General features: G+C 44.9%; 2 protein-coding genes across 2 annotated transcripts; one reads left to right on the top strand and one right to left on the bottom strand.

The window, feature by feature from the left end:
- Positions 1 to 1,967: 1,967 nt before the first annotated feature.
- Positions 1,968 to 28,818, top strand: TIGAR (TP53 induced glycolysis regulatory phosphatase). Its single transcript, XM_082849411.1, has 6 exons — positions 1,968 to 2,059; positions 10,316 to 10,353; positions 13,854 to 13,975; positions 23,131 to 23,208; positions 26,520 to 26,630; positions 27,529 to 28,818. Exons 1-6 carry the CDS (start codon positions 2,028 to 2,030, stop codon positions 27,955 to 27,957), a joined length of 810 nt encoding a protein of 269 aa, XP_082705537.1. The 5' UTR covers positions 1,968 to 2,027; the 3' UTR covers positions 27,958 to 28,818.
- Positions 28,819 to 38,744: 9,926 nt separating this feature from the next.
- FGF23 (fibroblast growth factor 23) lies at positions 38,745 to 46,508 on the bottom strand (the record flags this gene model as incomplete). Its single annotated transcript, XM_082850321.1, has 3 exons — positions 38,745 to 39,179; positions 40,552 to 40,655; positions 46,313 to 46,508. 3 exons carry the CDS (start codon positions 46,506 to 46,508, stop codon positions 38,745 to 38,747), a joined length of 735 nt encoding a protein of 244 aa, XP_082706447.1.
- Between the last annotated feature and the right edge of the window lie 21,890 nt (positions 46,509 to 68,398).

The raw sequence follows: 68,398 nt of genomic DNA on the forward strand, positions 1-68,398 counted from the left end.
AGAATCTACAAGGTACCTGGTGCTCGGGCAGCTGGAGAGAGGAAGTAGGGACCAGGTGGTCTCTGCATTGCTCACTGTGTCTTCTTTCTGTCTGTCTACTCAGTTCCCCCACTATCTTTGCTTGCTCTTACCTTCTACTCTGTAATTTTGCTTTCAAGCTTGTATTGCTGGTGGTTTCCGTTTCGTCATAGCTTCAGTCTACACACTGCCTTGAGCTCTATCTCCATGCTTTCTTTCTTCTTTCGCCCTCACAGATAACTACCTTTAATTTTTCAGTTCAAATTTCCAGAAGAATCTGTTTGATTGATTTGTTCATTCAGGCATTCAGAACACATACATGGAGTATCTACTAAGGACAGGCAGTGGACGCCCATGGTAATCCCCACCCCCTGTTAGGAACCTCTGAATGATCCCTCCAACCTCATCCTGAAGATGGACTCTTTCCCTGGGACCTTGTTAGAGGTGCTGAATTTGTCCCCCAGTCCAGATCTACTGAATCAGAATCTACATTTTAACAAAATCCCTAGGTGATTTGTATGCACAGTTCAAGTCTCAGAAGCACTGCTTTAAACTTCTAGCTCAAAACTGGCTGCACACTGGAAACAGCTGGAGATTTAAAAAATTACTGATGCCTGGGTCCCTCGCAAAGAGATTCCTTTTTAATTTTTCTGGGGTGCAGCCTGGCATTCAGAAAATCCTAGATGATTCCAAGGTGCAGGTAGGTTTGAGAATCTCTGAACTAGTCCTGAGTCACCACAATCAGCTGTGAACCTGGACAAACTGCTTAGTTTCCCTCTAGGCTAGAGTTCTCATCTCTTAAGTGAAGATAACCTGTGGACCTCAGAGTTGTTCTGAGGGTCCCATCTTCTCTTATACAATTGGGGATTTAAGGAAACAAATGCATTATTAAATATGAGAATATAAGTAAAAATGCATGGAAGATCATTGTAAAGCTTACATGATTACACTCCACCTGTGTCATGGCTGAGTACCGTTATCCCATCTTACCTATCACGTAATGGAGGGTTAGAGAGGTTAAGTAACTGTCTGAAGGCCCTGAAGGCTGTTAAAGAGAAATTATTCACCAGATTCTCTTTAAAAACCGGCGGGAAGACTTTACTACAGACTACTGCGATGGGGGAAACAGACTGAATGCAGCTCTGAACACAACTGGGACCAACGGAGATTTACAGCCAGGGGGCAGGGTGAAGGAGAGAACGGAAAAAAATGACCAAGACGAACTTGGTGAGATATTGGGGGGTAGGGTGGCGGGTGGGATGAGGAACGTGATTAGAAATCGAGAGTGGAGGAAGAGGAGCTTGATTAGGTACCAAGGGTGGGGGGGATTCTCGATCGAGTGGCTTCGCAGGATTCTTTGGTAAAATCAGGCTCAGCAGGCCAGGCACGAGGCCTAGTCTACACGAGGGCTCCAAAGGACCAGACCAGAGTTTGCTCCCGGAGCGGGTCTAGGCGGAGTTGGGGGCTCAAGCCAGGCGAGTCTAAGCGCGCATACACCGCTGACCCTACACGCCCCCAGCGCCGGGGTTAATGCAAACCTCACAGGACCGAACGTGTCTGGCGCTGTACACCCACGAAGCAGGACTGCTCGCTGCACTCCAGCTTCCAATCAGACCAACCCCAATCGGAGCGGCGGCCCCTTAGCCGCTCGTAGCCTACAGGACCGGGTTTCCTTCCCCGGGCACGCCCCGCCTCCCGGTCCGGGGCGGGGCCGCCGCACCTGCCGCGCACCAATCACGGGCCGGCGCGTAGGGGCGCACGCGCCACGGCCCTGGGCGGGGCCTCGCCGCACATCAGTCTCCGCGACCTGCCGGCCCCCGGCCTCCCTGATTGGCCGTCCTGGAGTGACGTGACGGCCGCCTCGGCCTATGGCAGCGGAGCCGGCCGGTGGCGGGGTGCGGAAGCTGCGGGGTGCGGCGGGCGCAGTGCCGGTTGGCTTGTGCGGAGTGTGGGAGACGGTTCGGGCGGCGTGCGCGGCCTTTGCCTTGCTCTGTCCCGGCGCCGGCGGGATGACGCGCTTCGCTCTGACAGTGGTCCGGCAGTGAGTATGGCCTGCGCGGGCTGCCCTTTCCCCTCCGTGGAGTGTTGCGGGCTGGGCTGGGGGACCGAAGATCTGCACCCGCCCCGCCCTGCCCGTCCCATTTGCTCCTCCGAGGCTCGGCCTGGCGATTTCTAGGTGTTTCCTGTGAGTTACCCCCTACCGGCCCTCCTGCCCCAGCGAAGCTGAGCGGGAAGCCAGGTGTCAGATGGCAGCGGTCCCGCGTTCGATGGGGACAGGGAGGTCGGGAGGAGTGAGTGTCAAGGGCCCCCGTCTCCGGGTGGCAGCTGAAGCTGAAGAGACAGCCCTGTCGCCGCACCTCCCGGGCCCCGCGTTTGCCCCCGGCCGGTCCCCCAGGGTCTGCAGAGTGACTGGTCCGGGGCCGACGTTTCCGCTCCAGGCTCTGCGACGGCTCCGTCCCTGTCCCCTCGGTCGCCTCGGCCCCCCAGGCTTGTGTCTGAGATTCGCTTCTTCTCCGCAGATCTTCTGTCGCTGGGGGAGGAGAGGGGGCCTCGCCCTGCTCTCAGCCGCCTGCATCGCCCCGAATAAATATGTTTATCATATAACGTTACAGGGAGCTAAATGCTGACAAGTCGTTACGTCTCTTCCTTTTTCCTTCTCGACTCTTCTTGGCCCGGTGTTAATGGGAGGTGGAATTCAGGGAGGTCAGGAGCACAGATTTTTCGAGAAAGATCGACGTAGGTTAGAATCTGGGCTCCAGCTAGGAGCCTTGTAACCTGGGCTTCCTTTCACCGACTTAATCTCTACGACCTCAGTTTCCTGATTTATAAAATGGCGTTAGTGATAGGACCCACTTCACTGGGTTAGTGTGATAATGAAATGTCAGAAAGGTGAAGCGTATAGCACAGTGGAGGGGGAGAAATATATCTGAGAATTAACTAACTTTTGTTTCTGTAAGGACAGCTCTGATACAGATGCAGGGAGTCCTCCAATTTGTGTGTTAATGGGACCAGCATTCTGAGCGGGTGCTGTGTGTCAGCCCGTAACTAAGGGTTACAGGGAACTAAGATGCCGTTTTTGACATCGTGGAGCTTGTGGAGAACAGCGATATGGTCTAACCTTGCCAAGCTGACTTTAGCTGCTATCGTCTTTGGTCCTGTTTTTACTTTATAGGAAGATTATCTTGGCAACCATCTGAAGTTGTTCCGTTAGGATTCACAGGATTTTAATGACTGAGCTAGAAATCGAGCTCCTCTCTTTCCGCCCCACCCCTCTCCATTTTTAGAAGGCTTTATGACTGTCGTGTGACCTTCTTAAGGTCATCCAGCTAGTCAGTAGCAGAACGGGAATTAGTGTCTTGATTGCCCTCATTTTCCTCTGAAGTTTCTGGATGCCTTGACACAGTGCCTGGCGTATAATTGCCACTCAGAAGTCGTAGAAAATCTGGGCAAAACCACCCCTTGAAAAACAAGATGATCCCTATTTAGTTTCTTAATAAACAATAGTTACATGAGTGCGGATTTTATCCCCTCCCTGCTTCTTAAAAAGGGCTTGATTTTTAAAATGCATTCATCATAGAATTCCTATGAGGGATTAATTTAAAAATAAGTCTTAATAAATTAGTATGTGCCAGGCACTGTCGTAATTAAATTCTGACAACAGTCTGGTGAGGTAAAGACTGGCTTCTCAATTTGCCGGTGAGGAAACAGACACGGAGGGCATGTGACTTGCTTATAGTCACATGACAAGTTGGGGTGGTGGCCTTTAAACCAAGGCAGCAGATCTGCGGCCCATCCTCTTAACTATATACTATGCCCTTCTGCCTCCAATTTTACAGAGTTGAAACCTAGTGTTTGTAGGTTGCTTAAATATCATCAGCCATTTCAGAGGCTACTTTTTATTTCCTGTGATATAACCATGAAGAGTGATAAGAATAGTTTACTTTGCTCTGTTTTATTCATGGGAAAGTGCAAAGGAAGTGTTGAAATAATTGATAGGGTTAGTTTTCTCCTTCAGAGTTCTCAAAGCTAAAAATTGATGATTCTTTCAGGAAAAGAAACAGTTTCAAACTTGATTGATCACCAGAGTTCAATGTAATGACTCTTACTGGAATCAGCAAGATTGAATCATTGAGCATAATAGTGGGAATTTAACTTGAGTTATCTCTTACCTGACTCTGTCAAACGCTTTGAAACTCAGTGTGTTTAAGAGTTGGATAATTTTTGGATAATGCAAGAAAACTTTTTAAATGCAGTTTCTTTAAGTTCAGGCAAATCCTTTATGAATCTGTGCTGTTACCATCTGTGTGTTGGTCTTCATCATCATACTTGAAAGGGAGAGTTACCAGTTGTATCATTTTTGGAACAGAATACCCCACCTTTCAAACTTCAAGTCTACTAGTCTGATTGAGCTGTAGCGTCTGGTGGCGTTAGAGCAGCATGGTTGAAAACCCCAGTATATGCAGGTCGGCACTGCCATCACCCACATGGCACATCGAAGGCCCTAGTTCCCTTGAAAGGTTCTTTGTAGGAGTTTGCAGTTGGTTGCCTACAAAACCATCCCATTTCACTTCCGTTTTTAGCTAGCTCTTTAAACATTTTTACAAAGTAAATTTCCTTTACTTTTAACTACTTAAAGATGATGAATCATGGGGCTTCCCTGGTGGCGCAGTGGTTGGGGGTCCGCCTGCCGATGCAGGGGACACGGGTTCGTGCCCCGGTCCGGGAGGATCCTACATGCCGCGGAGCGGCTGGGCCCGTGAGCCATGGCCGCTGAGCCTGCGCGTCCGGAGCCTGTGCTTCGAAAAAAGATGATGAATCAGTGTAGGTATTGACAGCAAAACTGATTGGTGTTTCTTACTCTGCCTCTGTCGGCACTTAGTCTTCATGAATGCTAGTCATTGTTCTGTTTGTTAATAAAGCAGAGGCCAGATGAATATTGGATCATCTGTCAACTTTTATCAAGATGCATGTAATTGTTATGTTACTGTGATATTTGTTTTCTGGGAGTAGGGTTGATTAACTGGGAGAACCTACGCAACTAGGCCTAATCTACATATAGACAAAAATATATCATGAATTAAGTATTTTACATTTTTGCCCCCAGACCATCTGGTGAAACTCTCCATGTTACTAGTGCTTGAAATCTTCTATGTTTTCAAATTATTAATCCATTTTCAAATGAATTAACTGGTGTGGAGGAATTAGGATATAGCTGTATATGCATGATTAAATATCAGGTGAGTACACTCCATTCCTGTGTACACCAAAGCATATCTATTTTGAAAACTTGCCCCAAGTATATACTGACTTCCCATGATTTGTCTCTGCTGCAGCAAACCGAGTCCTGGTCCGTGGAATTTGAATTATTAAAAAGGATGTGATTGGGAAATTAAGCTTTCTATATGATTTCTAGAGAAACGCTATAGAATACAAACCAGAACTAACAAAATAACATGTCTTTTTAAGGGGAGAAGAGCACGATTATCCACAAAATAAATGGTGCATATCTGTGGGCCTTTAAACGGCCGGTCACAGACTTGACTTCCCGGCCGAAGTGCTTGCGTTCTCGCGGAGTCGGGCGTCTGTCCTGGAAGTGAGTCACACTGCAGGTTTTGAGAATCAGTGCTGTTATTCCTGACTCCTTTAAAATACACTCCTCTGACCTTTCCACTCCCCCTGCCTTCCCCGCCACTGCCACAAGCCGAGCTTCGGTTAGGGAAGTAGCTTCATAGTAAACCTATTTTAGCCACCCACTTTCCTCTCCCACTCCCCAAACAAACTAAACAGTGGCTTCAAGCATTTGTACAGACCTCTCGAAAAAGCTGATAAAAGCTGTAAAACTAAATATTTGTGCACATTTTTGGAAAAAAAATTCTCTTTCTAGATTCTTACACTATAATGTTTATAAAGTGATTTGAAAGCAAAAAATGCCCAGTAGAACACCAGTGATTATTAATAATGCACTAATGTCTGCAGCAGTCTCTACTGACTTATAGCTAAAGGAAATCTTTTATTATATTACAGCTATTTTTTCTCCTTTTGCTGGAATTGGTGAGATGCTGGGGCAGTACTGTTACAAATTATCAAAGTACTGGGATTCTGTTTTTTAATAGGATGACATTTTGATGATATAATGTGTTCTTCTGAATCCGTGATCAAATCAGCTATTGGGATTAAGTTAAAATCTTGAGCTACCTTTTCAGTAAGCATACAAAAAGTTATCGTCTTGGCAAATCATTTGTGTGATTTGTAAAGACCTGGTCCAGCGTAATTATTAAATTTCTTCTCACCCTTCATTTTAAATTTGTGCAATGAGCAAGAGAGCTTGTGATCCACAGTAAGTGGGCAAAACCTTCTGAGTTTCCCATATAAAAGTAAATATGGGATTGGGGGCCAGGGAGGCGTTATTTGAATTTTGCTGGTAATTGAATTGGTTACAAAGCCATTGTCTAAAGAGGACGTCACTCGTACAGAAGTGAAGTACAGCCCTTTTATTCTTGGTCTCAGCAAGACTGTGAGGCTGAGACAGATAGGAAGTGGCTCCTGTGTTTGGGAACTGTTTTCTGTATGAGAAGCAGTGCCTTCCCCATCACTTCCCTGGATGCTTTGTTCATCTGAACCGCAGAGCTTAGTCTCTTTCCTATCCATTTCATACGATTCTGAATGGGTTTTGGAATGCTGCAAGACATCTTTTATTAATACTCACCTCAAGAATGATAATACTGGCAAGTGAGTGGCTAGTAGTGCTGTGTAATTTCACTCACTTGTCGTATATTTTTTAAGCCACTACATCCACACGTTTAGAAATCAGAACAGTTCTCCTGAGTTTTCTGTCCTCTCCCCCTGCAGGTGACCACAGCCTCTGCGTCCTCCCGGCATCTCTCGTGCAGATGCAAACGTTTACTCTTGTGTCCTGCCTTTCTTGTTCTTTCCTTCTTTCTTTCTTTTTCTAAAAATTATTTTTGGCTCTGTTGGGTCTTCGTCGCAGTGCTCAGGCTTCTCCTTGCGGTGGCTTCTTTTGTTGCAGAGCACGGGCTCTAGGCACGCAGGCTTCAGTAGTTGTGGCACAAGGGCTCAGTAGTTGTGGCTCGCGGGCCCTAGAGCACAGGCTCAGTAGTTGTGGCACACGGGCTTAGTTGCTCCGTGGCATGTGGGATCTTCCCGGACCAGGGCTCGAAACCATGTCCCCTGCATTGACAGGTGGATTCTTAACCACTGCGCCACCAGGGAAGTCCCTGTCCTGCCTTTCTGAAAAGGTAGCAATCTTTGTATATTATTCTGTACCTTGCTTTTTCTGCTGAATATGTCTTGGTGATTTTTTCCATCTCTTTACGTAAATCACTCTCCCGCAGACACAGCCGCATCGAATTCCATCAGGTAGATATCCCACTGTTTATTTGTTAAAGTAACGGGTTCCCTGCTAAAGGGAATTTAGGTTATTTACCATCTTTCGCTGTTAGAAATATACTGTAGCAAATATTCTTTTAAATCTAGATGAATGCAAGCATTTCCAGTAACAGGGCTGCTGAATCAAAGGGTAAACAGACTTGTCATTTTGGTGGATATTTCCAGATGACCCTCCATCCAGAGAGCATGTACACTGAGGTTCTGTTATTTCCCAGGATTTTCTCCAGGGATCAGGCATGTTAGGGTGATGCAGCCTCTGGCCGTGCCTTTTAAGGAACTGGGGCCAGGATAGATGCACGACTACAAAAGTTAACTAGCGTAGTACAGAAGGTAACTAACTACAGTAGTGCCGGGAAAAATGCGAGTGCAGAGTTGGGGTAGTTAAAGGGGATGGGGCGGTAGGGAACGGTGCTGGAGAGGGAAAGCTACTTCAAGGAGTCATCTGGCTGTGTTGGGTCTTGAAGAATGAGAACACTTTGGCCAGGTCCAGCGGTCTCTGTTTTAATAAGACCCCTAGGGGATTCTGAGACACACTCAAGTTTGAGAACCTGTGCTGTAGGTGAGGTTGAAAAACCCCTGTTTTTATAAGAGGGGCAAGGTATAAACAAGGGGCAGAGACGCGAGTTTGTGATCACGACCAAGGTCTGGTGGCATTCCTTTCTGGATCTGCGTGAATCAGTCCCACGCGAGATGTTTTTCTTTTTAAACTACTGCTTCACGTAAAAAACAAAGCAGGAGTGATGAGCCTTCATGGTAATCAGGCAAACACCAATTAAAGTCAAGGTGAGGTAAACTGTTCAGGTTCCGTCTTGGCACAAATTGAAAGCTGTCACATTATAGTGAGGATGTGGAACGCTGCAGAGGGGTCGCGACTGGTATAACTACTTGGCCTTATCGAATAAGCTGGATGCGCCGTGGCCCCGCAGTTCTAGTGCTAGGCACGGGTCCCTAGGCAGGGGTCAACAGACCCCTGAGAGTGAATAGGTTAGGCTTTGCAGGCCGCATGGTCTGTCTGAACTGATCATTTCCACCATTAGAGTGTGAAAACAGTCATAAACAATAAATAAACGTATGAGTATGACTGTATTCCAACAAAACTTGGTTCACGGAAAGACTTGCTTACCAGTCCTTGAGTGGGTCTCAGACATGAGCACGCATCAGCATCACTTGGCGGGTTTATTAAAACAGACTCTGCTGGCCGCCACCTCAGAGCTCCTGAGTCAGTGTGTCTGGGGGCAGGTGGGGCCTGAGACACTGCATTTCCAGTGAGTTTCCAGGCAATGCCAGTGATGCAAGTCCAGGGACCATGCTTTTGAGAACCACTGCCCTAGAGAGTCTGCTGCGCTCTGAACAAGCATGTTCATGGCAGTGTAGCCCGGAACTGGAAACAGTCTAAGTGTCTGTCACAGTGGACCATGTACTACATCGTAGTAAATCCTTACAGTGAAGTTTACACAGTAAAAACGAGAATCGAGTGCGGCCACACTCAGCGACGCTGGTGTATCTCCCAAAACGTTGGACAAAAGAAGCAACACAGAAAACCACGTAGAGTAAGAAGCAAGTCACTGTAAAGTCCAACAACAGGCAAACTAATCTATGCTGCACGTGGGCAGGAAAGCGAAGAGGAAAGGTGAGCACCTGAGCGGGCAGAAGTCCCGGCGGGGGTCCACTGGGGAGGGAGGACATCGTGGTGGACAGGGACGGGGTCCTGGAGGCCGGCAGTGATCTGTTAACTTGGGTGGTCTTATGTGCCTGCTGGCTTTATCATTATGTTATTTACTATTTATTTCATAATTTTTAAAAGATTAAAAATGCATTAAGTCTTGGATATCTATATAGTCTGTCCAAAAATGGCTTATAAATACAGCTACTGAGTGCTTCCTACAGCCAGGCAGTGTTCTGGGTGCTTTACCTGTGTTCATCCAATCATCCCGAGAATCTTGTGAGGTTGGGATCGTCTATTATCCCCATTTTACAGATGAGGAAGCTGAGGCATTGAGCTTAACCCAGCAGGTGAGTGTAGCGCCAAGCAGTCTTGCTCCTGGGCCCAAAAGATGGCAGCGAGGTTTCCCCTCACGGATTTTCACCTCTCACCGACATGAAAGGGTGTGGACGTGGGCTGTGGGGACAGTTGATTCCAGATGAGGCGATAACTCGATCTGAAGAGGCCTGTGGGGTGTTTCCCCCCACCGTTTCCAGTTTTCTGTCCAGTGTGCGCACAGCACACGCCAGCTCCCACCTGCACTCTGTTGTCTGGTCTGGTCCAGGTGCCCTCACCCTCACCTTCCCCCTCCAGCCTCAATCCAGTTGCTTTGGGACACCACTTCCCCCCGTCGCTCTCTGGGTTGCTTCAGAGTGGGTTGGGTTTGCTTTTGTAATTCCTTGGTGTTGCAAAGTGGAGCAGCTTTGAGCAGCTCCAGGACCGAGGAGGCAGGGCCAGGGTCTGCGGGTCTGCGCTCCGCTCTCCGTCCCTCGCACCTGTCCGCTCAGCGCAGCGGACGGACGGATGGACCAGCTGTTGTGTTTTGGTCCCGATGCCTGTGGGAGTAGTTTTGATCCACATGTTTAAGAAGATTATTTAACAAAAAATTTTTATACATACATATACTACTTTTGAAATAGCATTTTCTACCTTTAGTTCACTTAAGATTGTTGATCTATACATTTGAATTTGGGGCAATTTGAAATTTTTAGCTTATCGATTAGGCACATAGAACAGATGATTGCAGACAGTAGTTTAGAATAAATTTTATCTTTACAGGTTAGATTCTGACGTATGTACAATATGCTGTCTTTACAAGTATCATTACCTTTTGTTGCTGATTTTTTTTTCCTCATTTCAAAAATAACCTAATTTGGTAATAAAGGCTTTTTTCCCTCCCTGTTTTAGTGGAGAAACAAGACTTAACAAGGAGAAAATCCTTCAAGGTTGGTATGCTCTGACTCTTATTTTAGCTCTCTCTGTTAGTATTAATGTGAAATATGGGTTAATCAGATCCGGTGGGGTAGGGTGGACCGGGGGCCGCTCTGGACTGTGAACTGGGATTACGGAATTAAATCATCATGGTCACAGAAATACGATCAGAGCAGATGGTAACCAAGAGTCTCTTGAGTGAATTAGATGTAAAGAACAGTGCTCCAAGTTGTTCGTGGGCAGCTTCAAAGCTGATTAAGGAGTTATATTGAGTCTAGTTGTCTTAAAATGTATCTGCCAGGATTTTAAATGATTTCATATTTGGAAACAAAAAATTTACTGGCTGGTGTTAATGGTATTTTTCTGCTAAGATACTTATATTATTTTTAGTAGTAACAAAGAAATGGTTTAAAAAGAGAATTCCTGTTCTCACATGGGGTTGTTACTTTATTCTGAATAGACTCTCCTCTGCGCCCTGCCTTGCTCTGTTAATTTGGGTTCAGATCTTTTAATCTCCCTGTGATCCAGCTGGCCTGGCTTTAAAGAATATCTTTCAGCTAGACGTGCTGTTTCTCTGCTTGGATTATACAAGCACTTAGTTTTGTATTTTTGGGTTAGGGACATCTGGGGTTTGCAGAAGCTGATTTTCATACCCTGTGTGCTTGCCTCCCTCTTCTGGAAGTCAGTCTGATAATTAGACGCACCTCTATTTCCCATTGACCTGGGCCCCACCCAGAGCATCCTCTGGGCTCACGTACAGTACCGCCTTGTCCGTGGGCCCTGCTCCTTGGTCTCATTTCATTCGAAGCTGACGGTAAAACATGAATAAAATTTTCATGTTCACACCTGTTTTTTAGGTCTGTTTTGTGTTTTCCTAACTTTGGAAGTTAGATGCTTAGTTCTTTAAGTTATAGCCTCCTTTTTATTTTTTTTAAAACCCTCAAGCCTTATATGTTTCTAAGTACCATTTTTTTGTCACATACCTGCAGTTTTGATTGTAGTAATCTGGTAAGTATTCAGCACCAAGTATCTTAAATTTCCGTTATGATTTCTTCATTGACCCATGAGTTATGTAGAACTGTTTTTTAAATTTCCAAATGAATGGGCTTTTTGGTTTTGTTCTTCATCTTTTGTGATTGGCTTCCACTGTAATTGCTTTGTGTTCTGACAATATGGTTTATTTGATAATACATCTTTGAAATTGGTTAGCATGGTCAGTTTTTATAAACCTACTACTGTGTGTTTGAGAAAAAATCTGTTTTCTAATTGTTGGGTGTGGAGTTCTATATCAAATACTTGACCTTGATTTTGTTGTTCAAATCTTCCATACTTTACTAATTTTGTAAATTTACTCATTTGCCTGTATGAGCTAAGCTCAGTTTATGAGTGAGATATGTTGCATTTCCCGCTGTGATGGCCAGCTCATCCTTTAATGCCTGAAGTTCTGTCAACTTGTGCTTTATGTGTTTTGCTTTTATGCAGCTAGAGGCTAATTTATTAGGCACATACAAGTTTTAAAATTGCTCTGTCTTCGTGGTGAATGGGAACGCTGATTGTTTATAGTGATCTTCACAGTCCTTACTAAGACTTTTGTCATAAAGTCTGCATTTCTGAGAGTGACATGGCAACTCCAGCTGTTGGGGGTTGGGATTTGCCCAGTATATGTCTTCCTATCCCTTTCCGTTCAGCCTTGCTGTGCACTGATGTCCTAAGTGTTACCTTGTAAAGGGTAGGCAGCTGATTCTGATTCTTTAAAAAAAAAAAACAAAAAAGAAAAGAAATACGATCTTTCTGTTAACTGGTGAGAGTGGTCTGTCCACATTGACTCTGGTTTCTGGTGTGTTTGGACTTTTCCATTGTGGTTCTTTTCTCCCTTCTTTATCTAGTCCTTTCCTTCTCACTCACCCTTACTTCTTAGGTGCCTGCTTTTCTTTTTCTTCTCTTTATCCAGCCCACTCTTACTTTCCCTACTGGCCTCAAACTAAGCCATCTCTATCCTTTTGATGGTTGCCTTTATACCTTTACCATTTGTGCCTAACAAAGTGCAAGAGAAATATCATCTCTCCTGAAAAAATACAAAGTGTGTGCTGCTGTTCAGTATCTCAGTCCTGTCCTTTTTTAACCATGCAGTGTAGGCATTATGATTTAATCTGTTACCTGGTGTTTGTTTAGATTGACATCTGTAGTTGCCAGTTTCTCTCCTCACCATTTCTTTTGCGTCTCAGACCTTCATTCCTGAAACATCTTTTTTGAAAAGTCCTCTTGTGTAAATCAATTTGTGGTAAAGATAGTTTCAACTGATTCTATTCCAGACGATTCCGTTTTTATTCTCCTCGATCTTTTTTAGTCCAGACAGTTCTAGATTCACAGTTCTCTTAGCTCCTGGGAGCTATTCATCTGCTTTTTGGCTTCAGAAGTCTTCTCTCATCCAAATGGTGTCCCACCGTGGGTATCTGTCTTTCTCTGTAACTGCTTTTAAAGTCTTTGTGTTTTATTTTGGTATTCTACAGTTTCTCTTACTAAATCTAGGAAGGTACTTTTTTTTTTTAGTGATTTATCCTTCTTGGTGTACACTGTGTTTCCTTCATCTGTAGTTTTATGTGTTCCCTCACTTCTGTTCTCCATTTTCTCTCTTGTCTTTCTGGAGTTCCCACTGGCTGTGCTCAGGAATCCTCGTCCTTGCTCCATGTCTCTGACACATCTGCGCTTCTCCGTCTCCTCGTGTCTGTGCCAGGGGCCAGCTTCAGCCCTGCCTTTGGGCTCGTGAAGCTTCTCAGCTTAACGAATCTCCTTTTATCCACTGAGGGATGTTTTTCTTCCCCTCCTCAGCAATTCCATTTTTCACTGTTAAAAGACCTGTCTGGTTTTTTGGAAAGCTGTCTGGTTTTTGATCGCTTGTTGTCGCTTATTTTTGTGACTCTGTTTATAGTCTCTGCTGATTTACACGTCTGACGTATTAGTGGTTCCAAATCTGTTACTTGTTGTTTCTGCCAACTCTCATTCATGACAGATTATTTTCCTGTGTGTTGAGTCATTGGCTGACCTGTTACTTGCTCTAAATTAGTAGAAGACTTGTCAGCGTTTATTGAGAATGACTTGCAATACTGAACGTTACTGAATTCAGACAGTGGAGATAAAGAAGGAAAACTTTTCTAGGTGATGATCCGACTACCCAAATGCAGCAGCTGAGCTGAAAACGTGAGGTTGGGGGCAGCATTAATAAAACACATGGTGAAGTGATGGGCGATGTGGGGGGAGAGCTCGGGGCAGCCTCCTCATTACCCGGTTCTTGCCAGACACACATTCTTCTGGGAGATACAGAAGAGCTTTTCCAGGATCCTAGCTGAATTTTGCTTGCTTTCAGTTCTCTGAAAAGTTATGTGGAAAAGTACCCAAGGAAATCTTTTAATAAAGTATAGATAAATGCTCCGTATATTCTCTTAGGTGTGATTTTTATTGCATCCCATATATATGTATATATATTTGAATGTGACTCTTTCTCTTAATACCACAGGACAAGGAATAGATGAGCCTCTTTCAGAAACTGGATTTAAACAAGCAGCTGCTGCTGGTATATTTCTTAATAACGTGAAGTTTACTCACATTTTCTCCAGCGACCTCATGAGGACAAAGCAGGTGAGCTTAGAGTCAAGGTTGAGGCTGACGAGTCAAAAGTCTCAGCAGTCGTAACCTTGAAACATTTGCTGCCAGAGTCCGCAGGGAATTAGCTCACACGAGACGTCAGCCCCAGCCCTCCTCTCCCTGACAGAACTTACTTCTTTTCCCTTCATTTTACTTTTGTGCTTTGTTTTATTGTGGTAATTTTTAAGTTAGAGTAGCTTCGGGAAAATGTCTAGCAAAAGGCCTATAAAAAGGCAAAGAAGGTGTCGTGAGAGAGCGCCAGTGGAAACACCACAGAGACGTCAGATTTTAGAATCCAGATACAGTTTGAAAAACAACTGTGTTACTCTAAAGAAATAAAAGACGTGTGAAATATCTTTAAGGAACAGATTACTATAAAAATGATCCCAGAGATTTAAGAAAGAACCAAATCAACTTCTAAAAGGTCGGTGGAAGGAGACTTTGGTGGCAACCATGGGGGAATAACAGGGTTGGAATGTAGCCTCCCCCCATAAACAACTAGAAAACAGGACAAAATCTGTGAAGCAACTGTTTTCAGACATTGGACTCCAGGCAGCGTGGGCTACGATCCCCGAATGAAGTGAAACAAAACAGGTGAGCCCTTGATCGTCCTGGTTTTCCAGCTGAAGCAATTCCCAGACTCTGGCAGAAGAAGCCAAATAGAGAACAGTGGTCTCAGTGATTGAGGGGACAGAGCTTGGAATTTGGGGAGTTTAAGTAAGTAAAATTTGTGGGGAAGAGTGCTGGAGAGAGAGCTGCACAGAGAAAACTCTATAGACATGTGTAGGGATCCCCGTGATTCTTTGTTGGACGGTTGGTTAATCTGCACACGTGTGGCTGAAACTGCACGAGGGCAGAAAACACGGCTTCGGGCGGGAGGGAAAAGGTCCCTGGCGGGTGGCGGTCATCCACTCATTTCCTGGGGCTCACACAGGGTGCGGAGTCAGAATTCCCACCAGCGCAAGGGGAGGCTTTGCTGGATACAGAGAGCATATTACACCTTAATAGTGAGGCTAAACTGTCCTCAGAGGAGCATGAGGTGAGAAGTAGGAGACAGCAGAACCAAATTTCATCTTCTACAGGTGAAAAATGCAGTATTCTGAAATGAAAATTTCATAGGGTGGGATTAACTGTAGGTTACACTGTAGAAGAAGACGTCAGTGAACATGAAGACGTGGAAACTGAACATTCCAAAATTAACTGTGGAAAGAAAAAAGACTAAGAAGGGAAAGTGAAGAGTCTCAGTGACGTGGAGGACAGTATCAAGCAGTGCAATATACATGCAGTTGAAGTCTCAGAAGGGAAGTGGGGAGAAGGATGAGGGTGAGTATGAAAGTAAAAAGACAGATTTTGAAGAAATAATGACTCAAAAATCTCCAAATACATACCCAGTGAAAATACTTTCAAAAATTAAGGCAAAATAAAGACTTTTTCTTTCAAGCACAAGTTGAGGGACCCACACTTATATGGTCAGTTGCTTTCGTTTAGTCTTTTTGGTCAGTTGGCTTTTGACACAGGTGCCAAGGTAATTCCGTGGTTGAAACGATGGTCTTTTCAATAAAGGGTGTTGAAACGATGGACCATCCAAGCAGGAAAGCATGACATGTGACTGTTACCTCACACAGTCCACAAAAACTAACTTGCAGGTGTTTGTAGAACAAATCTAAAAGCTAAATCTATGAAATTTCTATAAGGAAACAGGGAAGATCTTTATAAAGGCATCTTGGGACAAAGTATAAACAAGACACAGATTGGGAGAAAATTGTAAACGTGTGTTACCTGTATGTAATATATGTGTATATATCTGACACATATGTATGTATTATCAATATATATCTCTTAGCTGTATAAATATGTAAGATTCTTCCAACTCAGTAATTAGACAAATAGGCAAAAGGTTTGAATTTGACCGGGCGCTTTACAAAGTGAGATACGGGGAAAGCCAGTAAACAGGTAAGAAGGTGCTCAGCATAACTGATCGCGACAGAAACGCACATTAAAACCACAGCAAGATACCGTTACACAACGTGTGCATGGCTAAAATTAGCAAGATAAAGGATGTGGAACACCTGGAACTCAAGACATTGCTGGTGAGAATGTAAAACGGAACGCCTACTTTGGAAAACGGTTTGAAAGTTGAACATACACTAACTGTATGATCCAGCAGTTTCAATCCCAGAAATTTATCCAAGAGAAGTAAGAATATATGTCCACACAAAGACTTGTACACAACTGTTTAATGGCAACTTTATTTGTAATGGGCAGAGAGTGGAAACGACCCATGTGTTGATCAGTAGGTGAATGGATAAATGAACATGGTATATTCATACAGTGGAATACACCTCATCAGCAGCACAGAGGAGTCCCCAGAACAGTATCTGAGCAAAAGAAGGCAGATGTGGAAGAGTGCAGACTGTGTGATTCCATTTACATGAGACTCTAGAACACATAAAGCAGGTAGTGTGGGCCGGGGGCCAGGAGTGGGAGGCATTGGCTGGCAAGGGCACGAAGGAATCATTTCGGCTGATAGACTTCTTCTCTGTCTTGATTTTGGCGGTACTTAGCTCTGTCACAGCTCAGTGACCTGTACACTTGAAATATACTCTAATAAAATTTACTTAAAATATGGAAAAAGTTTATCCAAAAATGAAAACCTCAGTGGCTGTACTAAATTATAGACTAGATATAGCTGAAATGGTCATTTGCTTATAGATAAATGTAAGATAGCAACTGAAGTGTAGCGCAGTGTGATAAAATAGATTAAAAATAAGACTAAGACAGAAGGATGTGATGAGAAGGTCTGTCGTCTTTCGAGAGGAAGTATCAGAGAGAATGGGAAAGAGGCAATATTCAAAGAGGTCACAGTTAATAAACTACAGAATTATTGAAAGATAGCAAAATATCCGATCCAGAAAGTATAAACAAATCCCGGTCAGAATTAAAGAAAGAAACCCACACATCTACACTTACAGCAATATTGCAAAACTCCAAAGACTATGAAGGAAAAAACATTATCCATTAAAGACCAGTATTAGACTATCAACACATGTGTCAATATCAACAATAATTTGATGTGCTGAGAGGTAATAAAGATTAATCTAGAGTTTTATACCAGCAAAACATTTTCTAGAGAATAGGTGAAGACGTTTCAGACAAGCAAGCTAGAAAGAAACTTTCAAAGGATAACTGAAGAAGGAAAGAAATTCCAGAAGAGATGTCTGAGATTCAGAAAAGAATAGTGAGCAAAAGAAATTGTTACAGGTATAGGTAAATATAAACAAATATTGACGATGTAAAACAGTGTCTGATTTTTGGAAGGGAGTTAAAAAACAAGGCAGACTATGGACTTTAATGATTTCTACCATTTTGCAAATACAGTGTCTCTTGTCAGAGTAACCAGGTACACAATGAGAGAAGGAAACATGAACAAAAATGAGCAAAAGCAAAAGGCAGCAGAAAGAGCCACAGGAGTTATCTGGTATCTGGAGTTATCAGATGTAGCCTTTAAAATAATCATTGAATGCACAGATAAAAATGACATGGAGAATTTCAGCAGAGAACTGGAAATTATAAAACAAGAACCAAATGCAAATTCTAGAACTGAAAAGATAACTGAAATTAATATTCAGTGGATGGGTTTAAAACCAATTTAGACACACCTGAATGGAGAACTAATGAACTAGAACCTTTTTCTGTAAAGGGCTAGTTAGTGAAATTTTTAAGTTTTGTGGGCTGTATGGTCTGTGTCACAATTGTGAACTCTGCCGTTGTACTGTGAAAGCAGCCATAAATGATACATAAATGGCTGAGTTCTAATAAAACGTTATTTACGAACAAGCCATTTATTTATTTATTTATTGGCTGCGTTGGGTCTTTGTTGCTGCACCCTGGTTTTCTTTAGTTGTGGTGAGCAGGGGCTACTCTTGTTGCAGTCCACGGGCTCTAGGCACACAGGCTTCCGTAGTTGTGCCACACGGCCTCAATAGTTGTGGCTCGCGGGCTCTAGAGCTCAGGCTCAGTAGTTGCGGCACATGGGCTTAGTTGGTCCGCGGCATGTGGGATCTTCCTGGACCAGGAATTGAGCCTGTGTCCCCTGCATCGGCAGGAGAATTCTTAACCACTGTGCCACCGGGGAAGTCCTACCACATCTTCTTTATCCATTCATTTATCAGTGGACACTTCGGTTGTTTCCATATCTTGGCTATTGCAAATAATGCTGCAATGAACATAAGGGTATATATAGCTTTTCAAATTAGTGTTTTTGTGTTCTTTGGATAAATACTCAGAAGTGGGGGAGTTCCTTGGTGGCCTAGTGGTTAGGATTCCAGGCTTTCACTGCCATGGCCCAGGTTCAGTCCCTGGTCAGGGAACTGAGAATCCTGCAAACCACATGTCACGACCAAAAAAAAAAAACCAAAAACAAAAACTCAAAAGAGGAATAGCTGGGTGATATGGTAGTTTTATTCTTAATTTTTTGAGGACTCTCCATACTGTTTTCCGTAGTGGCTACACCAATTTACAGTCCAACAGTGCACAAGTGTTCCTTTTTCTCTCCAGGGTTTCTTATCTCTTGTCTTTGTGATGATAGCCATTCCAGCAGGTGTGAGGTGATAGCTCATGTAGTTTTAATTTGCATTTTCACAATAGTGATGTTGAACATCTTTTCATGTACTTATTGGCCATCTGTGTGTCTTTGGAAAATGTCTAATCAGATGCCCTCCCATTTTTTAACAGGCTTGTTTGGGTTTCTGTTGTAGTTGACTGATGTGCATTCTTTATACAGTTGACCCTTGAACAATGTGTGGCTTAGGGGCCCCCACCCTCCTTGCAGTCAAAAATCTGCATATAACTTTGCAGTTAGCCCTTTGTATCCACAGTTCCACATCTGAGGATCGTGTAGTACTGTAGTATGTATTTTTAAAAATCCATGGATACATGGACCTGTGCAGTTCAAACCCATAGTCAAGGATCAACTGTATATTTGGGATATTAATCCCTTGGATATATGATTTGCAGTTATCTTCTGTCATTCAATAGGTTGCTTTCTCATTTTGATGATGGTTTCCTCTGCTATGCAGAAGCTTTTTAGCTTAATGTAGTCCCACTTGTTTATTTTTGCTCCCTTGTCTTTAGAGTCAGATCTACAAAAACATTGGAAATACTAATGCCAGTGAAGTTACTACTACCTGTGTTTTCTTCTAGGACCTTTATGGTTTCAGACCTTACATTCAAGTCTTTAATCCATTTGGGGTTAACTTTTGTGTAGGGTGTAAGATAGTAGTGTAGTCTCTTCTTTTGCATGTAGCCGCTTGGTTTTCCCAACACCATTTGCTGAAGAGACTGTCCTTCCTCCATTGTATGTTCTTTGCTCCTTTGTTGTAAATTAATTGTCCATATATACGTGGGTTTATTTTGGGGCTGTCTATTCTATTCCATTTATCTATGTGTCTGTTTTTATGACAGTACCATACTGTTTTGATTACTGTAGCTTTATTGTATAGTTTGAAATCAGGGCGCATGATTCCTCTAGCTTTGTTCTTTCTTAAGATTGCTCTGGCTATTTGGGATCTTATGAGATTCTGTACAAATTTTAGAATCATTTGTTCTAGTTCTGTGAAATATTGCCACTGGAATTTTGATAGGGATTGCATCAAATCTAGATTGCTTTGGGTAGTATGGACATTTTAACAATATTAGTTCTTCCAGTCCATGAACACAGAATATCTTTCCATTTATTTGTATCTTCAGTTTTTTTCATCAGTGTCATAGTGTTCAGTGTACAGGTTTCACCTCCATGGTTAAATTTATTCCTGGGTATTTTATTCTTGTTGATGCAGCTGTAAATGGGACTGTTTTCTTAATTTCTCTTTCTTTCCTAATTGCTGTGACTAGGACTTCCAAAACTATATTGAATAAAAGTGTGATGGTGGGCATCCTTGTCTTGTTCCTGATCTTAGAGGAAAAGCTTTCAGCTTTTCACCATTGAGTATGATGCTAGCTGTGGCCTTGTCATATATAGCCTTTATTATGTTGAGGTATGTTCCCTCTATACCCACTTGGTTGAGAGGTTTTTTTTTTTAATCATAAATGGGTGTTGAATTTTGTCAAATCCTTTTTCTGCATCTATTGAAATGATCGTGTGATTTTTATCCTTCAGTTAATGTGGTGTACCATGTTAGTTGATTGCATATGTTGAACCATCCTTGCATCCCTGGAATAAATCCCACTTGATCATGGTTTATGGTCCTTTTAAAGTATTGTTGGATTCGGTTTGCTGATATCTTGTTGAGGATTTTTGCATCTTATGTTCATCGGGGATACTGGCCATAGTTCTTTCTGTGATGTCCTTGTCTGGTTTTGGTGTCAGGGGTAATTCTGGGTTTATAAAATGTGTTTGGAAGATCTCCCTCCTCTTCAGTTTTGGGGAAGATTTCAAGAAGGTTAGGTATTAAATCTTTGAATGTTTTGTAGCATTCCAGGTGGTTAGTGAAGCCATCTGGTCCTGGGCTTTTTTTTGTTGGAAGATTTTAGATTACTGATTCAGTCTCCTTACTAGTAATCAGTCTATTCATATATTTTATTTCTTCATGATTTAGTCTTAAAATCATTGAAATTTCCAGGAATTTATCCATTTCTTCTAGGTTGTTCGATCTGTTGGCATATAATTGTTTGTAGTAGTCTCTTACAGTCCTTCGTATTTCTGTGTTATCAGTTGGAACCTCTCCTCTTTCATCTCTGATTTTATTTATTTGGGTCCTCTCTTTTTTCTTGGTTAGTCTAGCTATAGGTTTGTCGATTTTGTTTATCTTCTCAAAGAACCAGCCCTTATTTTCCTTGATATTTTTCCTATTATTTTTGTTCTCTATTTTATTTATTTCCACTCTGATCTCTGTTATTTCCTTTTGTCTATTAATTTTGGGCTTTGTTCTTTTTTTTTCCTAGTTCCTTTAGGTGTAAAGTTAGATCATTTGGGGTTTTTCTTATTTCATAAGGTAGACCTGTATTGCTGTGAACTTCTGTCAGAACTGTTTTTTGCCGCATCCCATAGATTTTGGTATGTCGTATTTCTGTTTTCATTTGTCTCTAGGTATTTTTTGATTTCTCCTTTGATTTCTTCGATGATCCATTGGTTGTTCAGTAGCATGTTGTTTCACCTCCACATTTTTGTGGTTTTTCCTGGTTTTTTTTCCCTTGTGCTTGATTTCTAGTTTCATACAGTTGTGGTCAGAGAAGGTGCTTGTTATGATTTCAGTATTCCTGAATGTATTGAGACTTGTTTTGTGACCTAATGTGTGATCTGTCCTGGAGAATGTTCCATGTGCATTTAAGAATATTTTGCTGCTTTTGGATGGAGTGTTCTGTTTTTATCTATTAAATCCATTATTTAAGACTGATGTTACTTACTGATTTTCTGTCTGGATGACCTACCTATTTGTGTAAGTGGGGTGCTGAAGTCCCCTACTATTATTGTATTGCTCTCAGTTTCTCTCTTTAAGTCCATTAATATTTGCTTTAATCTTGGTGCTCCTCTGTTGGGTGCATATGCATTTATAAAATTATATCTTCTTGCTAGATTGACCCCTTTATCATGTAATGCTCTCTTTGTCTTTTATTACAATCTTTGTTTTAAAGTCTACTTTGTCTGATATGAGTGTGGCCACTCCAGCTTTCTTTTCATTCCTGTTTGCATGGAATATCTTTTCCCATCTTTTTACAGTCTGTGTGTGTCCTTTGTTCTGAAGTGAGTCACTTGTAGGCAGCCCATAAATGGCTCTTTTTTTAATCTGTTCAGCCACTCTGTATCTTTGATTGGCATATTTAGTTGAGTGACCTTTCAAGTAATTATTGAGAGGTATGTACTTATTGCCATTTTGTTCATTGTTTTCTGGCTATTTCTGTAGTTTCTCTCTGCTCCTTTCTTCTCTTTCTCTCTTCCTTTGTGGTTTGGTGGTTTTCTTTAACGTTATGTTTAGATTCCTTTTTCATTTTCTTTTGTGTGTTAGTGTAAATTTTTCTTTGTGGTTACTGTGAGGTTCACATATGACATCCTATATAAGTAGTAGCCTGTTTTAAGTTGGTAGCAACTTAAATTTGAACACATTCCAAAACTAGCTTTTTACTCCTCCCTGCCATGTTTTGTACCTTTTGTGACACATTTTACATCTTCTTACTTTATGCGTCCCTTAGCTAATTATTGTAACTTTACTGCTTTTGTCTTTCATCTTCATCAACTGATTGATCTACTACCTTTATTATATGTTTACCTTTTCCAGTGAGATTTTTGCTTTCATATGTTTTCTTATTATTAATTAGTGCCATTTCTTTTCAGCTTAAAGAAGTCCCCTTAGTATTTCTTTTTTAAAAAAAAAATTAATTTAATTATTTATTTATTTTTGGCTGCGTTGGGTCTTTGCTGCTGTGGGCGGGCTTTCTCTAGTTGAGGCGAGCGGGGGCTACTCTTCGTTGTGGTGCACGGGCTTCTCATTGCGGTGGCTTCTCTTGTTGCAGAGCAGGGGCTCTAGGCGTGGGCTCAGTAGTCATGGCTCGCAGGCTCTAGAATGTAGGCTCAGTAGTTGTGGCGCACGGGCTCAGCTGCTCCGGGGCATGTGGGATCTTCCTGGACCAGGGCTCAAACCCATGTCCCCTGCATTGGCAGGTGGATTCTTAACCACTGAACCACCAGGGCATTCCCCCGTTAATATTTCTTTCTTTCTAGGGTTGGTTTAGTGGTGATGAACTCCTTTAGCTTTTGTTTCTGGGAAACTCTTGATCTCTTCTTAAATTCTGAATAACCTTGCTGGGTAGAGAAAAGCTTCTTAGTTGGAATTCTCAGCACTTTGAATATGTTACGCCACTCCCTTCTGGCCTGTAAGGTTTCTACTGGAAAATCTGCTGTTAGCCTTATGGGGTTTTCCTTGTCCTTGGGAGGAGGTGAGTTCAGTGACCTCCTATGCTACCATCCTGAACACTCCCAGAATGATATTTTTTTTGGCTGCGTGTGCAGCTTGTGGGATCTCAGTTCCCCGACCAGGGATCGAACCCAGGCCCCCTGCAGTGGAAGTGCAGAGTCCTAACCACTGGACCACCAGGGAATTCCCCAAGAATGATTATTTTTATGAGAAAAGAGATAGTTGTCTTTTGATTTGCAGACCGTGCATGGAATTTTGGAGAAGAGCAAATTTTGCAAAGATATGACAGTAAAGTATGATTCAAGACTTCGAGAAAGGGTAAGTAACTTACATATTGTTCTTTTACCATAAATTATCAATAAACCAACTCAGTTTATCCCATGGCTAGAAATTAAATGCCTACCTGCTAGGGATGTGATATCAGCTATTACGTGAAGAATTACTGTGTGGCAGTACTGTTACTGACTCTCATAAATAGTGTCTTTTTTGATCATTAAAATCATAGGAAAGAGGCATCTTAAATTATGAAAGCAAGGCATACTTGTGAGAACTTAGTACAGAAGAGTTTAAAGTTAAAGGTGAAAAGTTCTCTTCCCAGTCTCCTAATCCTACCCCATAATTATAAGCATGAATAGACTTCTTTATGCCAACTTTATATACTTTACCAGAAATGAATCTTCCTGAAACGGTGATTTAGCTAAAAGACGACAATTTCAGATCTGAGATTTGGCCCCAAGTCTCCTCCTCGAGCAGTGTTTTTAGTGCACTCTATAATACTAACGTGTAAGCTGGTTGCTGTCCTGCCAGCCCTGTGATTTCCTCTACCCCTGGAGGGAAATGTAACAGAATGGCCAGCGCATCTTCAAAGAACTGCTTTTCATAACTTGCGTGTGTTCACTGTTATAGTTCAGCGTATAGGCTAGAGCTCCAGCATAAACTGTCCCTGGAAAGGCTCACTGTGTGCCCAGGAGCCAGTGCTCGAACGTTGTTAAAGAAAAATGTCTTGGGAGCTCCCTGGCGGTCAAGTGGTTAGGACTCCACACTTTCACCACTGAGGGCGCGGGTGCAATCCCTGGTCAGGGAGCTAAGATCCCGCAAGCCGCGCTTTGTGGCCAAAAAAATAAAATAAAGCGCGACCAAAACAAAACGAAAAATACACCTATCCCCAAAACTAAATCTGAATAGATTAAAAGAAGAAAATGTCCCGAGTTCAGTGGAACGCTGCCCAGGGCCCGCCATCACGTGAAGGAGAAAGCGCTGTCATCGGCTGGGCCGTCCCTTCTCCATCTGTGCTCTCTCCTGAGTAACTTCATCCTCTGCAGTGATTTCAGTCCATGGCTCTTCCCTGAGCTGCACACACACACCGAGCCGCCTGTGGCTCAGCTGCCCCGCGGCCGCATCCGGCCAGTGGAATGCGCCCCCCTCTCCACGTGGCACTGCTTCACGCAGTGGCTGAAACCCTCCTGCCGGCTCTTCACCGTCTCTCGCACTGCGCATCCTGTCCTCGTCTCGTCCGCTCAGCCTCTGAGAAGTTCCTGAATGCTTCATGTCTCTGCGAGCCCCCCGCTGCCCTCCTGCTCGGCATCCTGTCGCCTGGGTCACTGCGAGCCCCCCGCCGCCCTCCTGCTGCCGCTCAGCATCCTGTCGCCTGGGGCACCGGGACAGCGAGTCTCCTGCTTTCCCAGTCTGATCTGCACGCTGCAGCCAGGGTAATCTTGGCAGAATTTGGTTGCCACACCCCTGTATAAACGGGTTCACTGCTTCTCTTCTACCCTCAGGAGTTGTCATAACTCTGACCCGGCTCTTGGGAGCTGCGGGGTCTGATCTGTTGCCTCCTGCCCCTTGCCAGGTGCTCGGTGCCTGGGTTTAGCGGTCACATGAGTGGGCATTGGCGCTGCGCTCACCGCATCCCACCACTGTTCCAAGAGCCGCGGGTTGGTTCATCTTCACAAGAACCCCGGTGCCGGGAAGATGTAGAAACCTCATTTCTTAACCCCCGTTTTACAGAAGCAGAAACCGAGGCACATGGAGGTCAAGTCCAGGCCCAGGGTCCCAGAGCTCATTCGTGGCAGAGTTCAGATTCACACTGAGGCCTCTGGGCCTGGAGTCCCTGCTCTGGACCGCTGGTCACTCGCTTCTCAGCCTCTTCCTGGAATCTCCCGAACACCCTGTGCTCACTGAACCTCCGCATCTGTCCTCCATTCTCCCTGGAATGCTTGCTCCCAGGCCTGGCCAGCTTCCACTCGCCAGAGACTATGGCCCTTGGTGGTTTCCCGAGTCCAGATTAGACATCCCTGCCGTATCTGTCAGTCTCTCTCCATCTCGGCACTTTTCCACTTGCAGTTGCTTGGTATCCCCACCACCCCGCGGTCTCAGCAAGGGTGGGAGCTGTGCAGCCGCCTGTCCTCTCCTCCTAACTGCCCCAGCAAAGCGTTTGGAGTATTCAAGAAAGGATGCTTCCATTCCTGTGAAAACAAAACAACTGATGGCTTTTAATGGCCCTCTTTGTAATAGGTTGCTCCAGATATAATTAAGAGTGTAAGAAATTGGGCTTGAAGATTGGAAGAGCAGCTGGTAAAGTGTGCATGTATTCTTATAAAAAAGTAATATCTCACTATTGGATTTCTTATCTGATGGTGGTGTTAGAATCTTTTGGCATCATCAGTGCAAACCCTAAGTGACGATTTGTCTCTTTCAATATTTTCTTATGCAAGTAATCCATTGTCATTGTAGGGAATTAAAACTAAGAACACTTTGGAAAAAAATACAATTAAAATTTCTACCACACACAAACACTGAATATTTTGGTATGTGTGCTCCTGACTTTTTCCTTCTTGTCTGTTTTTATCTGTCTGTTTGTGTATATGTTTTTCGAAATGAAATCCTACTCTGTGCATTGCTTTTTAACTGGCTTGTCTCACGTACTGTGTTTTTCAGTGCCCATAAATGCACATCAGTATGATCACATAATTAATGACTCTGTATTCTGAAGATATTGCTATTGCGTCATGTGTGTGACCAAGCTACTACTGACCTAGTTTAGGACATCTAGGCTGTGACTAGATTTTCCACTGATGTAAATAATGTTAAAATATAAACATCTTTGTAGTTGATCCTTCACACACATATCTCATACATTTCCTAGAAACGGAATTGCTGAGTGTGTACTTTTTAAAAAGACTTTTGTATGTATTGCTACATTTCCTTCCAGAAAATCTGTGCCAATTCATACTCGCATGAATGATCTAGGAGAGAGTTTTTCCCACATCAACACTGGCTGTTAGTGACCTCTGTGGTCTTCTGATTTAATAACTTACGAAAGGTGTCATTTTCGTTTTCACTCTCTGGATTCCTAGTGAGGTAGATTTCCCATGTTTATTGGCCATTTGCATTTCCTTTGTGACTTGCGTGTCCTTTGCTGAGACTCAATTTTTATGACTCTATAAAGCGAATGAGCTTTGAAGTCACATGGATCTGGGTTTGCATTTTCTCCGAGGAGACAGGCTAAAGTAAGCCAAAGAAATCTAAGCTCATCCCCAGAATGATTGTTCTGAATTTGCCATAAACATGTACTTAGTTGTTGTATTGCAAATTCCTTTGAGGCCTTTTTGTCTGTTGGATCATTGCAGAAATATGGGGTTGCAGAAGGCTCGCCGCTGAGTGAGCTAAGGGCCATGGCCAAAGCAGCTGGGCAGGAGTGCCCTGTGTTCACACCGCCCGGAGGAGAGACCTTGGACCAGGTACGTAGCCCTGGGGAAAGTCGCCGCGTCCATGAGCGTGCCAGCGTCAAAGTAGCTGCAATCTTGACTCGTCGCGTAAGCAAGATGTTTCTGAATTGTAGCTAAGCAGTTTGGAAGTTGTTTGGTTCACGAAACAACTCTGCATCGTACCATTTTTTCCCCTTCTAAGCTGTCCTGTCTTTCTCGTTTATTAAGTCATTACCGATAATGGATTTGAGGAAATGGGTTATTAGAGGGGTCTGTTAAGAAAACTCCTTGAAAAGGGAGCAGAGTAGCCTTCGCAGTGGCAGTGGAGTCGGTGAAGCAGGCATGGTGCTGGTCAGCGGGATGGTGGGCAAAACCCAGCAACTTGGGTGGCAGACCAGCAGGCCTCTCCTGCGCCTGCAGCTCTAAGTGACATTGTAGCCCTGCTTGCGTTGCTCTGGAGTGTTCTGCTTTCGAGTTGTGTTATTGGTGATTTCCCCCCCACCACCATTTTTAATTTTCATAAATTTCTTGTAAAGACTTTGTATTAGTTTAGTGAGGGGAGGCTTCTTATCCTCGTTGTTCTAATTGAACGGAAGTACCTGATGCAGCTTCCTAGGTATTCCTAGTTTCCCGCTATTTTATGGGCTTCTGTTTGCGTGTAGATTTCCCCAGCTAGACTCCGAGTGCTTTGAAGTCAGGAATTAGTCATTGTATCTTACCTTTGTCCCCACAATGCTTTCATGGGTCCAGAAATAAGGTGGGCGCTTACTTACCAGTGTCTGTGGAAGTACTGGTTGAATGAATAGAAACACAGCGTTTCATCTGCTTCTGTAGTCACGGACGCTGACGTTTAGAAAAACTCAGTTCCGTTTACATCTTAAAACAGTCATTAATGTCACTTTATTTCACCTTTTTTTTTCTTTCCTTGTAGGTGAAGATGCGTGGAAAAGACTTCTTTGAATTTCTTTGTCAGCTGATCCTGAAAGAAGCAGGTCAGAATGAACAGTTTTCCCAAGAAGCCCCGAGCGACTGTCTGGAAAGTTCTTTGGCAGAGATATTTCCTTTAGGGAAAAACTGTACCTCCACGTTTAATTCGGACAGCGGTGCTCCAGGGTTAGTGGCCAGTGTCTTAGTTGTGAGTCACGGCGCCTACATGAGAAGCCTGTTGGATTATTTCCTGACCGACCTTAAGTGTTCCTTCCCGGTGACCCTGAGCAGGTCCGAACTCACATCAGTCAGCCCCAATACAGGGATGAGTGTCTTTATCATAAACTGTGAGAAAGGAGACGCGAAACCAACCACCCAGTGTGTGTGTGTGAACCTACAGGGCCACCTGACCGGGGTGACCAAAGTTCACTAACTTTAAATCTGCATCGAAAGCTAACAAATGTGAGCCTCTGAGGGGGGCCTTTGACTTTATTTCCACTCTCTGCTAATGCAGGCTTGGGAACAGTTAAAAAGCTGTCCGTTAGAGCAGGTTATAAAGCTCGGGTGGAATCAGAGCCACATGAAACACTAATGGAAAACCACTGAGAATTGACTTCTTCTCTGTGAGTACGGTTGGAATTTTCCAGGGTAATTTTACCGCCCTGCAGTGACATCTCTGGATTGTAAATGGATGAAGGAACTCAGTATTGCAAACTGGGGGAGTAATAATCCTGTTACTGTGGTTTTTTTGCTTTTTTAATGTCCTGGTTTTTTTGGTATTTTTCTGTAATGTCTGAAAAATCTGGCCTATTTTATTGGCTCTTGGTAAGATACTGTATGTTTTCTTTTTTACTGTCTCATCCAGTCCTTGGAAGAGGGAACTATTTGTAATTTCCACTCCATATTTATGTGAAAATATGTTATATTCAAACAGTCCTTTAAAGGAGAAATGCTTGCCGTCATGGTTCATGTAAATGCAAACGACACTAAATGATTAATACAGAAATCAACTGTTGGAATTGTTTACTCTGGAGGGTTTGAGATGCAGATGAATGTGGATTGTGGTTGCAGAATAGTCTCGTGAGGAAGAAGCATCATCTGATTACAAAATTTTTAAAGAAGGAATCTGAGCGGAGGAAGAGGAAAGAGCAGATCTTTCTTATCTAAGCTGTAGGCTGAAGAATTTAGTTTGAAGGTGGCGCTAAAGAAAGTAAACGGTTGCTTCACAGTAGCCCCAGAATAAAAGAGGGGCTTCACTGAAAAGAACCGTGGTTTTTTTTGTGGAAGGTACAGATGAGGTTTCCTCTCTTTTCCACCAGATGGCACTGGAGCAAAGGGAGTTTGGTTACCTTAATTCTGTACAAAAGATGGGTCGCTCTGAGGCCCTCATGTAAATGGAGAACGAGTTTTCCATGCAGTTTGCTTTTAAATTATCATGTTGATGAATGCTGTGAGTCTCAGCTCACAGAGGGTAGGACTGAGGCTGTCAGTTAAGGCTAAAATCACGTGTAGTCATATTTCAAGTTCAGGATCATGCTGTCCTTAGTGTGTCCAGCGCTGCCAGTGCTCGTGCCAGTGCTGGAGCAGAGCATGTGGCTGAGTGCAGAGGAAGTTCACCGCAGACGAAAAGTTGGAAAGTAACCAAAAAGGACAGATAATAAACGTCCACATCCCTGCCACCCAGAAGTAATATTCTCCCCCGCTTTTTTTAAAAAAAGAAATAACACATTGCGATGTAAGCCAAGTTCCTTTAAGCAGCTGTTGCTGTCCTGTTCCCTCCTGTTCTCTGCAGAGACAGCCAGCACCGCGAGTCCATATACCCATCCAGCCTTCACGTGGCCACCTAGTGTCATAAGGGAACAATGGTATTGTTCTGGTGTTTCTGGTCTTGATTCAAAATATCAAGCTGTCTGTATTCTGTATTCTCACTTATTACATATATCTTGGGGCTCTATATTGGTATGTATAGATAGATCTGGTTACTTGTAACCACTGTATCGTACAAAATAAATGTAGTACCTTTTATTTCTTTATTCTCATATCAGTGGGTGTTTCAGTATATTCACTCTTTTCTTATAGAAACAATGCTTACATGGAATAGCCTTGTGCCGTGTCATAAAAAATGTGCAGCTCCAGTTTGACAAGAGCCAGTGGTTCTCTAAAGCGGGCTGTACTATTTTTCAATCTCGGTAGAAGTATTTGAAAGTTCCTGGTTTCCACATCTTTGGAAATCTTGTCTGATGAACTTTTGTTGATCTGATGAGTGAACAGTATGTCACTGTTATAACGAGCTTTTCTGTGACTGCTGGAGTCTGGGCAGTTATTTCATGCGCATGTTGACAATGAGGCTTCCCTCCCTGGCGAGTCACCACCGTACATTCTTGGTCTGGTTTTCTGTTGGGCTGTGGGGCGTTTTCTTAGTGAGTTACAGGAGACCTTGCAAATATCCTGCAGTTCACTGATCTCTTGCATGTGTTACCATCCATTTTTTTCACGTGTTTTTTATTTTGAAGTCAAACTGCCGATATACCTTGTTCTTTATGGTTTGGGGGGAGTTGTGGGTGTCTTTAAGAAGCCTTCTTTACCATGAGGTCATATCCTAATCTCCTTTCCCTTACAGTGTTACAGGATTTTTTTAAATGTTAACTCTTTAAATTATCTGGAATTTATTCTTGTATGGTATAAGGTCAGAATTCAATTTTTTATTTTTCCGTATGGGGAAACAGTTACCCCAGCATCATTATTAGGAGTCTTTCTTTTCCCAGGTGTCTGGTGATTCTCGGTCAGACCCCCACTTACCCACATTTGCCGGAGTGTGTGGACTCTGTTCTGTTTTAGTGCAAGCTCTGGGTTCCCGTCACACTGGCATCCTCAGTTCCTGTCGCTTTGCGGCTGAGTACCTTGTAGGGTGAGCACCTCTATTCTATACACATGTTAGAACCAACTGGTCAATTTCCAGAAAAATTCTGTTGCACATTTAATTGGAATCACATGCCTCTATTCATTTGTTTAGTCATTTGGTAAATACATTTCGAGCATGGCACACACATGCCAGGCTATTATAAGAACTATTAGACTATTACACGAACTGCGAATATATGGCAATGAACAAAAAATAGACCAAGTCCCCATCCTTGTGGAGCCTATACCCCGTCAGGGAGGATAAATACGTGACCTGTCATTGTGGTCAATGCAGTGGAAGGGAGTGAATCGGGCGCGGAGGGAGGCGTGCTGCTTTCTTTGGGGGACGTGCAGAAGGGCTTCCCTGGGTGGGCTTGGAGGACCCAAGGCGACTCTGCTCATCTGTGGGAGGAAAGCAACCCAGATGGAATGGGGGGCGCAGGGGCCCGAGGAGGGGCCGAGCTCTGCGTGTGGGACCCGAGCTTGGGGGGCGCTGGGCAGGCAACAGGAGACGGGGGGCAGAGAGCAGAGGGGATGGGGGAGGGAGGCATGGCTCTGTGGCCTGTGCCAAGGGGTTGTCTGTTGATGGATTCATGTCTGGTGGGACCGGGCAGTGACACAGGGAAGGTTTGTGGTCAGAAAACCTGCATCCAAGTTCTTCTAGTATTGTGGCCAAGCAAGTCTCTTAATATCCCCGAGCTGCTGTCTCCTCATGTTAAATGGAGAATAATTAGAATTCTGTATGTGTGTTCTGGTAACATTTTGGTTTTGATATGTCAAGACCTACAGAAAAATGGCGAGAGTGATCCAAGAAACTCCTTGGGTTAATCTCTTTACCCGGATTCACCACTTGCTTACATTTTGCCCCATTTGCTTTGTCGTTCACGCTCGTGTGTGTCTTTTCCCCCAGAAACATTTGAGAGTAAGTTGGAGACATCATGCCCTTTTTCCCCTGCAAAATTTCAACGTGTGTTAATCTTAAGATCAAAGGTGTCCTTATATACAGCCACAGAATAAACATCAAAATCAGGAAGGTTGATACTGATAGAATTTATTATCTGGGCCACAGACCATATTTAAATTTTGTCGGTTATTCCATCGGTGTGCCTTCTGTCTACTGTTTCCTCACCCCCCAACCCAGCATCCAGTCCGGGACCACGTGCTGCATTTCATTCTCGTGCCTCTTCATTCTTCTCTGATCTGGAACTGTTCCTTAGCCTTTCTTTGTCTTTCTTGACCCAGTTGTTAAAAGAAAAATGAGAGGCTCCAGGCTAGTTACTAGGTTTATCTGGTGCTTCTCATTCTTAGATTCAGGTCATGCTTCTTTGTCAGAAGCACCCGAGGAAGGATGTGTCCTTGGTGAGTCTTGTCAGGAGGTGCGTGAGTGGTATCACCACGTCCATCTGCCATGAAATGACTGTTTATCTGGTTCCTCATTAAACTGTCACCCACACTTTTAGCCTCCATTGATTATTTTCTCCCTCTGTTTTTGTTTCTGTATGTATTAGTTGGTATTACACAGTAAGGAAGAACTTTCCCTTCTCCCCTACTTATTTATTTCTATCACTATGAACTCAGGGATTCTTATTCAATGACTTAAATCCCAGTACTGTCATCATTTGATGCTCAGATTGTCCCAAATTTGTCCTGTGGGGACACTTCGCAGCTGCTTCTCGTGTTCTGTTGGGATATTCCCATCATTCTTTAAGCGCGTCTTTCTTTTCTGACGAACAAGATGCTCCAGAATCATCTTATTCTTTCCCAGCCTCAGTCCTGGGAATCAGCTTTTTCTCCAAAGAGCCCTGGAGCCATTTGCTTTCAGCAGAAATGGTATTTAGAAACCAAGGTCTGGATGTCAGATGTGCTCACTGCTAACCTAGGTCTTCCTTGTTACTATTGCATTGAATTCCATTGTGTGAATGAATATACCACAGTTTATCTGTTCTGTTGGTGACATGTGGACCATTTCCAGTTTGGGAGTATTTTGAAAAAGCTGCTACAAATTCTTCTTTTTTACAAGTCTTTTTCTGGATATGTGTTTTCATTTCTCTTGGGCTGGTTGTAGCGTAGGTGTGGGTGTATGCTTAATATACAAGAAAGTTGTCAGACCTTTACTCCAGGTCTGTGTGTATGTATACACACATAGGCTTTTATATATTTATAATATGCCAGCCTATATGTTTGTTACAAAATATAACTTTATTTTCTTAACAGTGTTTTTTATGAGAAGTTGTTCATTTTCATGAGCTGATTTACCACTGTGTTTGTTTTGTGGTTATTGCTTTCTGTGTTCTCAGAAATCTTTGCCCACCCTCTAACTATAGAGATACTCTGTTTTCTTCTAGAAGTTTTGTAATTTTACCTTTTTTGTTTAGGTCTTAATCTATCTGGAATTAGTTTTGTTTTGTTTTTGTTTTTACTGTCAACTTTATTTTTTTCATGATACAAATTATTTTTATTTTTAAAAAATTTTATTGGAGTCTAGTTGATTTACAATGTTGTGTTAGTTTCAGGTGTACAGCAAAGTGAATCAGTTATACATATACATAGATCCACTCTTTTCTTAGGTTCTTTCCGCATATAGGCCATTACAGAGTATTGAGTAGAGCTCCCTGTGCTATACAGTAGGTCCTTATTAGTTACCTATTTTATATATAGTGGTGTGTATATGTCAATCCCAATCTCCCAGTTTATCCCTCTGGAATTAATTTTTGTGTATGGTGCGAGATGAGGGGTTGAGGTGCATGGTTCTTCACGTGGATGTCCGGTTGTTCCAACAGCATTTGTTGAAGAGACTCCTCTTCCCTTGACTTGCTTTGTTCCTTTGTCAAAAATCAGTTGATCACATAAGTGGGGTCTATTTCTGAATTCCTTATCTTGATTTTCTTTTGCTGTTACAGGACCTTTTTATCTCCATGTACATTTGAAAATAGACTTTATTTTTTAGAATAGTTTTAGGTTTACAGAAACGTTGAGAATATGGTACCAGGAGTTCCATATACCCTGTGCTCAGTTCCTCTGTTATTGATATCTTAACCTTAGTATGGTACCCTTGTTAACCAATGGATCGGTATTATTAACTAAGGCCCACAGTTCATTCAAATTTCCTTGGTTTTTACCTCCTTCTGTCCTCCTTCTGTTCCAGGATTCCCAGCCCCATCCCACATGGTGTTACATAGGGTTCCGTCTCCTTAGGCTCCTCTTGGCTGCGACAGGTTCTCAGACTTTGCTTGTGTTTTGGTGACCTTGGCAGTTTTGAGGAGGATTAGTATCATGTTTTATAGGATGTGTATCTGTTGGAATTTGGTGTTCTTCTCATGATTAGAGTGGGGTTATGGTTTTCTGGGAGAAGACCACAGAAGCAAAGTACCATTTTCTATCACATCATCTCAGGAGTACACACTGTCAACGTGACTTATTTCGTTTGATTGTTGGTGTTGACTTTGATATTGACCTGATGACCTGCCTGCGGCAGTGTCCGTGAGGTTTCTCCACTGCAAAGAGGCTCTTCTTTCCCCCTTTTCTGACTATACCTTTCGGAAGGAAGTCTGTGCACAGTGGGGTTTGTGCTCCCTTCTTAAGGACACAGTATCCACATCCACCACTCGGAACTCTGCCTGAGAGACTGTACTCTTCTCCCTATTTATTTATTTATCCAGTCATTTACTTTGCTCTGTAAGATTTTGAACTTTTGAGTTAATTGAGCTTGTTTGTTGGCCTGTATGTGGTCTATGTTGATGGACATTCCATCTGTGCAGAAAGACTATCTTCTGTAGTTGTCGGGTTTGATGCGCTATAAATGTAAGTTATATGAAGTTCATTAATAGTGTCGCTTAGATGCCAGTAATCCTTTCTGATTTTTTGCCTGTTTGCTTACTCAGTTACTGAGAGAGGAATGTTCACATTGCCAACTCAGATTAGTACTTGTCTATTCCTCCCTTCAGTTTTGTCAGTTTTGCTTCATGTGTTTTGTTACTCTGTTTTTAGAGACATAAACATTTGTGATTTTTATGCTTCCTTATGAATTGGCCCTTTTGTCATTAAGAAACGTTCCTCTTTACCAATGGCAGTATTCCTTATCTTGAAGGCTATTTTGTTTGCTATTTATATAGTAAGCCATACTTCTTATGCTTTTTTCACTGTATATATTTGTTATGGACTGGATTATGTCCTCCCAAATTCATGTGTTGAAGTCCTAGCCCCAAATAACTCAGAATGTGAAAGTGTTTGGGGAGAGGGCCTTTAAAAAGGCAATTAAGTTAAAATGGGGCCAGTAAGGAAAGTACTAATCCAGTCTGGCTTGGGTTCTAAAAAGAAGAGTAAATTTGTTCACACTGAGAGACACCAGGGATGCCTGAGTACGGAGGAAAGACCAGGTGAGGACACAGCAAGAAGGTGGTGCCTCTCTCTAAGCCAAGGTGAGAGGCCTCGGAAGGAGTGAAACCTGCTGGCACCTTGACCTTGGACTTCTGGCCTCCAGAGCTCTGTGAAGATAAATTTCTGTTGTTTAAGCCACCCAGTCTGTGGCATTTTGTTACGGCAGCGAACTAATATAATATCCTTCCCTTCTTTTCTTTCAAGTCCATCTTTTATAGACAACATGTAAATGGGTGTTTTTATTTCATGTAGTCTGACCATTGGTGCCTTTAGTCGTGGTGTTTTATTTATATATGATCTAATTATTGATATGGTTGGATTTAGTCTTGTCATTTTTCTATTGGTCCCCTCTGATTTTTCTTCTACTGTTCTTCCTTTTCTGCCTCCTTTTGGGATAATTGAGTATTTTTTTAGTATTCTCTTTTAATACTTTTAATGGCTTTTGTCAACACCCCTTTGATTGTTTTTATTATTGGAGGTACTTTAGGAATTATGCATATATTCTTACCACAGTGTACTTAGAATTCATGTTGTGTGACTTTCACATACAGTGTTACAATCTTGCAACCGCCTCCTTCATTTACCCTTCCCATCCTGTGTGGAAATTCTGCCACACAGTACAGTGTTGTAATTCTTGCTTTAAGTGGTATTTTAAAGGAACCAAGAGAAGAAAGTGTATCACATATTTGTAGTTGTTTGAATTTACCCACATTTTTACTATTTCTGCTGCCCTTCTTTGTTTTCTACATGGTGTTATTTCTCTTCAGCCTGGCAACAAGTTCTGTCAGTTTTTACTTCACCTTCGTTTCCCCCTCCCCACTTTTGAAGGGTGTTCTTGCAGGATATGTAATTCTGGGCATGTAGCTTTATTTTCTTTCAAGCTTTTCAACGCCTTATGGCTTCCCTCGTTTATGGTGAGAACTCAGCTGCACACAGCTGTTCACGTATACCTAAAGTTTCATTTTTCTTCAGCGGCTTTCAAGATTTTATCCTTGCTTTCGGAAGTTTGTGATATACTCAAATCACAGTTTGACTGTGATTTTCTTTGTTTTTATTTTTCTTGAGGTTTGCTGAGCGTCTTTTATCAGTACATTAGTTTTTCATCAATTGGGGGAAAATTTCAGCCATTGTATCTTCAAATATTATTCCTCAACTCTTCCCGCTCCTTTCTTGGGACTCCACGTGCACATGTTTTGGACAGTTTGATATTGTCACACAGATCACTGAGACTCTGGTCATTATTTTTTTAACATATTTTTTCTTTCTTCAGATTAGATTACATGTTAACTATTATCTTCAATGACTGTTCTTTCGTCTTCCATCTACTATTAAGCACATTTAATAAATTTATTATTTCTGATATTGTGTCTTTCAGTTTTTGATTTCTACTTGATTCTTTTTATTATTTCTTTTCTCTTTGAGATTCCTGATCTCTTTGTTCCTTATTACCACTCCTTCCTTTAAAACCCTTAACTATATTTATAGTAGCTGCTTTAACGTTCCTGCTGCTAATTCCAAGATCGGGGGCATCTAACGCTTGGTTTCTAGCGATTGAATTTTCTCTTGACTCTGGGCGACTTCCCCTTATTTCTTCCAGAGCCTGGAATGTGTCCTCTTTCTTTAGAAGCTTACTGGGATCTTGAGGTGGCTGTGTCTGTGGGTATTTTTCAAATAAAAAAAAATTTCTCTCTTTAAAGGAAACACAAGCTAGAGTGATCAGAAATCCAGCATTAAAATTTTTTCCTTGTTTTCAATAATTCTGTCTGAATTAGGCAAAATTGCTGAGTTCATTTGTGTATGGAGAAAACCTTGACTATTTTAAAATTCTGAAGATTTTCAACTTCGCTCCCTCTAGATTTTCCCAGTGCTCCCCTCCCGTAATTCCTCCCGTAATTCCTCCCGTAATTCCTTTTATTCTCATAGTTCGATGTACTTTTGTGTAGTAATACAAAAAGGAAAAGCTAAGAGAAGCTGAGATAAATTTTATTTTTTTAAAAGAAGAAAGGAAAAAGGTGGTGTTACATTTTTATAAATATCCATAAATATAGAGCGACAGGCAAAAATCTTCCAAATAAATAAATAAATATTGCCACGTGCTAAGTGACATAAGACATTGTGAGGCTCTCTTAGCTCTGCCAAAGAGAAAACCCCAAGGAACCAGTTTTCTGCCGAAGTCCTTTCCATTTAGGTTTCCAGGAGCTTTTATACACTATAATATCTCGAACGGAAAATGAAAACTATAAAGAAAATAGTTGCCGTGCACTGCTATATAGTTATACACAGTCTGAGTGTTTTGAAATAGGAACTCATCCTTCAAGATCAGCCTGAAACCATAGGTGAGAGCAGTCGGCCAATGTTTCTCTCATAAGTAAAAGAATGGATCTGTTTCTAAGGTCGGGTGCATGATGGCAGCAGGGGGAGAAGGTGACTGGGAGGGAGCTGCTGTTCTCATCTACTCTGCTCGTGCATATTCTGCTGTTCAGGCGGCCATTTAAATAGAGGTAGGAAATGGGGCCCCTGAGGGTGACTAAGGTATCAGCCTCCCCCTGCCTGGTGCTCAGCTGTTCTGTGAGGGTTGGTTTTCCTCAGGGTAGCGCTGGGGCTCCTGGGACTGAAAGCTGTCTTCATTTGGTGCCCCCAGAACGTCCAAGTGGAGTAAGACCCAGACACGCCCGCCTAGGAGTGTTTTAGCTAAGCCTGTAGCCACGGCTACAGGGCGGGTTGCGGTCATGGTGAAGAGCTGACAGTGCTGGCTTTTCCTGACTCCTACACTGGGATCCCTGGTGGTTGGGCTTCTTTCCCCGGAATCCCCGATGCCACTTCACAAAAGGACACAATTGGGGCTTCCCTGGTGGCGCAGTGGTTGAGAGTCCGCCTGCCGATGCAGGGGACACGGGTTCGTGCCCCGGTCCGGGAAGATCCCACATGCCGCGGAGCGGCTGGGCCCGTGAGCCGTGGCCGCTGAGCCTGCGCGTCCGGAGCCTGTGCTCCGCAACGGGAGAGGCCACAACAGTGAGAGGCCCGCGTACCACAAAAAAAAAAAAAAAAAAAAAAAAAAAAAAGACACAATTGGCACAAAAACCCAACCCAGAGCAGTCTCGTTGTCACCAGGCCCCTCCTTGCACATTTGTCTGATTCATCCAGAATGGATCACCACTCAGCCTGAAAGCAGAGGTTTAATTAAGGGGCTCTTGGGAGAGTTTGAATTTATTTCCATTTTGAAAAACAAATCCTAGCAGGGTAGATTTTCAGGAGCCAAGACCAAAACTCCTCAGGCCCAATTCACTCAAGCCAAAGGTAGGGCCAAGAGGCAGGGGCCACGTGGGAAGCGCAGCGTCACTCTGGGCCGGGCTTTGTCTGCACAGAGGGACAGAGCAGGGCAAGGGGCCATCCTGTAAGGAGCTCGTGTCTCTAGCTTGATCCCTGCCTCTATCCTCCGGGTGCTCATTCTGGCTAAGTTTTGACCAGCCTACCCCCAGTCTTGTTGACGGCCCTTCTCCAGAGATGCTTAAGGAAGAACGAAGGCTTGAGGTTAGGATTTTCGTGGGTTTTGCTCAGTCGAGCTGTTAATCCCCCAGGTCAAGGTTGCAAACTCAAACCCTGCCAACAGGGTCCAGGCAGATGGCACAAAGCAGGGGGCGGTGGAGAAGCCGCTGGCTTGGGCTCCCTGCTTCACCTCCCGGCTGGTCAACTCGCTAAGCCCCTGTTCTTAATGTTAGACTGATGGAGAGGAGAGGAGAGGGAAGAGGAAGGGCTGGGGGTGAGGGAACCCCTTCTCTCCCAAAGGAGCGCGTCCAGGTGGGAGGAGGAAGGCGAGGGGCGCCGCCGCTCCGGCCTCCAAGGGCAATCCCCGGGGACCTCCCGCTAAGGGAGGAAGGGGGGCCGGTTCGCCCCACCTCCAGCCCGCGCCCCAGACGGTTTGGCTTTCCGAGTTGGGCCGCCCTAAGCGAAGCTGGGGAAGGGCCGGCAGCGCTCGGCGCCCCCCGGCCCGGCGCGCGCGTCCAGCCGGTGGCCACGGAGCACCCCCAGCGGGTCGCTGGCCGCAGGGCCGCTGTCCTCGGCGCTGGGCCGCTCTTGCGAGCAGGAGGCGGGCGCGGGCGTGGCGCGGGCGCGCGGCTTGAGCACGCTCAGCGGGTCCCCGCCGTCGTGCGCGCTGCGCGTGTGGCGCCGGGGCCGCGCGGTGGCGAAGTGCAGCAGCGGGATCTCGTTCCTGCGCGACAGGAACTGCGCGTACGGGGGCGGGTTGGTGCCCGGCAGGAAGGCCCGCTTGGCCCGACCCAGGCTGACGAGGAAGCGGTGCTGCGGCGAGTGGTACACGTCGTAGCCGTTCTCCAGCGTCCGCTGCCGGAACCTGCAGCTCTCGGGGCTGAAGTGATGCTGAAAGCGGGGCGGGGCGACCGGGTGAGGCCGAAGTCCTCGGCGGGCTGGATGGGACCAGCTCCATCCCGGGACCCCAATTCTCCCACCCACTCTCCTCGGGCCTTGCCTTTAACCCCGTCGTGCCCTGCTGAGCAAAAGTGATTTCCACTCATTTCCAAACTGCGGTTACGACTGGCAGGTGGGGACAGGCTTGGGGAGCTCGCGGCCCCGCCTGCGGACCCGCCGCCGGCACTTGGCTGCCTGGGGCCGGGCTGGACGGAGCCGGCGCCTCTGTCTGCTTTCTGGACGGAGGCCTGCCCTCTCTCTGCCTTTTGTTTTTCGCTCAGAGGTGGCTTCGGTCTGTCTCCTCACCTGGACAAAGGTGGGCTGGGCTTTGTAGGGCCGCACATAAGTAAGGAGACTCCCCCTCGGAGGCAGAACAGAGTTTGGGAATTAAGGGACATGAACTTCATCACCAGGTGACCCACGTGAGCCCTCACTCTGCCACTAACTGGTGCTGTGTTTTGCTAAGTGCCTGCTAGGGCCTTTACGTAGGATGTCCTTTAATCCTCAGAAGTCCACGGAGTAAGTATTTTACAGATGAGGGGACTCTGTGTATGCCTATATGCGGTCAGCAGGTATTTATGTACTTATTTGTCTATATTTGTTCAACAGATATTTATGTACTCTGGGCCAGATACTATGGTGGGTGCTGGGACACAGAAGTAAGTAAAACAGAAAGTAATTGCTCTCTTGGAATTTCTGGTGGGAGGAGCTTCTGAGATGCACAGCCCTGCTTCTGTCCAATGCCCCCCGTGCTTTGGAATATGCTGCGCCCTGTAGTTTGGGAAAGCCCTTGCTCGCCAGTCCAAAAGACCAGCCATCACAGCTGGGGCCGAGGGAGTTCGTTACAGATCTTGATTTGGGGGAGCCCCACAGGGCACATGGTCCATCCCACTTGACTTTTTCCAGGTGAGGAAACTGAAGTTGAGAGAAATAGGGGACTTGCCCAAGGTCAAGAATATCTAGTAACAAGATCATGAGACCCCAGTGGCTTCTCACCCTTTCTTTCTAATGGACTTTCCAACATGAACGTATGTGACTTGAGGACCTGGGCTGCAGACAAGGTGCTGTGCTAGTTAAAAAATGGGGACCAAAGGGCAGGTAGGACTAGAGACTGAGAGCCCAGATGCTCCAAAGCCAGATGGCTTGGGTTCAGACCTCAGCTGTATAAGCCTGAGCATTTGATACTTAGATGGAAAAAAGTACTCAGTGAAAACATCACCCAGGTAATGTGCAAGTGGAATCTTTAAGCTATAAAATTCTACATTTTGCCAGAGCAATGAAATAATTATTTGCAAAGAATTACCCAGCACAAAAAGAAACTCACAGATCCAAAAATGTTGCCTCTGAAGTCCATGCAGAGATATCTCCGGCTCACCACCCCTGTAATCACCACGAATCCTGCATCCTCAGATGTGATCATCAGGGCACCTATGGAGAAAATCATTCAAGTCAAAACCAGGCTTCACATCCAGCCCCTACCTCCAAGGACCCTCCCTTGATTGATCTAAAGGGTGGTGATGATTTCACAGAAGCCTCCTCTTGTCCTTGTTCAGCCTCTTTCTTCTGACTTCCCCTCCCCCGCCCCTCCCCCCCCTTGCCTCCTGCGTCTCCTCCTGCCTGTAGGGAGCACCCTGAACTCCCAGCTTTCTTCCACCTGTACCAACGTGTTTCTCTCTCTGCTTGGACTCTCTTTATTTTCCCCTTTGCCTGTCTCATACTTCTTAATGTCTGTGGTGGTGGTCACATCCTCCCAAGCCTTCTGCTTTTGTGATGTCTAAATCTATGCCCAGATGTCTTTCAAGCATCCAGCTTGACCCTCCACCCAGGGAGCCGTGCAGGAGTCAGTGATACAGCAGTCAGCACCCTTTATGTGGCAAGAACTGTATTCTGATGGATCTTCTCCTCCCCCCTCTGCTTATCGAGGTCCCTCACGCTTCAAGGCCAGGCTCAGATGTCACTATTTTATGGAGACTTTCCTAATCTCCCTAATCAGAATGACCTGTTCTTCTCAGCCGCTCCGACTCGCCTCTCTCACAGCGTGTATCTCCTCACCTGCTTTAATAAGTTCACATGTCTGCTGCCTCCCTAGGGTGAGCCACTTAGAAGCAGACGGTTTATCTTTCCGTGTGGAGTAGATCCTGGGATGCAGGGAATTACTTCTTGCTTCTTCATCGCTATTCTTCGTCCTTTTCTCACTTGGTCGTGCCCCCAGGTGCAGCCCCTCTCAAAAACTAGCCCTGGACAAAGGCCTGAAACCCATTCACACCACCTACACCCTGAGTAACTGACAACAGTTTTAAGCGTGACCCCCCACCCCCACCCCCATGGGGATGTGCAAGTCTAACAAGTACCAGTGAGTAGTTAAAGTTTCTGTTTTGTAGCAAGGGTACAATGAGACCATAAAAGGTGTGATACGAGTGCTAATTCAGCAAGACATCCTCCCCAGATGCTGTTTAATTACCTGGCATTTTCTACTAGAATCATCTTTTTAGGTCTTAGGGCCTCTTCCCTTTGCCGACCACAGAATTTCCCCACACCTCTCATTTGGCCTCACAGTTCCCAGGCAGGTAGCCCAGGCAGGGGGTCGAGTCTTCTAGAAATGTAGAGCCTGGAGAGGGTGGAAACGCCAGGCATCTGTGGCCAGTAAGTGATGGTGCCTCGTGGGGTGACTCATAGCCCAGATCTACCCCCACGGAGGCTCAGTACAGGGCCCGCCAAGGAGAGCGGCAGGCAGTACTAGACACTAGCTGAGCGCAGAGAAGTCAGAGTGATGTGGGGCAGAGGCCGTGAGGCTGGGAACAAGCCCAGGCAGAGGGCCAAAGAGGAGAGGTCACTGGTTTCCAAGTTTGGCTAAGGATTAGGCTTGAGGGAAGCTTCTGGAAGTGGGGTGGGGCATGGGAGGTGCGGAAGATATGAAATGCTCCGTAACGGGATTTGCCTGTGAGTCTCAGATCTATGCTAATGTTGAGAGAAGGCCTGAGAGAGACATCAGGAACATGTAAGAAATTGTTTCCAGCCTGATGAATTTTCAGTCTACTTGGGGGAAAAAAAAATTACACTTCGTAACTGTTTTTGAGATGTTGCACTCTGAGTATTTGACACATTTTAAACTCTCAAAAGAGCTGCTGTGGGACTTCGCTGGTGGTCCAGTGGTTAAGACTCTGCACTTCCACTGCAGGGGGTGAAGGTTCAGTCCCTGGTCGGGCAACTAAGATCGCACATGCCATGGGTCGCGGCCAAAAATACATAAATAAGAAAAGAATCCCACCCTCCAAACCCCCCACAAAACCAGCTATGTTGTTAATGTCACCAGTATTAATATTGGAAGTAGCAGCCTCCCGATTTAAATCATGAGGAAACCAAGGCAAGATTCAAACTCAGGAAACTCAGGTCAGTGACCCTAACATCTTCTGCCCACAGCCCTGGAGCTCGTCTCCAGCTGACATCACGACAAGCCTCAGAAGATGAAGTCAAGGGCCGAGATCCAGGCCACGGCCGTGAGGCCCCCAGGTCACGGTACCCCCGAGGGGGTCAGGGGAGAGGGGCTGAGCCAGGAGCCCGGAGCTGGGGCGCTAAGATTCTGGTCCCTGTTATGCCCTGTACTACCTCTGTAGCCTTGGGCAGCTCATCACTCGAGCCTCAGAGTCCTCAGCTGGGAAGAGAGAAGAATCACAGCTGTCCTGCCTGCTTCCCAGGGTTGCAACTAGGATCAAATGGGATGATGCTGTAAAAAAGGGCCTTGAAAACATTTAGCAGATGGAAGGCCCTGTGGAGGATGGCTGGCCTGCCCCTGACGATAAGCCCACACCCTGCCAGCTGCCAGCCGATGCCTGCGTCCCTGTGAGCAGTGTGCGTTGTCTCCAGGGCCAGTGAGGACAGAAGACAGCCTTCAGGGGCACCGGGAGCTGCTGCCGTGAGGACGCACAGGCTTGAATCAAACCCACAGGAGCCGGTGCAAAAGTCCAGCAAATGGAAGAGCCGATTGTCCTCCCTGTGCAGGTGACTGAGGCAGCTCTGCACCGACCCAAGGGCAGCATTTGGCAGAAAGAAGGCACCAACCACTGGCTGCTGGGACCACACCTGTTAGAGCCCGGCAGGCGTAAAGGACATTTCCTTTCGTGATGCCGTGTCTGTGCACGTGATACAGAAGAAGCAGGGGACCCGGGTCCGGGTCTCCCCGAGGTCATTTACCGCCTATGTGACCACAAGCCAGTCATCTGAGTCCTTGAACCTCTGTTTTCTCATATGCAGTAGAATCCTTTACTTCATTTGGTCGTCTTTGGGGTGTAAGGAGATAATATTTTTATCTGCTATAAACCCACTTTCTAAATGCCGGTGATTGTTACTATTACCACTTTGCCTCAATCTCTGCTATAAAAGTAGAAAATTATCTGCCCAACTAGTCTCATGGTCAATAACTGATAAATAAGATGATGGATGTAAAGGACTTTGAGCTCCCCAAAAGAAAGATAACATTTTGAAGGGTTAGAGAGCCCAAGGATAGTTCGGCTTCACGTTCGGCACAAGAAAGTGACGTTGGGGAAGGAGAGGAAATAAAAAGACCAGGAGCCAGGGAGTAATAGTAACCAGGGGTAATAAGCATCTCTTTGCTGCTGTTGCCACAAAGTGGGGCTCATGGAGAGTGGGAGGGTAGCCTTGTTCATAGTAGGAAGGAGACAGACATTGGAGACACACTCCCTGACACCAGCTGCAAGTCACGAGGGTATTGAATCTTGTAGGCAGATAATTTTACAACGATCAGCAAACCAGAGATGGGCTGAGCACTCAACTATTAATCAAGAATTGAGTAGAGCACAGTAATCGAGTGAACCACATTTCACTGGAAATCTGTAATCAATCAGGAGGGGAAAAACACTCCACGCCTTTCCATCAATGTGAAACCGTTGCTTTGCGTTCATCGGGGAGGTCATTGCAAATCCTTCTCCAGCCTGTTACTTAGTTGTCCTACGGAGCTACAGGCATCCGTGTTTCTTCTTTCCTTTTGGGGTAACTTTTTATCTTAGTGTGTATATCTGTCTGTCTATCTATATATGTAATGCTCATGATAACTGATCTGAATAGTATAAATGTTATATAAACTAGCAAAAGTGTCTCTCTCTCGCCCCTGACTCAGTCCCTTCCCAGGTTCCTTAATTGCCAGAGACACAAGGCTTAGTAGGTTCTTTATATGACAAAACAAAATCACATTTCTGTAAAAAAAAAAAAATCTGAAATCAGTTCAATTCACTTTGCTTCCTCTCAGTCATTTTAATTCATTCCAGCTAGCGCTCTGTGCCTTCTCGGGGCCTGAGGTCGGTGGATATAAGAGGGAAAATTCTATGATTCATGCTGCAAACTCAGTGGGCTGAGCCCTACCCACTCCGGGCACCGCTCACAGCCCTCCCTCTCCCCCCACCAGGCCGTGTCTTCGGGGGCTTCCTTTCATCAAAAGGATTCTGTGATGATAGAGAAATTTTATAAGCATTCTCTAATTATCTGCAGCCCTTTCCATGTAGGGGAATCAAAATAATTTACCATAAGCTACCGTCCTGCATTTTAAATCACCTCTCATCTTGAAGTGAGGGCGGCCTTCCACGAGAGGGCAAAACTGTGTTTCCTCAAAGCTGGTCATGAGCTGGGAGACACGAAGGTTGGAAACCTGGAGGTGCGTGAAGGGCTGGTCTTCCTTTGAAGCCACAGAGCTTTTCACGATGTCAGACACGTTGTAGGTTCTGCTAAATACCCATTGACTAAAACGGGCGATACTCCAGATGCATCAACTGTATCCAGATTTATTTCAGAATTTTTGCCATGGGACTCAAACTTGGCTTCCAAGATGTTGACTCCTGAATCCACTGTGTTCCCCTAAGTTCTGGAACCTGTTTGGCATTTGGGGAGAACTTCCTCCTTTCTTTCACCCCCTGTCACCATCCACTGAGCACCTGAAGAGGTCTGAACTTCTGGCTTTGCACATGCGTCTCTCTCACTACCAGGTTTAAGGTCCTTTGACTCTTAGCAGATGAATGTCTTGCGTATAGCAAGGCCACAGCAAAATGACAGAATAATTTAGTGCAACAATAAAGGGCCAGTCATTATTCCTATAAGAAATTGTCTTTAATTAAACAGAGACTGTGCTTACTCTTTCCTTCCTCTGATTGGATCTATTTTGAATCGGTTGGCATTTTTCTGGATCCTTAATTTTTACAGGTTTTCCTCAAATAGAAGACCTTGTCTTTTTCAATATCCATCATCCCCCCACCCCATTATTCCTTCTGGGGACATCGGAAACACAGCTAATGGATTGACTATTGTGGACTGTGGTCCAACTTTCCACAAACCTAATCTTTAAAAACATTCCGGCTGTCTCGTGTTTTCAGTGAGCTCCCAACCAGATTAATTTGCTAATAAGTGGATCTTCCGGCTCCACAGAGAAGACTCCCCAGCTCATAGCATCCTGGGTTCCACTGAAGCCCCTAGTAAGCTTGTTGGATGAAGGGTGTGCGTGGATGGATGGATGGAGGCACTGGCTCAGACTCATCAAGACAGGGTTCCTGGACAGTCTAGTCTTTAATACATTTTTCCCTGAGAACTTTTATAAGGCCAGCATACTAGAAGCTCTGAGCTGGAAAGGGCCTCTGGGTTTATCTATTCCAAGGCCTGGTCTGGTACAGAGATCTTCACAACCTCTACCGTTAACCCAGTCCAAAGTTCGTGAGCCCAAACTCAGTGTCTACTGACCGATCTGACTTTTTTTGCTCCCAGCCTCCTTGCCTGTCTTCTGTACGTTTTTTGACTCTTTGGACAGGGCACAGAGAAAGTGGCTGCTGTTGTGGGAAGATGGACTTTAGTTAAGATGGAAATTATTCTCGTTGGGAGAAACCAATACACAGTAATTGGGAAGCCGGCAGAATCTTCTCCCAAGGTTTAAACGCGCGCGCGCACACGCACGCGCACTCACGGATCCTGGGCGAGAAGCTAGGAGGCTGGAGTAGCCCTCTGGTCCAGCCGAGGCCTCCCCGAGTCCCTGCAGGTGGAGGCACAGATCCGTCCCCCCTCTTCCCAGCCTAGACGGAGCCCCAACTTACTGTAGATGGTCTGCTGGGGTGAGCCATCCACGTGGCCGTCCCTGTGGATCTGCAGGTGGTAGCTGTTCCTGGCCGTGGCCGTGTACAGGTGGGTCAGGCCACCCCAGCTGGAGCCCAGCAGCGGAGAGGTGTTGGGATAGGCGTGGACCGCACAGACCAGGGTGCAGACCCAGAGGCCCAGGCAGGCCCCCAGCATCGCGGCTCTCTGGCTGGTGTGGCGTCTGAAACCCGACCCTGGCTCTGCGCCTGGCCTCCCTGGACTGTTTCTCCTCTTCCTTGCTGGTTTCTGGCCTGAGGCTCCTAGGCTGCATTCCCTCCTTTTTTTCCCTCGGACTTTTAAAGGGTAGCAGTGTGACATCAAACAGGAAAAACTCCACCGTCCACATCCTCTGTGTTGTAATCAGCCCATTTGAAGAGAATACAGGGATCTCTGAGGCTCACGGAAGGCACGTCGGTTCCAGACACACACACACACACACACACACACACACACACACACACACACACACACACACACACACACACACCCCTCAATTTCAAGCCAACGCTCCCAAAAGTGAATGATGTGTGGGCAAAAGTTATCTACGACACTGGGTTGTCTGCTGACCTGCCCCACTTCCACCAGGAAATGCGAAGGCAGCCAGTGGTTCCGAAAAAATCCAGCTTCACTCATGCAGTCAACAGATGCCTGTGCAATTAATCTCCCATCAAGTCCACTCATTTTGTTTTTCTCAGTCTTTTTAATTCCAATCCGGAACTAAGCACCCAGAGCTTTGTCTGTGCACAGCCCTAAGTGGGTGTTTTGAGGGGTACAGAAGGAATCCAGGTCAGTACCAGGCAGTGGCGTCCTCTGAGACCCCCTCTTCGTGAAGATGTGGGAGACCGAGACAGAGGCACAAAAGCAAAGTTGCAACCTTGGGAGGGTTTCGAGACGGGCGGAAAGGAGAGAGGCCTCAGAGTCCCTGCTCCTTGACGGAATGCTGAGGTTTCATTGCTCAGTTTCCCTGATTTGACCTGCCGAGGGCAACTCCACTGGTATTGTGGTCTCTCCAATAGCGTGGAAGTGAATTCAGAAACCTCATGAAGATGACAAGTCTGCTGGCTAAGCCCAGGGACCGGAGCCCGGGAGGGTCCCGGGAGCAGAGCCGCAGGCCAGGCGTCCCCACGTTTAGTGGGGGGCCTGGCTCCTGGGACTAGACGTGCCCTCTCGTGTGGGGCGACAGTCCTATCACGGGCCACCCCTGGGGGGCAAGCCACTGCACGCCTTCTAGAAAAACATACATGCGAGGGGACTGTTGCGCTTCCCACGTCCCCTCTACTGAGTGCAGACCACGTGCGGGCGGCAGGCTAGAGATCGGGGCTGCTGGCAGAGGGGAGCGATGTGATCCCCGCCCCAGGCGCTCCCAGCTAACACAGAAGGCACCATGGGAAGGGTGGTCACACAGATGCGGGCACAAAGACGTGGCATTGGTTATCCTGCCCATGCACGTGTTTTTATCGTTTACAAAGCATTTTCACGGGTATGAGCTCATCTGAACCTCGCTGCCACTCTGAGAGGTAGACTCCCCAGGTGTCACCCATATTTTAAGTTTAGACACGAAGAAATGGAACTCTTGGGGTTCACACGTCCAGAGTCACAAAACAAATAAACAGGAGAGCCGGGACAGGGTCTTCCGGTTCCCTCCGCTGCCCCTCCGATGATGATCTCAGAGACACCTGGCACTTATGGAATTTATGATGTGCTTTACTTGTAGTAACTCAGTCACTTTTCATAATAACCCTTTGGAGAGGTACAGGTACTTCCTCTGTATAGATTAGGAGGCACACCCAAAGATGTGCAGCTCATGCCGGGAGAGGTTGGATTTGAATCCGGGTGTCCTGAGCCGTCCCCGTGTTGGGGCTGAAGCCACAAGAGCAGGAGAGACAGGTCCAGGAGCAAAGGGGCATAGTGCTCATTGCCTGGACCCAGGATATGTCTCTGAGACACGGGGTGCTGCCCCCCCAGGTTAGAGAGAAGATTTAGGACGCTTCAGTGCTGTGTGAGACAGCTCTCTTTAGTGACAGCCACAGAATGGTTCGTACGTGTGTTCACCACAGGATGCAAAGCAGAGCAAACATCCTCAAGGGGCCCACGATGCGAGTGAGCAGAGAAGACCTTGTTCCATACAAGGCACCACCATGTGAGAGGCGTCGGGTGACCAGGACGGGTGCGACATACCAGAGCACCCGGAGGACGGACAGACCTCGGTGGTGGACACCGTGGTCGAGGGGGACTTGGGGGCAAAGGGGCTTGAGGGAGACTTGCAGGGTGGGTCAGAGAGGGGTTTCCCAGCGGCTGCCAATGCGCTGCAGGGGGCAGGGCAGGTGTCTTGAGAGAAGGATGTGGTCACGCGCTCTGGTCCCAGACTGGTTGGAGGTGGAACCTCCCTGGCCACTTCCGTGTGTCCTGTTAGGAGACAGAACTGATGTGCCGGCCTACGTCACTTCCGAAGACTCCCCACCAGCCCTGAATGCCTGGCAGGTGGATCTGAAGGCAGAGGACCGCCCAGGGGAGTAGGCTGATTTCGGGGAGAGGAAGGATCCCCCACTTGGTGAGAGTGAAGGAAGGTGCAAGCATGTCAGAGTAATTCTTCCCACCTGAGATAAGGAAACATTGAGCTTGGAGGTAGGGATTTGCCCAGTAGCAGGGATGGCAGACCTTCCAGCTCCTGGAAGACCTTCCAGCTTCCTGCCGGGGGCTCCCAACCTGGCTGCCCGAGAGAACAACCATGACTCCCCCAGGACCATCCTTCGCCCTGCTGAATGAAGGTGAGACTCTTTGCACTTGTTTCCAAAGCTCCCTGAGAGATTGTAACCCCTAAGCCTGACTCTACAGTTCTTATCAAGGAACAGATTTTGCACCCGTCCTGTGCACTGGAGTCAATACACAGGGACCGAGCCACATCTCACTGTCCATCCCCTTCCAGGATTCCAGCCTAAGATGTACATGGGCTTTTCTGGGGAGTCCTAGCACTGAATGCTAGGTCCGTACAGTGCTCTGAGCCTTGTCGTTGTGGCATCTCCTCAGAGGCTTCCGAGGGTGAGGATGGCAGAGCCCAGGGTAAGTGTGCTCCTTTTCTTGGCCCCTGGAGGGCATCAGCTGTCACTGCACAGGTCAGAGGATCTGGGAGCGTGTGACCTTGGGAACCAGGTGTGAAACCCTGGTACCAGATGGGAACAGGAAGCTCAGGACAAGACTGGTGGCTTGTGGGTTTTGGATATCTCTGTCCATGGATCCCATGGGGCTGCCTGGGATGCAGCAGGTGGGGACATCTGCCCTGGCGTTGGGAGAATTTGCCCCGGGAGCTCTGTGGAGGACTTCCGGTCCAGACCCTGCCTGTACAGTCATAGAACAGAGGCTCTGAATATGGCCTGGGGACTAGACAAATCTGTATTCCCACAAGTTCGTTCCTTCCCCTCATCCCCTGACTTCTCAGAATCCTCTCTGAGAAGGTGCAGAGAATTCTCTCCCAAGGTCGTATTCTCTCCATGTGAAGGTTTTCACCAATTTTCAAAAAGAAAAATGTTGTTTTGACTGTTGTTAAACTATGATGAAAAAAATTTCGAGGAATCTTGGTAAAAGAAAGACCAGGGAATGGGGCGGCGGCCTCAGGATGGGCCACAGTTTGCTTTGCTTTGTTGGGCTCTGTCTAAAGTCTCCGTCTGCAGATGGAGGTCTCTGCTCCCTATTCCCACCTCGTCATGATTCTGGCTCCATCATTTCAGCAGTGGTTTCCCTGGCATCTTGCCCATCCAATCCCTGGGGTCAGGCAGACGGATGTCTAAGCCTCCAGGATGAATGATCATAGGGGAAGAGCTACAGCCTTCCTGAAAATGCCACCCTGTGTCTTCTTCTCCTGACGATGAAAGCTCCACTCCTAACATCCAATCCTATGCTCTCTTCCTCTAATGCGTCCAATCAACCCACACGTAACTGTTTATGGAAAGTCTATTCTGTGGCTAGTGTTTGCAGAAAGTCTTTAGGGAAGCCTAAGAATGAAAAAGCACAGTCCTGTTCTTCAAGGCGCTGACGATGCTCTGGGCAGAAGACCGTTTGCTTCTGTCTGGCTCTTCCCAACCTACGATGCACACACACACCCAGCATCCCATCTGATGCTCTGACAGTCCTGTGAGGAGTGCTAGCAGGTCACTTCAAGAACTTCACTACTCAAAGCTACAATGAGGAATCACCTCACACTGGTCCAAATGGTCATCATTAAAAAGTCTACAAATAATAAATGCTGGAGAGGGGGTGGAGAAAAGGGAACCCTCTTGCACTGCTGGTGGGAATGTAAATTGATACAGCCACTAGGGAGAACAGTATGGAGATTCCTCAAGAAACTAAAAATAGAGCTACCATATGATCCTGCAGTCCCACTCCTGGGCATATATCCAGAGAAAACTACAGTTCAAAAAGATACGTGCACCCCAATGTTCACGCAGCACTATTCACAATAGCCAGGACATGGAAGCAACCCAAATGTCCATCTACATTTGAATGAATGGATAAAGAAGAAGAGGTACATATATACGATGGAATACTACTCAGCCACACAAAAGAATGAAATGATGCCATTTGCAGCAACGTGGATGGACCTAGAGATTCTCATACTAAGTGAAGTAAGTCAGACGGAGAAAGACAAATATCGTATGATATCACTTATATGTGGAATCTCAAATATAACAGAAATGAACTTGGCGGGAGGGACTCTGCTAGACGGTGACCGAGAGGAAGCTGTCGTGAGAACGTGGAAGGGGGAGTGGCTGGAGGTGAGGAGAAGCAGGAGATGGAGGTCTTCCTAGGACAAGAGCATCTCCTGGGAGCAAATACTTTAGTGGCAGGACCAGCCCTGCAAGTGTACCGTGCACGCACTGCACCCTGTTGTCTGGGGCTGGTGGTACCTGGCCACCGTCTGAGACAGTGAGGGGAACTGTGCACTGGGAGGACACCCACAGCCCAGAACTGGAGTGCAGGGGGGCATTTTAGGGTGGTGAAACTGTTCTGTAGGAGACCGTGATGATGGAAACGCAATATGGTGCGTTTGTCAAAACCCACAGAACTCACGACACACTGTGGACCCTCACGTAAACTCTGGACCTTTATTAACCATCACGCGTCCCTATTGCTTCATCGACTGTGACAAACGTACCACTTAATGCAAGATGCTGGTAGCAGAGGAAACTGTGTGTAGGGTGGGAAAGGGGGTATATGGGAACTCTCTCCTGTCTGCTCAAGTTTTTTGTTAACTTATAACTGCTCTAAAAAAGAAAGTATATTCAAAAGAATGAGAACAAAACTCGACCACGGTGTTTGCCTGAATCTGTGTCAAAATCACTACCTGGAATAATTCATTCCAGGGTCAGGGAAATGAAATGTGCCAGAACAGCATCTATCTGCCTGCGTAATTAGTTACCTTTCGTTCCTTTAGATAAGACGTGAGCAGATCCCTTACCCGCCCCCGTCATGTGTATCAGCTTCCCCGTCAAAGGGAACCTGTTTCTTTTGAAATCTGTGCATGCAAACTGAGGGACCATGTCCTCTCTCTGACCTGTTTCCCCATCTGTAAACTGGGGAGGTGGTGGATGGTGAATGAAACAGTCTCTGAAGTCTGTCCCGGATGCCTTAGTCTGAGAGTTTCTCTGAGGGTTGCACACTGTCTTGTCCTCCACCCCCCTCCTGCATTGTTTGCTTAATCACTTGCTACACTTGACCTGATCGACTGGGAGTTGCCCACCTCTAGACAGTGACTGGAAGTGTTTACATTCTCTGCTGGTGGCCTTGTTTCTCTCCCACTGCCTTGCTTATAATGTGCACAGTGGATGAGGGATCAGCTCAAGCAAGGCAGACGCCTTTAATCTCTATTTTATTTATTATTTCCCCTCTGATCTGTATTATTTAGTTTTTTACATTACAGATTCTATTTCACTTCCAGTGATCGGTCTGTTCAAATTATCCATCTCTTCCTGATTCAATTTGGTGGGCTGTGTGTTTCTAGAAACTCGTCCGTTTCTTCTAGGTTGTCGAATTTGTTGACATATAATTGTTCATAGTATTCCCTTATGGGGTTTTGTTATCTGTGGTATCAGTTGTTATGTCTCCTTTTTCATTTCTTATATTGTTGATTTGGGTTCTGTCTCTTTTCTTGGTGAGCCTGGCCAGAGGTTTGTCAATCTTGTTTATCCTTTCAAAGAACCAGCTCTTGGTTTTGTTGATTTTTTGCTATTGTTTGTTAAATCTCTATTTTATCTATTTCCTCTCTGATCTTTATTATTTAGTTTTTTAATTACAGATGCCTCTAATCTAATATTTAATATCATACATAGGACTGTGTTCTTTTTATAATTTAATATTATAGGTCACTATTATAATAGAGGTGCTCAGAAGGAAACCCAAATATATAAATAAAACCCTCATTATACATTCCCCAATGAAATACAGGGGCTTCTGTAATATCACAGAATCCATGCCTCTGCGGTCTCTCCTTTGGTGCCAGAACAAAGTTTATGCTGCAGGAGGAAGAGGGCTAAAGCCCTGCAGATGCTCTTCTCTGGGGACCCCGGGTAAGGGAAGGTCACAGAAGAGCCTGACAGCAGAGGACAGAGAATGACCAGTGGCTGCAGCCTCAAGTCCCCTTTCCTTCCCTACGTCTTCCCCCGCCTCTTTTCCGCTAACACGCTTCTTACTGGAAACCCTCTCCTGGCCTCCACCACTACAGCTCGGGGGAGATAAGACGACGCTGTGTGTCCCAGGCTGCGGGAGTGATTTCACAGAGGGTTCACTTTGGGTGAAAAGAACAGGGCTGTGCTGGTTCCGTTCAGAGTAAAGTCAGAGACTTAGGTCAGACTTGCTGGGGAAGCATGGGGGTGGGGATGGAGGAACCGGGGACACAGCTTTTGAATAAGGATTCTGTGTGAAGTTTATCAATCTGTACCTCCCACACTTCCACCAACCAATCTCACTTTTTTTTTTAAAGAAGTTTATAATTCGAAGTGGAGCTTTCCTGAGCTGTGCGTCCTGTAAGTCCCCAGGGGTAGCAGGTGTGCAGGGCCGTTGACTCTTGGCTGCAGTGGCAGGGACCTAGGAGGATGGGCGTCCAGTGTGCCGACAGATGTCACCTTCTATGTCGGCCACCATGTGAAGACAATTGGGAAGCCCTGTTCCAAGGTCACCAGGTAGGACCTTGTCCCAGGTATAAAACAACCCCAGTGACAAAGTGCTTTCTCACACCTACTTGGGCCCACGTGTAACCCCAGGGAGGAGGCCAGGGCAGTGTCACAGCAGGAGACATTTCCGCGGCGTTCCCATGGTGATCTGAACTGAAGCCAGGACTGGTCCCCATGCCCCAAGTCTTGTGTAATAACAGAAGCCCCCCTGACATTTACCAAGAACTTTCCTAACGGAATACTCTTTTCAGAACATCCTCACGTGCATTCTCCTATCGGATCTTCCCGACCACCCCGTGGGAGAATAAGAATCCCATTTTACGTATGAAGAAACTGAGGATCAATCTGGGATTTGTGCGAGGTTCTACGCCTCGACTGTGGCAGAACAGGGAGTCAGACCCCGGCCGTCTTGCTTTGAATTCAGAGTTCTGCCAACGACACCCCCCTGTCCTGTGAACATTCCTGTTTTCAGGGACTGAGTTGCTGGGATGGGAACATGGTAGGCAGAGAACAACACCAGGGAGGGCTGGGAGGACGTGGCACGCTGGGAACAAGCTCTACAGGGTGAACTTTGGAGGTTTGCTCTCTTCTAGGTGGGGAAGAAGGAGCAAAGTCTAGAACCCTCCGTGGCTCTGCCTGCCGGGCTTTGCCGGGACCGCCTTCTCCTAATACCCCACTCTGCTCCTTTGACCAAAACCAGAGAGAAGACCGCGATGCCTGTCAAGCTGGGACTGTTCTCAGGGAAGAACGGTGGGAGCTGTGGACTGCAGAGTCACGTGTGTGTGTGTGTGTGTGTGTGTGCGTGTGTGTGTGTGTGTGTGCGTGCACACGCGCAGCCTGCCTGATCTGATTGGCGCTCGGGGGCTGCCCATCGGAACCCAGCCCGCCCTCGCAGGATGCCTGGGCCTCGTCACGCAGCCCACGTCGGAGAGCAGACATCCTGGTGCCCACTCACCTCCTCGGAGCCTGTGACCAAGGCCAGCCTACCGTGTTTGGGATGCAGCACATCCGGACCCGTGTTATCTCGGGGTCCTGGGACTCCTTGGACACACTGCCCTGCCCCCTCCCCTCCCGGTGTACACGTGGCCTCCGCACACTTCTGCGAAGGCTATTTCTAGCTGAGGGGCTGGTGATTCAGCCCCAGCCTGTAAGGTCAGGTCGTCTGCGTGCTGCAGCTGGGAAAGCCGGCCTGACGCGTTGTGGGTTCAGCAGAAAGCAGGAAGCCGGGGCTTCCGGAGGCAGGCATCCCCTCAGGTTGCTGAGGCGTAGGGCTGGGGCAGACAGGATGCTCCGGCCCGCATGATGGGGAGGGGGTGGGAGTCCGCCGGGAGAGGCGAGAACCTAGCCTTCTCGCCCCTCCCGCTGTGCTCCGTGCTCAGACCCCCTGTTCCCTCTCTATCTGTGAGTCACTTGTCTGCAGTGTGGCTCGGAGTAAGCAGAGTCCTGGGGTTGGACAGTTCAGGCCAGAAACGGAGCTCTACCCCATCCAGCCACTTCCCCGCTCTGAGCCTCTGTCTCCTCACCTGTCAGAAAGGAGGTCATACCTACTGTATAGCACAGGGAACTCTGCTCAATATTACGTAACAACCTAAATGGGAAAAGAATTTGAAAAAGAATAGATACACGTATATGTATAACTGAATCACTGTGCTGTACACCTGAAACAAACACAACATTGTTCATCAACTCTACTCCAATATAAAATAAAAAGTTAAAAAGAAAGGTCATAATTGTAGCTGCCTTATTAGATAGTCAACCCGATTTAATACTATGACATATGTGGTACTTAATTTCATGGGAAGGGGTCACATAGCCCCGCTTGGTAGATGGTAAATGTTTCTTGTTTTTTTTTTTTTTTTTTTTTTTTGCGGTACGCGGGCCTCTCACTGCTGTGGCCTCTCCCATTGCGGAGCACAGGCTCCGGATGCGCAGGCTCAGCGGCCATGGCTCACGGGCCCAGCCGCTCCGCGGCATGTGGGATCTTCCCGGACCGGGTCACGAACCCACGTCCCCTGCATCAGCAGGCGAACTCTCAACCACTGCACCACCAGGGAAGCCCAATGTTTCTTGTTTTTAGGGTTCCTTTTCCCCAACCTCCCATTGCAGTTTCAGACGATCCCCACGTGGCTCTCATCTGCTCTCAGAATTCCTCACAGGTGACCTTCAGAGCCATCGTCATTTCAGAGTTATTTCCGATACCTGGCACGTGTTAGGAGATTATTAAGTATCTACTGAATGAAGCGATGAGTTCTTGCCTGAGCTTGACGTGATGGCAGGACACTGAACTTGGAATGAAAACAAACACAAAACAAAAACCTGGGCTCAAGTGCCAGCCTACCCCACAGCTAGTGGCATCACCAACCATGTCAGCGAGAGCATCCCGTCTCGGTGCCCCTCACTCGGCTACCTGTCGGTGGGACCACGGCTCGTGCCCAGGCTTCTCCTGAGGGTGTGGGGACACATGGGCGAAGGGTGTGGCTCTGCTTTGGAAGCAGCTCCAGGCAGATTATTCTTTACCTCCAGTGATTTCTGATTCCCACTCCAGGAAGCCACATCTCTTCTGTCGAACCCAGTTTCATATTCCCATGCTCTCAACCAGCGCTGAGGTTTGCCTGAGCTGTTTCCTCTTCCTTCTTTTCCCCCAAACACAGAGCTCCCTCCCTTCGGAAAGGAACCCACTCACCTCGTAAAGGAAACCATCCCCACCAGCCTCCCCCAGACCCGAGGGCGTCAACCAATCATCACTCCAGCCCTCCCTGCACGGATGTGTTGAGTAGCACTTGGTCTGTTCCTTTGGCATGCTCGCGTATTTTTGAGGAATTCATCCATTCACCATAACTTTATGGCAGCCGTCAGGCACCCGTCACGCCCATGGTGCCTTTCAAGGCGAGACCACTTGATCTCATAATACACCATATTAACAAGAAGAATAAAAACCATATGATCAACTCAATAGATGCAGAAAAACCTTTTGACAAAATTCAACACCCATTTTTAAAAATATAAATTTATTTTATTTTTATTTATTTTTGGCTGTGTTGGGTCTTCATTGCTACATGCGGGCTTTCTCTAGTTACGGCGAGAGGGGGCTACTCTTTGTTGCAGTTCACGGGCTTCTCATTGTGGTGTCTTCTCTTGTTGCAGAGCACGGATTCTAGGCACGCAGACCTCAGTAGTTGTAGCACGCAGGCTCAGTAGTTGTGGCTCATGGGGTCTAGAGTGCAGGCTCAGTAATTGTGGCACATGGGCTTAGTTGCTCCACAGCATGTGGGATGTCCCCAGACCAGGGCTCAAACCCACGTCCCCTGCATTGGCAGGCAGATTCTTAACCACTGCGCCACCAGGGAAGCCCTCAACACTCATTTATGATAAAAACTCTCCAGAAAGTGGGCATAGAGGGAACCTACGTCAACATAATAAAGGCCATATATGACAAACCCACAGCAAACATCATTCTCAATGGTGAAAAACTGAAAGCATTTCCTCTAAGATCAGGAACAAGACAAGAATGTCCACTCTCACCACTATTATTCAGCATAGTTTTGGAAGTCCTAGCCATGGCAATCAGAGAAGAAAAAGAAATAAAAGGAATACAAATTGGAAAAGAAGAAGTAAAACAGTCACTGTTTGCAGATGACATGATACTATACATAGAGAATCCTAAAGATGCCACCAGAAAACTACTAGAGCTAATCAATGAATTTGGTAAAGTTGCAGGATACAAAATTATTGCACAGAAATCTCTTGCATTCCTATACACTAATGATGAAAAATCTGAAAGAGAAATTATGGAAACACTCCCATTTACCACTGCAACAAAAAGAATAAAATACCTAGAAATAAACCTACTTAGGGAGACAAAAGACCTGTATGCAGAAAACTATAAGACACTGATGAAAGAAATTAAAGATGATACCAACAGATGGAGAGATCTACCATGTTCTTGGATTGAAAGAATCAACATTGTGAAAATGACTATACTACCCAAAGCAAGCTACAGTTTCAATGCAATCCCTATCAAATTACCAATGGCATTTTTTACAGAACTAGAACAAAAAATCTTAAAATTTGTATGGAGACACAAAAGACCCCGAATAGCCAAAGCAGTCTTGAGGGAAAAAAACGGACCTGGAGGAATCAGACTCCCAGACTTCAGACTATATTACAAAGCTACAGTAATCAAGACAACATGGTACTGGCACAAAAACAGAGATATAGATCAATGGAACAGGATAGAAAGCCCAGAGATAAACCCATGCACATATGGTCAACTAATCTATGACAAAGGAGGCAAGGATATACAATGGAGAAAAGACAGCCTCTTCAGTAAGTGGTGCTGGGAAAACTGGACAGCTACAGGTAAAAGAATGAAATTAGAACACTCCCTAACACCATGCACAAAAATAAACTCAAAATGGATTGGAGACCTAAATGTAAGACAGGACACTATAAAACTCTTAGATGAAAACATAGGAAGAACACTCTTTGACATAAATCACAGCAAGATCTTTTTTGATCCACCTCCTAGAGTAATGGAAATAAAAACAAAAATAAACAAATGGACCTACTGAAACTTAAAAGCTTTTGCAAAGCAAAGGAAACTACAAACAAGACAAAAACACAACCCTCAGAACAGGAGAAAATATTTGCAAATGAATCAATAGACAAAGGATTAATATTCAAATTATATAAACAGCTCATGCATCTCAACATTAAAAAAAGAAACAACCCAATCCATAAATGGGCAGAAGACCTAAATAGACATTTCTTCAAAGAAGACATACAGATGGCCAAGAAGCACATGAAAAGTTGCTCAAAATCACTAATTATTAGAGAAATGCAAATCAAAACTACAATGAGGTATCACCTCACACTAGTTAGAATGGGCATCATCAGAAATTCTACAAACAACAAATGCTGGAGAGGGTGTGGAGGAAAGGGAACCCTCTTGCACTGTTGGTGGGAATGTAAATTGATACAGCCACTATGGAGAACAGTATGGAGATTCCTTAAAAAACTAAAAATAGAATTACCATATGATCCAGCAATCCCACTACTGGGCACATACCCAGAGAAAACCATAATTCAAAAAGACATATGCACCCCAATGTTCATTGCAGCACTATTTACAATAGCCAGGTCATGGAAGCAACCTAAATGCCCATCGACAGATGAATGGGTAAAGAAGTTGTAGTACACATATACAATGGAATAGTACTCAGCCATAAAAAGGAATGAAATTGGGTAATTTGTCAAGATGTGGTTGAATCTAGAGATTGTCATACAGAGTGAAGTAAGTCAGAAAGAGAAAAACAAATATCGCATATTAGCGCATATATGCGGAACCTAGAAAAATGGTACAGATGAACCGGTTTGCAGGGCAGAAATTGAGACACAGATGTAGAGAACAAATGTATGGACACCAAGTGGGGAAAGCGGTGGAGGTGGGTGGTGGTGTGATGAATTGGGAGATTGGGATTGACATGTATACACTAACATGTATAAAATGGATGACTAATAAGAACCTGCTGTATAAAAACATAAATAAAATTTTTTAAAAAAGAAAACTTCACCTCAGCTCTCAGCTCTGCATTAGAGGTGACATGGGTTATTACCCTCATTTTGTAGGTGAGAAGAAAATTGAGACCTAAAAATGGTGATTGACTGACCCAATGTCTCACAGCCAATGAGTTGTACCCATTTCCTCAACTGGGGAATCCTGAGGTGAGGTGGTACCTACCAGGGTTCTTTGGATGGGCTATAGAGCATGGGTGTTCCGACTCCCTGATTAATACATCCGGGGTTTCCAGCCTCTGCCCTCTTACTGCCTGCCATCTGGGACAAGTTACGTGGTCGCAGAGCTTAGTGAAGATGTCTGTAAAATGGGGATATACTGTCTACCTCATATGCAAAGTGCTTGATTCATAGTAGGTCCTCAACCTTCCCTCCCATTCCTTATAGCTCCTCTGGTCCCCAACGGTTTCTAATAAGTGTGTGCATATTGTATTATATTTCCATTCCCACCCGCATGAAGGGCTTTCAAGGTGAGGTGGACTGAATCTTTATCCAATTATTCGGTGACTATATACTGAGTGCCTAATATACACCAGCTGTTGTGGTAGGTTCAGAGGTAAGTGGGTGAAGCCACTATTCTTGCCTTCCTGTGCCTGCTAAAGAGAAAACTCCCCTGAGTGTGACTTGGGCCACAAGGGAGGTGTGTTTGAAGAGCTCTGGGAAGCAGTAGGAAGAGCCTCGAAACTGGCCAGGGGACGTCAGGCTGGCCTTCCAGAAGACTCAACAGCGGAGTGGAGTTTTGAAGGAGGAAGCGCTAGCCACATGGGCAAGGCATGCTGTAGGAGAGATTATTGTAAAAGGGGACATCACATGTGGAAATGCAGGGCTGTGGAGGGATATAGCATCTTTGGAGAGCTGTGAGAATTTCAATCTAACCACAGTATAAAAGGAGGTGAGAATCAGTGAGAAATGAGAAGAGAAGGTTGGCAGAGACGGATTACACGTGCACCTGGATGACATATTAAGGAATTTAGATTATAGTCTCAGCCTAGGGGGACGCCCTGGAAATTTTGAGCAGGGAATCAACAGGATTACAGCTGTGTTTTAAGGGGACTTCCCTGGCTGTCCAGTGGTTAGGACTCTGTACCTTCACTGCCGAGGGCCCGGGTTCCATCCCTGGTCAGGGAACTAAGATCCCACAAGCCACGTGGTCTGGCCAAATAAATAAATAAATAAATAAATGTGGGTTTAAAGATGATCACTAGTAGCGCTGTGGTGAATAAACCTGAGGAGGGGTAAGACTGTATGTAGGGAGGCCAGTTAGAAAAACTTCACAATACAGTTGACCCTTGAACAATATGGGTTTGAACTGCGTGGGTCCACTTATACGTGGATTGTTTTCAATAAGTATATTGGAAACATTTTTGGAGATTTGTGACAATTTGAAAAAACTTGAAGATGAACTGCATAGTCTAGAAATATTGAAAAAATTAAGAAAACGTCTTGCCATGAATGCATAAAATATCTTTTCATATTTGTAGATACTAGTCTATTCCTACAGAGGCATAAGTCGAGTGATATTTAATATGAACTTAATAATGTCTTAGTTTTCTTACTCTTTTATAACTTTGTAATGGTATTGATTACACTAGGAGACTCTAAAGCAATCCTATTTCTGCATCTTCGTTATCTGTGCGTGCATTGTTATACCTGTAAAATGTGACTTTCTTTTCCACATTATTTTTCATTTTTGATATCCAGTGTTAGTAATGTTAGTAACACGTATAACATCTACAGTGTTTTGTATCATATAAGACAACATTGATGTAGGTACAGATGGGCAATTCATCTTGTAAACTTATGGTGCTGATAAAAACATTACAGTACTGTAAATGTCTTTTCTCTTCCTTATGACTTTCTTAATAACATTTTCTTTTTCTCTAGCTTACTTTATTGCAAGAATACAGCACATAATACATATACAGAATATGTGTTAATTGACTGTTTATGTTGTCAGTAAGACTTCTGGGCATCAGGGGGCTATCAGCAGTTAAGTTTGGGGGAGTCAAAATTATACGTAGATTTTAGACCGTACAAGGGGTCGGTGCCCCTAGCTTCCACATTGTTCAAGCGTCAACTATATTCTAGATGACAAATGGTAATAGACTGGACTAAAACAGGGCTCATTTGGGGCTAGAAAAAAAATAGGGTTATGACAAATCTTTAGAAAGAAGATTCACAAGAAGAAATGATTGATGGTACACGGGGGTCAAGTCAAGGATGACCCTTGTGTTTCTGAGTTGGGCGTCTTCAGCTGAGCTGAGTCAGGGCCCCTGGGGGTTGGCTGGAGATGGGGTGGCATCTGTCTGTCCCTGGAACTGTGCAGGGCAGTGCTGGCAAGGCTGTCGGGATGAGATGCCAAGGCGTTGATGCCCCCTCCGCCGTCTCTGAAGGAGAAGATGGGTAACGCAGGTGTGCACCCACATTACGCTAAGCCCAGAGCCCCATGGACAGCATCAGAAGATGTGGGTGAGGGAGACTCGGAAGGGGGACTTAGTCATGCAGGCAGGCAGAGCCTGATGGGTGATTCTGTCAACAGGAAACTGCAATCCCGCGGGGGGTGGGAGGATTAAGGTGAACTGGGACTACTGGAGGCCGGGGATGGAATGGAGTCAATTCAAGAGGGAGATGGGGGTGGAGGACAGCACTGAGGGGGTTACACAGGATTTTGCTCCTCATGCATTTGTTTGCCTGGGCCCAGGATTGGAGGGCTTTCACACCTGTACGCTGTGCATACAAGAATCAGATTTATTTGAAAAAAAAAAAAAATCATCTCCAGTTTAGAGAACACCAGAAAGGAGTAGGTTTGGTAGGAGAGATGATGAGTTTGGGGGTGGTGGGTTTGGGGGCCTTGGGAGGTGTGTGGCTCTGGGGAAGAGAGATCAGGCATGGTGGTAGAGACATGGGAGTTGTTTTTATGCAGGTGGTAGTGGAAGCAATCTTAAGGTTGGGCCACCAAGGGAGAGCACGTGGACTGGCAAAGGGGGGCCCTGGGTATCCGGGGGATGACGACATTTAACAAGCTGACAACTGAGATCAAGAAATGTTACTCAGAGAGTTTTTGCTGAGAAGCTTGTGTTCCTGACTCCTGGATTAACTACCTCTGATTGCAGTGGGTTCCTGATTGAAGATGTGCAGAAAACACCACAGGCAAATGCACCGTCTTTATTAGGAGCCAGAACTTCTACACCAGTGAGTGGTCCTAGGCAGCGTGTGAGCTTCAAGGGCATCACTAACTTTAACTTGAGATCTTGACTGACACCAAGGCAGCTTCTTCTTGGCCTCTTTCCTCTAAGCTTCCATTCTGCCCTTGATACCTGGGGTCTTACCTCTCCAATCCCCAAAGAAGGAAATGAATGAAAACATTTAAATAAAGGGAAGAACTGAAGACCCCTCTCTGAGAGGCTGGAGCAGAGCTGATCTGGTCTCTCCTCCCTCCAGCCCTGTCCTGATGCCCGCCAGGTGTCTAAGGAGGTAGAGAGAGAAAGGAAGGAACAAAAGAGATCTTAGTGGCAGAGAAGAGCATGATGTGATGTAATGTGATGCCGCTTCCAGCTACAGTTTATTTATTCCTTCTACTAAAGAGCTCCAGCTGCTAGCGTCAGGACCCCAGGGTATACCCCTCAGAGGAAGAAGCCCATTTTGTTATTGACTCACATCCGAGATTCCATTCCCAGGGCTGGAATAAAGAGGAAGTCTTCAGCTCCCTGTCAAGATCAGTGTGTGTTCTTAATGATCAGGAATGAGGAGAGGAACAAAAGGAGAGTGGGGTCTTGGGAAAGTCCGAGGAAGAAAGATTTCCAGAAAGAGGGCATGAAGAACCATGCCAAATGCTGCAGAGGTGACACACAAGCTCAGGCACCAGACTTTGCAATTTTTCATTCATGATTTTGCAAAGAATTGCTTCAACAGGGTAGGATTGGAGACCAGATTGTGTGGACTGAGGGCAAAACAAGAAATGAGGGGATGAAAGCAGAGAGTGTGGACACTCCTTTAAAGTTTGGAGAGACATTAATAGGAAGGGCCGTAAGGTGATGGTCCAAGCTGATTAATTAAGAAACTCAAGAGCAAAATGATGTGTTTATCGGACCACAAAAAGAAAAAATTTAAAAGAATATCACTGCCAGTCTTGACATTTGTTGCAATCATAAGGCTTTCACTTTGGGAGGACTTACAGGGCTAATGTGTGACTGACTGTCTTCTCCAATCAGGGAAATGGGAAATCAAGGGCTACATTTTGAATTTAAAAATGATTTTCTCTTTAAAACTATAAAACTCCTAGAATATAATATAGGAGAAAACCTAGATGACCTTGGGTTTGGTGATAACTTTTTAGATACATGACCAGAGGCATCATTCATGAAAGAAATAATTGGTGAGCTGGACTTCATTAAAGTTAAAACTTCTGCTCTGAGAAATACAAAGTCAAGACAATGAGAAAACCAGCCACAGACCGGGAGAAAATATTTGCAATAGACACATCTGATAAAGGACTGTTATCCAAAATACACAAATAACTCTTAAGACTCATCAATAAGAAAACAAACAACTTGATTAAAGATTGGGCATAAGACCTGAACCTCACCCAAAGATGCTATACAGATGGCAGATAGCATTCAGAAAGATGCCCCACATCATATGTCACCAGGGAAATGCAAATTAAAACAATAATAAGATGTCACTACACACCTACTATATTGGCCAAAATTCAGAACACTGACAGTGCCAAATGCTGGTGAGGACGTAGCCCCACTTTGGAAGACAGTTTCTTACAAGACTGACATAGTCTTACCATATCACACTCCTCGGTACTTATCCAAAAATATCTACACAAAAACCTGAAAATGGATGTTTATAGTAACTTTATAATTGCCCAAACTGGGAAGAAACCAAGATGTCCTTCAGTAGATGAATGGACAAATAAACTGTGGTATATCCAGATAGTGGGATATTATTTAGCGCTAAAAATAAATAAGCTATCAAGCCATGAAAAGAAATGGAGGAACGTTCTATGTATATTACTAAGCGAAAGAAGCCAGTCTGAAAGGGCTGCATACTGTGTGATTCCAGCTATATGACATTCTGGAAAAGGCAAAGCTATGGAGACAGTGAAAGGATCAGTGGTTTCCAGGGATTAGGGGCGGGAGGGATGAATAGGCAAAGCACAGAGGATTTTTAGGGCAACGCAGTGAAAATACTCTGTATGATACTATAATGATGAATATACGTCATTTGATACATTTGTACAAAACCAGAGACTCTATAACAACACCGAGAGTGAACTCTAATGTAATCTGTGGACTGTGGGTGATGATGACGTGTCAATGTAGGTTCATCATTTGTAACACATGTGTCACTCTGGTGGGACATATTGATCATGAGAAAGCCTGTGCATGTTGGGGTCAAAGAGTGTACGGGAAATCTCTGTACCTTCTTCTCAATTTTGCTGTGCACCTAAAGCTGCTCTAAAAAAATTAATTCTTAAAAAAAAAAAAGATTTTCTCCTTCCATTGTCCATGTACCTTACAGCTTGATAAGTCTGGCAAAACCAGAGGATTGAATTTAGAAGATAGAAAGCAATTGCTGTGTGCTGCTATAATATTTGCTGTGTGATATAACTTCAGCATGTACATTTATCAAATAAATATTTATTGAGTAGCTTTGCTATTGTGATAGTTTATCAGAAAAAAAAGATAGACATGACCTCTGCTCTCAAAGTGGTTACTGTCTAGCAGCGAAGAAAGACAATTTTATAAGTCGCGTTAAAGTGTGATAAATGTTGCAGTAGGGGTGGAACACAGACCCAGGAGAAGGTACGGCAATGGGTCCCATCCAGGCATAGGGGTCAGTGAATAACCAGGAGGAAATGATGAAGGACCGAGATCTGAAAGATGAGCAGCTTTGGAAACTATAGAAAAGTAGAGAGGTAAAAAAAATACCCATACTCTCTCTGAACGTGAATAATTATTTGATAACAATTCAGTGTATTTTCTTCTGATCTTCCTTTCTTGAACACTTTTTTTTTGTTTTATGAAAATAAGTTAGTCATAAATAATTTAAGAAAATAAAGTAAAAAATGAACAAAGAATAAAACTAAAAGAACAAAGTTAAAAAAACCCTGCCGCCCATGGATATCCACCCTTGAATGAACATTATGGTAGTAATCTCCATGTGTATCTTTATAGACAGAAGAATGGGTAGAAATGTTAACAGAATTATATTTACAAAAATGGGATCATACTACATGTTCTACTTTTCACACAAAAATGTTTTAATTCGTTATTACTTGGATTTAATGGAACTGAAAGTGGTGAGGGAATTGGTGAACTTCAGTTAAATGTGTCATTTGCACAAGAGATATTGTTTTGATAAAATCCTTCCACATTTAAGAAAATAGATTATGAAAATATTATGAAAAACATTAAGAGGTTAGAATCATCACCTATCTATTTTTTGTTTACTGATTTAAATTCGGCGGTTTCGATTGGGTAAATGCTATGAAAAATAAGATAAATCAGTATCTCTCATGTGTCTGCGCTCTCCTCACAACTCCCTAATTTTGTTAATCATATTATTAATTTTACATTGTCAAAATTTGTTCTACGATTGTTTAGTCTTCAGTCAGTATCTAATGGTATTAGTGTTTATCACCTGTACTCTTTCAGCTGTTTCTCCTTTTCTGAATTTTTATTTGGATTCATATTTTAATATGTAAAATGTTATTAAAGTAGCTTCCCCCCCATCCCAGGTAGAGTTGCTGGGTTCTGTCTTCCTAAGTTCTTTCAGGTTTGATAAATTCTGGGGTTTTTTTTTTGGCTTTTATACTAAATGACTTCTTGATGATTATAATTTTGGGTACCATTTTCTTTTCCTCAAAACTTTGTAAATATTGCTCCATTATTTATCAGTTAAATAAAGCTCTTGGAAGTCTGAGGTCAGCTTGACTTTTCTTCCTTGTAGATGAATTGTTTTTTATGCCTAGATTTTATACTTGAAAGAACTGTCAGGCACTGTTTAACCATTTGTTTTCAGTTTTTCAAAAAACTATAGTTGATGTACAATATAATATGTTACATGTTTAACCATTTTAAATACTTGAGTTATATTAATTGATTTAACATTTTATATCATCTTCAGGATGTATGAAGAATTCTTAAGGTTTAATAAGTTCACAGGATATTTCTTGGTGTCAAAGCTTCAGTTTCTCATGGAACCAGAGTGTTTATTTCAATCTGCAGACTGGATTCTTCTTGTGTTTCAGGGAAAATTCTTGTATTATATCTCTAGTATTCTATTTCATTTCTTGGCTTCTCTATCTCAGGGGTACCAAATATCTTATGTTGAGTTGTCTTCACCGTCCTTCATATCTGTTCTTTTCTCTCTAATTGCTTTTAGCTCTTGTCTTTATCTTCTGTATTCACTGGCACTGGCTCAGCCTTTCCATTAACAAATATTCTCATACGCAGCATATCTATTCTGTTTCTTATCTATTAATTCTATAATGATCTTGCTTTGCTTCTCTATTTGTTTCCTTGCTCTACAATCTCCCTCCCCCCCAACTGCTGCTGCTGCTTCTCCTTCTTCTCCTTCTCCTCTTCTTTCTCCTTCTTCTTCTTCTTCCTCCTCCTCCTCCTCCTCCTCCTCCTCCTCCTCCTCCTCCTCCTCCTCCTCCTCCTCCTCCTCCTCCTCCTCCTCCTCCTCCTCCTCCTCCTCCTCCTCCTCCTCCTCCTCCTCCTCCTCCTCCTCCTCCTCCTCCTCCTCCTCCTCCTCCTCCTCCTCCTCCTCCTCCTCCTCCTCCTCCTCCTCCTCCTCCTTCTTCTTCTTCTTCTTCTTCTTCTTCTTCTTCTTCTTCTTCTTCTTCTTCTTCTTCTCCTTCTCCTTCCTCTTCCTCTTCCTCTCCTTCTCCTTCTCCTCCTCCTCCTCCTCCTCCTTCTTCTTCTTTTTCTTCTTCTTCTATTATATTGTTTTCTCATCTCATCTTTGAGTTCTTGTTTTTATTGAATACAAGTTCTTTTTAGGTTGTCTCTTAGTGTGTAACACTTATGAAGGATTTCCTCCTTTTCCTTGGGTTTTGTTTTCTTCCAAACTGGCTTAGTTGTCTGTCTTTTGCATGATTCTTTCTTTCCTTTGACTTTGTTTTTTTTTTTCTTTCCTCTCTTCTTCTTTCCTTCCTTCTTTTCTCTTTCTTTCACTCAACTTCTGTAGAATGTCTGCATAATGTCCATGTCATTTCTTTTTATTTATTCACATCGGAGCCACTCTGTTTGCTCTGGGTTTGGGGATGAGGCTGAGGATAGCACTGAAAAGTCTATACGGGTCTTTGTTAGATTAGCTCTCCTTCCTCTTCTGACATTTGGCTAAATGTCTTGTACCAGGGCTATTCTACCTTCTGGGTTTTTTTTTTTTCAATACATATAACCATATTTTAAAAATTGTGATAACACTGTTGTGGTGGATTAAATATGCCTCAAGTTCTTCACCATTCCTTGTATTGAGAGGCAAAGCTTATATCCTCTCCCCTTGAACCTGAGTTGGCCCCATGACTTATTTTGATCAGTACATTATGGCTCAAGTGATATTGTATAACTTCCAAGCCTTAGCCTCAAGAGGTATGTGGCTTCTGCTCTGGCATGCTTGGAATGCTCCCTCTTGAAAGCCAGCTGTCTTATAAAGATTCTGAATGCCATGAGACTACCATGGTGTGAGGAAGTCTAAGCCACCCAGCAAGAGAGAGAGAAGCCACAGCGCCAGGCATGTGAGTGAAAACTTCTTGGACCTTCTGGTCCAGCACAGCCACCAGCTAAACGCAACCAAGTACCTGACCCCTTCTGGTGATGTGGAGCAGAAGAACCCCCCAGCTAATCCCTACTCACATTCTCGATTTACAGAATTGTGAGGAATAGCCAGTGATTGATTGTTGTTTAAGAGCGGTTTGCTATGTAGAAATAGACAACCAAAACAACTCTACAAATAATTTTGTGTTCTGTTTTTTTTTTAAACCACTTAATGACAAATCTTGGTCATTTCTTCCAAATTATTAGGTATTCCATTACAATTAACAGAAAACCCAACTCACAAGCGCTCAAACACAGAGAGGGGTATTTTTCTCACGTAATAAGAAAGCATTGGTAGGTGCCTGCTGGTGATGGTTCAGTGGCTCAACGTCAGGTCTGACATCATTGTGATTCTTCAGCCTTTACCCTGAAGTTGAAAGATGGCTACTCCAGCTCCAGGCATCATATACATTTTTCAAGGCAGGGATAAAAGGGAAACAGAGAAGGAGCTGCTTCCCACAGTCCTGGATAGAAT

The sequence above is a fragment of the Leucopleurus acutus genome (genome assembly GCF_964270905.1).
Source record: "Leucopleurus acutus genome assembly, chromosome: 11".
NCBI lineage: Eukaryota > Metazoa > Chordata > Mammalia > Artiodactyla > Delphinidae > Leucopleurus > Leucopleurus acutus.

Excerpts from the sequence above, each read along its gene's own strand:
- TIGAR (XM_082849411.1), top strand. The coding sequence starts at position 2,028 with ATGACGCGCTTCGCTCTGACAGTGGTCCGGCA. Across the intron at positions 10,354-13,853 it reads CAAGGAGAAAATCCTTCAAG|GACAAGGAATAGATGAGCCT; the intron begins GTTGGTATGCTC and ends TTAATACCACAG. Across the intron at positions 26,631-27,528 it reads GAGGAGAGACCTTGGACCAG|GTGAAGATGCGTGGAAAAGA; the intron begins GTACGTAGCCCT and ends CTTTCCTTGTAG.